A 72,089-nucleotide genomic window follows, 5' to 3' on the forward strand; every position below is an offset into this window, starting at 1 on the left:
GTTCATCTAAGTGTAGAGTATATGTGGTGGGGCCCACCTTTTGCTAGCACATGGGCTGGGAGTCTAGCCCATTGGGACGCCCAGGCCCATGTGGGACGCCCCATGTGGACTAAATGCTAGACCTTGGTCTAGCAGTGTGACCCACCTTTTTCTCCAATTAATGTGACGTAATCCTATGTGGTGGGGCCCTCTGACTTGATGGCTAGACTACTTGGACTGGTGTCCTAATCAAATGGATCGTTTTCTGGGCTCCAATAGGCCCATAAACCTGTTGGGTTAAAAATCCAGCAACGTGTTATAATTATGCTTGGCCTTTAGGATGAAATTTTAAGAAGTGGGACCCACCACATTGTGAGTACTTAGAAGGAATAAATCATGCTTTAAATCTCCTAATTCTTGGGCTTAATTAGTGCATCTTTCAAGCCCACCATAGTTGGAGCTTTTAATGGGTCCCTAAATGTAACTAGTTGTTGGACTCCTTAGGCCCATAAAGGGCTGGAACTTTCTAGATAGGCCTCTTGGACCCTTAGGCCATTTTTACCATATCATTGTGATGAGATTATGGGACGGATTACATAAGTGGTTGGGCCCTTGGTTGCCCACTAAATCAACTCTATGCATGGGCCGGGTTGTAGGGCAAACTCACTTGACTTATACATGTGAATTGCCCATGTGGTTTGAGTAATGGGCTGCCCACTAGGCTCACCACAATATATAGACTAATGATCCTTATGATTGGGCCCAAACCTTACTTATGGGCCCATGATATTACATATGGGTTGGGCTATATGTGTTGCCCACTAGGCCCATGTATTGGTGTAGGCCTTGGGCCTTAATCCATGATTGATTAGAGATGGGTTATGTCTTGAGGATCAGTTGTGGTTGGATGTCCACATTGGTAGTCCTAAGGTAGTCCCATAGGTTTCTATGGGTGGTTAAAGGCCCACCATAGACCCTTGCTAGGACTGTTCATCTATTTAGGCCCATGTTATTGTTCTCCTTAGCCTTGTAGGCTACACCAAACTATTGGCCCCCCACTAGAGGGTAACTCCTTAGAGAATTTGTCTAAGTACCTAGATTTAGTCCCTCCTTGGAGAGGAGGCATATGCTATGACATCATCGCCATATGGCGCACCTAGTTCATCCTCATGACCCATATGCATCATTGTATGGTTGGATTTACATTGTATGTAGTCATTGGGTAGATGTGGTAGAGGGATGGAGTTCCCCTCTTGTGCACGTTGAGTGCTTGGAGCTGGTGCATGATTGTGTGCGTGATTCATGCATCTGGTATCATATCTCATGGATATTATTTCTCTTGCTTCATCAGGGCTGATGCCTCCACTGGTATATCATGGATTGTCGCTTGTGGATATCGGAAATACTATTCGAGCATTTGGGGTGTATAGGATGCCCCTGAGTGAAAGCCCCTAAACCTTCGAGGTATCTAGAAGACGCCTCAATGCCATGACCAAGTGGAAATCATGAGAGCCCGAGTGCCTTACACCGTTAGGCCGCGTCTCCCACTGTCATGTAGTCGGTTGAGATGGGTGTGGCCTTACCCGCCTGAGAGAGAGGGCAATAGTTAGGCTGAGTCTGACCAGCTCGTGAATGGGTCCTCTACCATCGAGCCTCGCTAGCGATTGGTTGTCCACAGGCGAGTAATGAGGTCTCCTACGCTCATTTGACTGCGCGGATCTTGCAAAGCAGCAGTCATCCAGTAGTGTATTTGACCCTGGTAGATTCCTTATGATGAAATTGTACTTGATATGTGGATTGGATATGAGGACTAGCATTACTTCACATTACATTTGCATCGGCTATATAAGCCTTATATTGAATCGCCTTGGAATGGCGCCCAGTACTCATGTATTACATTTTAAAGCCTTGGTATGGCTTACTACATTCATAGCTTAGCCTCGGTACGACTAATTGCAATGGTATTATTCATGTTCCTTTTGCATTCTCCCCTACCTTCTTCTGAGCACCATTGTCACACACCTTACACTACCCTCTAAGCTTTTTATAAGCTTATGCACGATTGATACGTGCAGGAGATCCTATGTCAGCGCAGTAATGGAAGAGCTATGAATTTGGTTTGGCGCGAGCTGAGGACCTGTTGAAGATCATTCCTTCCCTATTTCTACATTATATATTTCCTTTTGAACCTTGTACCTGTAAAGTTTAAATTCACAGTGGATTTTGCAGTGTATTCCTTGGTTTATTTATGAGATTTACTTGCTATGATCTTATGTATACTCTATTGGATTGAAATTGTGATATGAAAATCCTCCTTATAGGATCTAGGATCGGAATCCTGCCTCAGGAGCCGAGAATGGGGTGCTACGGAGGCTGTTGCAGCAGGAACCGGCTATCGGGTTCCTTGTGAGCCTGATCACTGAGTCTGGGGCGTGACAAATTAACATTCACAATCACTTTTAGAGAAGGTCTATTCAAAGTCGATCGTTACATAGGTTCTACCTACTTGATGTTAATGTAAATGACGATGGTATACCTATACCGACTTTAGTTGAGAAAATGTCTGAGTCAGAAAAGCGTACCATGACTCACAAATTGTGTAACATGGACTCAGAATGGAGTTCGGGGAATGCGCTCCGAGCCAACCAAATGTTGCCCAAATACAGAGTTTTACATCACATTGTTATTTCCAATGTCTATCCCCGATCTGAAAACAAATCTGAATTGACATCATTTGTGGTTCATATTATTCATTCAGTCGTGTTTAGTTTTCCTGTGTGTCTTCCTTCTTTAATTTGTTACATCATTATTCAATTTCAACTTCATTCGGGCCATAGCTATATCCCATTTGCTTATTTGATGACCGCCTTAGCTTTGCACTGCAATGTGGTCATGCCACCTAGTGAAGCTCCTATTACGCTTCTTCCGTTCAATAATTCAAATATAAACAAGATGAATTTAAAGCTTGCTCTTGCTCAAAGGGATGGGGAAGTAAAGGAAGTTGGAGAAGAGGATACGTTACTAACTGACACTATGATGGATGATATCTTTGATGAATTAGATGAAGATGATATTGAGGCTGATCCTGATTTTTAGCTTTCTGAGTTTGATGAGTGCCTTCGCGCCTTAGAGGAGAAGATGGATGGATTGAAGATATCCTAGGATAGTCAAATGAAATATATGCGTAAATATTTTCGACGCATTACAAAGGGATTACATCAAATTAATCCGTTCATTCCACCTCCTTCTTCATCTGGTTCGGACTAGTTTACTTTTTCTTGATATTTGATTTTGGGCATGTATTAATGATTAACTCTATACTGTCACTCGTTAACTATTTGATATTTGGACGTGTATAACTGTTTGATGTTGACACTTTACTTCACTATGTTTTAATCTTTTAACTTTCACTCTCTTTCTACTACTCTTTACATATGTCATAATCACAATCGTGTTTGTTCTTTATTATGTATTTCTTCCTTTGTCATTTTGTGACAAAAAGGAGCAGAATTTTTGTAGAATGGTGTGGTTATGTATGTTTGATTGGTGAATGATGTAATGTAGAGAGATGCATGTATGTATATATTTTTTTGGATATGTATCTACTAATACAGGTCTCTACAAGTCACTTAGCTCAAATTGAGGGGGAGTTTTTGGAAAGAATGATTAGTTTTGAAGTAGTTGTGAACCTATGTATTATGAATAGGTTGATCTTCTAAGTTGGTTTTGTCACAAATTTAACAAAGGGGGATATTGTAAGTGCTATGTTGTAGATCTAGCACCCTGTATTGTCAAATTTTGTAATGACAAACCACTTTGAAGTGATTGACTTGTTTAATAGATGGAAAGTTCACCTTCATACGAATATGAGTTTTAAGCCATCTACATCAACATCAAGTCCTACTATATCTTCAAGTCAAAGTGCACGTTCAACTGCAAGAACAAGATCAAGTTCATGTACTAGACTGAGTGCAAGAGCGACTTCAAGTCCAAGCGCATTACATGATCAAGTATACAAGTTCAAGTTTCAAGTATACAAGATCAAGCTTCAAGTACTTCAAGTATACTATCTACCGAAGTGACCGAAGTTACAAGTTCAATGTTCACATTTAAGGTATACGTGACCCTAGAAAGACCTTAGGCTTAGGTCATTCATGTTGCATATTGAATTTGGTCATAATACTTATTTTAGGCTTTGCGTCGACTAGTCCAGGCATTGGGTCGACCAGTCCAGGGTTTTTCTCGACCAGTTCAAAAATTAACTCAAATTTTTGGATAATTTTCGTAGCTCCTCGACCAGTCAAGCACCCTGCTCGACCGGTCCTGGAGACTGGCTCGATTAGTCGAGAAGGGCTCGACTCAAACTCCAGCAAGCATTTTAAGCCCCACCGGACCACTCGACCAGTCGAGAGTCTGTTTTATCCGATCGCGCCAGAATTTTTAAAATTTGGTTGTTCTCAGGACCAGTCGAGGCAAACCTTAGACCAGTCGAGGGAACTGAATTTCAGCCTCTAAATAGAAGACTTTTCTTAGCTTTTTTCATTCATTCCAAGCCAATTCAAGCCACCACTCTAAGTGATAAGTCCCCGTTATTGTGAAGCTATTGTACAATAATTAAGATTCTTTACTATAGCTTTTTGGTTTTTAATTTCTTGATCTTTTGCTATTCAATCTTATTTGATAAAAGGGAATTCTATTTTATCCTTTTTGAGATCCAAAAAATTGAATCAAAGTAGCCCAAGGTTAGATTTAATTTAACATTCACTTAGACCTAGAACCCTTTCATTTGTGAGATTGGACATTGAACATCTACGTCTTCAAAGAAGCAGTTTTACCGGGCTACATCGAAGAAGAATCTTCAGATAAATATTGTTATTCTATTTATTGTTTTTGGTTTGTGAGAAAAGCCAAAAAAATCTCCATTGTGATTTTAATTGAGATAAGCCAGAAAATCTCAGCGTGGGGTTTTTAATTGTGGTAGCCCATTGAAAACACAATTGTAAAGGTTTTAAGGTGAACCTTGGAAAACCTTCTTCCATAGTGAAAGCCAATATCACGTGGGTTGTGGATATTGGGAGTGGAGTACGTGTGGCTGTTTGAGAACAGTTGGTGTACACACCGAATCACTATAATTCTTGGAGTTTGGATGATGATGATGATGATGATGTATGTGAACTGGTGAATGCTTGTATTTATTTTCATGTACTTATGGTGAATGTTGTAATAGCTAGATTTGTTTCATTTGCCTTTTGTATTTGATCCTTGCTAAGTTCAAGAAATCAGGTTGTCCTACCATAAACTTTGGTTTTTGGTATAAGGTTGTCCTTTGAACAAAGTTTGTATCAACCTCTCAAGATTAGTGCATTTGAGGTTGTTATTTATTTCAGCTATCTGCATTTATATTCCGCTTTTATTTTTTATTTGGCATAGTCCTAAAGGGGGTTGAGAAGGGAATGAATGTTGCACGATACTAATGCTTGGATTTAATAAAACTAATATAAGCTTGAACGACTGGATGAATGGCAGTGTCACAATGCTAGATTGAGTACCTCAGATTTGGGCTTGGGTGACTTAGGAGGCTTAGAATCTGGCTAGGCTAGGTTAGACCAAGGCTGAGCTCTCTCTCACTCTCACTCTCCTTAGTGGAAGGATGGCTTCCTGAATCTGATGGGTGTGGATGTCTTGAAATGATAAGGAATGATTGATGTGTGTCTCAAATGAGAAGGGAAAGGGTCTATTTATAGTCTCCCCACCTGGTTATCTAGTAATTCTTGGTGATCCTAAGGGTAAAAAGTGATTAAAGAGTTGGAATTGAAGATTGTCATGTGACATTATCTCATGGATTGGATAGGGTGGTAAATAGGCAATTTTGGGTAAGGAGACGGGTATAGGAGTAAATGGGCCTCAACTACACACTTAATGTTCGAAAAATGAGAACTCCACATGCTTGAGGGATGTTGTCCTAAAGAGGGGGAGTGTCATGTGGCTGACAGCAGCTGGTCCCCACTTGGACTCCCTACTCCGGTAGGCAACATTCTCCAAGAATGTGGAGGCTTTATTCTGAAGGCTGTTGCTTTGAGGTTTCGACCATTTCTCTGATTGGGCTTTCTTTTGGGCTTGGTTTTGGGCTTAACCAGGTGAGTTGAGTAGGATGTTGGATTGGGTACACTGACCGAGTGAGTTGATTCGCCGAGTTGACTTAAGACTCTAGAGTTTAGGGTTAGACAGATTGGGTTAACTGGGTTGAACGAGCTGAGATTAGGTTGTAGGACCAGGGTTCCTGGAGTTTAGGATTGAGGTTCGGTCATCCATCCATTAGTTCAAACTCAATCAGCTTATCAACCCGGGGTGTGTCTATAGTGTCATTATTCATTTTCGAATATCCCAAATGTACCACATGATAACTTGATACATGCTAGCAACTACCTAGATTTCTCTTCTCTAATTTTTATTTTTATTTTTATTATTATTATTTTTTTAGTTAGCTAAACAACAAATTTGAAAATATATCCTAAATTTCTAGAAGAATATGTTGAAAAACATGAAAGGAAGTAATATTTCTATTGCCTAAGTTTCCTAAAAATAAAGTTTTCCACAAAACACTTTCCTTTCGATGCTTTCCATAAATACAAGCTTAGAACATGAGATACCTTCCCCTCTATCCTCTCAGCAGATCAAGGAGAAAGCCTAACATAGATTCAACAGGATACCAGGCATTGACGGAGGAACCCAATACAACTCATACCTTCTTCCAACACTCACCAATTCAACAATGTGGAAGACATAGACCACCTGTTCTCCCACGGTTCAGTCACATTTAAGGTACGTATGACATCACTTCTCACGTTTATTTGATGTGTTGTTTCTTGCCAACCAAACTATTGAGAGTTGGATACCATTGCTAAAGCTCAGGCAATGCTCGATGGGTGGCGTAGGGAGGGACATGATAAGGTCTATCACTATTTTCCTCAAGGGATAACTACTTTGAATCCATAGAGCTCTTTGGAATCCACACAGAGCTTCTAGGAATCCGCAAGGGATAAAAACATGAATAATTCCTAATAAATTTGAAATAATTTGATTGATTATAAAAAAACCAAAATTATAACTCTTTAAATAAAGAGTTCAAACCTATGAAAAAGTTTTAAACTTCGATTCCAACTCAAAACACCCTAAAAACTTGACTTACTATAAATAACTTACAATTTATAGACGCTTCTATTCCTACTGGACTTTGTGGTTTCCAGCCAAAAATAGTAAGTGTCCAATTTGGCCCAACCATGTTATTCTCCTAACTTTTCTAAGTCATTTTCATGTTGGGCACAACATCTACAACTCAAAGGATCAAAAGTTATACTTGAAGTAAAACTTACTATTTATAGTATAAAAAAAAACTAAACTAGACTTTTGATCATTGATCTAATGGAATCTCGCAAATCCAGCATGATCAACTTGGCGTAGCAGGTTAGTTGGCTTAAGTAGGTCCACCTACCCCAAAATCATATATAATATGTTGAAAAACTTATCCCGATTTGTGACATACCACTAATTTAAGGTTTTAATGGTTCGGATCCTTTCCACCAATGATCAGGCCTTCTCTAGTCCATTTTTGCCATGAAAGTGTTTGCGACCCACTCTACATCAACAGGCTAGAGATTTGTGGAGAAATGGGTTTCTCTAACATTATAGTCGAGACCGACTCTTTTATTATTGTTGACGCGGTCACTAATCCCTTACCCTCAGCCCATGGAATAGCTGGTACCATGTGAGGATCATGCAAAGCAAGAAAGCTCCCTTATTACTCCTACGCTCCGAGAGAGAGTAATTTTGTTACACATGACCTTAGCCAAATTGGCAACCGTTGGTTGTCACAATAGGATTTACACAAGCGAAGCTAATCTCCCTAGGAAAAATTAGGGGATCCGTAGCCCTAGATAATGTAGGTCTCGGGATGATAAGGGAAAAAAGAACTACAAAAATGGTGAGGCTAGTTCTCAGTTAATGGGCTGCTATATTGTATATTATATTGCTTCGGTTTTAGTTTGGGTGTCACAGAAGTTTTGGATCAATATGATATATATATTTTTTTCATCTCAATCTGGGTCTTTGTGACCTTATTAACAGATTGGATGGAAAATAAATGTTATGGTAGGCCCTATTAATGTTTTAACAGTGAAATCATTATCCCAGCTTCTATATGTGGTGTGGTCCATTTAAGATTTGGATATGATTCATATTTTTTCTCATGCTCTAAAATGGTCTCACCAAATGTATTAACGTTGTGGATATAATAAATACATCATTGTGGGGCCCTCATCCCAATGTCTTTTTATCTCTTCTATCCTTCAACAACAAATTCTTTATAATTAAAAAAAAAAAAAAAAACAATGCTTATAACATAAGAAAACCTATTTCCCTTTTACATTTTTCATAATCCAAACAGGCCCATTAGAAAATTATAACCCTTGGGTATTTGGCTTAACTTAGTTAGGTAATTAGCATGACTCTATATGCTTAAACTCAAACTCGATCAGTGGGTCAAGTCAAAACTCAGCTAGGTCAACTCATTGTTGTCTGAAGCCTTAAATCTTCAAATTTTTCTGTTGCTCGACCAGTTGTGGGTCAACCACGACCGGTCGAGGGAGCTGCTCAACTTGCCGTGCACTGCACGACTCGAAGTCCAGCGAGCTCACTTTTTTTTGTGTCCGGGACTTACGACCGGTCGTGGTGATTGCTCGACCGATCATAGGGGTCCTACGACTAGTCGTAGCCTCTGCTCGACTAGTCGTAGTTACGCAGATTCGTTTCCGAATCTGATGCGGACTGCGGAAATTTGAGTCAGTCTTTCGCAAGGTGCGAAAGGAAGTTGCCTAAACTATAAATAGGGGTCCCTAGGGCCTTTTTAAATAATGGAAAAATTATTCTAAAGAATTCTAAAGGGTTTTAGGGTTATCAAAAGGGTGTAGCAAGGGTGAGATTCGAGGTTGTTCGAATCGGATAAGTCATCTCTCTTGTAATTTCTATTTCATAGTGGATTTCTGTTGCTTTGTGCCGTGGTTTTTTTTTCACAAGGGTTTTCCACGTTAAAACTTTGTGTTCTTCTGTGATTGCTTATTACTATTGAATTGCTATCCTAGATTTAGATCTGTGTGATTCCGCAGCACAAATCCCCAACAAGTGGTATCAGAGCAATCGTTGGGGCACAGATCTGAATCTACAAGATTAGTAATAATGGGAAACGACAAGTTTGATATTGAGAAGTACTCCGGAAAAAATAATTTTGAGTTATGGAAGGCTAAGATGATTAGCCTGTTAACCAAGCAAGGCGAGATTAAGGCTCTTGAGGAGCGAAAATCTACCATGAAAGATGATGAATGGAAAAACCTTAATAGCAATGCTTTAGCCTCTATCCGTTTATGTCTCACGGATGAGGTTCTCTATAATGTTTTAAGGGAGAAAACTGCGGCTGATTTGTGGGTGAAGCTAGAGATCATCTTTGTAAAGAAGTCCTCTGAAAATCGCCTATACTTGAAGCTACAGTGTTATACCTTCAAGATGGCAGAGGGTGGAGATCTAGAAACCCATATTAGCAACTTTAATAAATTGATGTGCAAATTGCTGAATATGGAGGAAGTGGTCAAAGATGAGGAACAAGCATGTATATTGTTAAATTCTCTTCCTGCATCATATGAGTCTTTCAGGGACACGATGTGCACCGCAAATAAAACCTTAAGTGTTGACACCGTTATCTCAGCCCTTCAAGGAAAGGATATGAGAAAGTTAAACGGTGACATAGGGGCATCTTCCGATGTACTGATTACGAGGGGCAGAGATTTTGAGAGAGGTACAGGATCCTCAAGACCTAGATCCAAATCCAATGGCAATGGCAAAGGAAAATTAAAGCGTTAAAATTGTGAGTTGTTTGGACACATGAAGAAGGATTGTAGAAATCCTAAAACGAAGAAAGAAAATTCAGTGGCCTCTTCCAAGGAGGCCAATATGGTCACATCTGATGAAGAATCAAGTGGTGGTGATGTTCTATCTGTTTCCATGATTGGTCACTTACACAACAATCATAAAGACGAGTGGATACTTGACACATGAGCATCTTATCACATGACTCCTCATCAGAGTTGGTTCGCCAATTACAACGAATGCGATGGTGGACAGGTTTTTATGGGCAATGACAATGCCTGTAATGTTGTGACTATTGGTACATTGAGTATTAAGATGTTTGATGGGATGGAGTGTATCATGACTGACGTAAGGCACGTTCCTGATATGAAGAAAAGTTGGATTTCTCTCGGTGCACTCGAGGCTATAGGGTGCAAGTTCACTAGCATTGATGGTGTCCATAAAGTTTCAAAAGGGGTACTCGTGGTTATGAGAGTGCAAAGGCATGAAAACCTTTACAGGTTGATTGGGAGCACTTCGGCAGGTGGAGCGGCAGCAGCTATTGCAGACTCCACGTCTCTACGTATGTGGCATGCTCGTCTGGGCCACATGAGCAAGCGGGGCATGAAGGTACTTTTTGATCGGTGTTTGATTCCAGTTTTTAAAAATTCTGATTTAGATATATGCGAGCATTGTACAGATGGTAAACAATCTAGACTGTCTTTTAAATCTGGAAAACGTGTTTGTAAGGGAGTGCTTGATTATGTGCACTCTAACGTATGGGGGCCATCGCCAGAAGTTTCCATTATGGAGTTGTCATGGTTTGTTTCATTCATTGACGACTACTCCAGGAAAGTTTGGGTTTACTTCATGAAACGTAAATCTGAAGTTTTCACCATATTCAAGCAATGGAAGGCAATGGTGGAAAAATAATTAGGGCGAAAAATAAAGGTTTTAAGGACTGACAATGGTGGAGAATTTACTTCCACTGAATTTAATGATTATTGTAAGGACGAAGGGATCATTAGTCACAGCACAGTGCGCCACACGCCCGAGAAAAACGATGTGGCTGAGCGAATGAATCGGACTCTCCTGGAGAGGGCCAGATGCATGTTAAGTAATGATACGTTGGGCAAGGACCTATGGACTGAAGCCGTTAACACGGCTTGTTATTTGGTGAACCGTTCTCCTTCAACGGCAATTGAATGTAAAATCCCAGAGGAAGTACGGAGTGGTCAGAAACTCGACTACTCAGATCTACGCATATTTAGTTGTGAGGCTTACTCTCATGTACCATCAGTTGAGAGAGATAAGTTAGACCATAGGGCTAAAAAGTATATCTTCGTTGGCTATGGCATTGGTGTGAAAGGTTTCGAGTTATTCGACAAGGTTACACGCAAGGTCATCACTAGCAGTGACGTCAGATTCGATAAAAGTTCCCTATTTCGCAAGAATGATCAAAAGGAGCAAGAGGAACTGGAAAAGGTGATCGTAGACGTCCAGATTGATACAGATGATACACAGGCAGAGACAGATGCGAAGACAGAGGTACGGGGTCAGGTGGAGCAGCCACCTGTGAGAAGGAACCCATCGCGTGATCGCAGGTTACTGGCAAGATACAGGGACGACTCTAATATTGCATATGTCCTCATTACAGATGAGAGGGACCCGTCTACTATTCAGGAGGCTCTTAATGAGCCTGATGCAGAAAAGTGGAAGGCGGCGATGGATGATGAGATGGACTCGTTGCACAAAAATCACATATGGGAGCTAGTGGAGCTTCTTGTGGGCCGAAAAGCGATCGGATGTAAGTGGTTATTTAAAAGGAAACAAGATATATACAAAGCAAGGTTGGTAGCGAAGGGTTATGCTCAGAGAGAAGGAATCGACTTCATAGAGATATTCGTGCTGGTGGTTAAGCAGGTATCTATCAGATTCGTGTTGACGCTGGTTGCCCAATACGATCTCGAGTTAGAACAGATGGATGTGAAGACTGCATTCCTGTATGGGGAATTGGAAGAGCAGATCTACATGAAGCAACCAGAGGGCTAAGTTAAAGGGGCAGAGAAAAAGGTTTGCAGGTTAATGAGATTGTTGTACGACCTGAAACAGTCGCCTAAGCAGTGGTATAAAAATTATGATTCTTTCGTAGTGAGTTAGAAATTTACTCGGAGTGAATACGACCACTGTGTCTATTACGAGACACTGAGTGATGAAAAATTCATCATCCAGTACTATATGTTGATGATATGTTGATCGCCTGTCATGATATGTCTGAAATCAACGTACTGAAGACTTAGTTATCAGGGACATTCGAGATGAAAGATCTGGGGGCTGCAAAGAGGGTTTTCGGCATAGATATTCATAGAGACAAAAAGAGGAGCAGGCTTTGGTTGTCACAGGTAGAATACCTTGAAAAGGTATTGATCAAGTATAGGATAGACTAGCCAAAGTCGATAAGCGTTCCCCACGCGGCTCACTTCAAGCTTCCCTCAGAACAATGTCCTAAATCCAATGAGGAAAAGCAGAATATGTCTCATGTGCCCTATTCGAATGCGGTTGGCAGTTTAATATATGTCATGGTCTATACGAGACTGGATATTTCACAGGTAGTTGGTGTTGTGAGCAGATACATGTCAAACCCCGACAAGCATCATTGGGAGGCGGTGAAATAGCTACTTCGATACATTCGAGGCACGAAAGACTACGTCTTAACTTTTGAAAAGACAAAAACAAAGTTGGTAGGGTATGTGGATTCTGATTATGCAGGCAGTATAGATTCCAGGAAGTCTACTTCAGGATACTCGTTTGTACTAGCGGGTGGAGCAATCAGTTGGATGTCAAAGCTTCAGTCTGTGGTGGCTCTTTCCACGACCGAAGCAGAATATATGGCAGTGACAGAAGCATTTAAAGAAGGTGTTTGGCTCAGAGGCATGATAAATCAGTTGGGACTTCAGCAGGAGGTCGTGCCGGTTAACTGTGATAGCGAGAGCGCTATCAATTTGGCTAAAAATTCTGTTTATCACTCTCGTACTAAACACATTGATGTTCGTCACCACTTTATCCGACAGGTGCTCGAGGAAGGAGGCGTCGCATTGGAAAAAATTCACACTAGCGTAAATCCAGCAGACATGCTCACCAAGGTCGTTCCAGAGAAGATCAAGTTCTGTGCAACTTCTCTGGGCTTGGCGATGGCATAAAAGAAGGACATAGTGTACACGAGAAGCGTTGATTGAAGCTATGATGAAATGAAGATATAAGAGAAGAGGTCAAGGAGCTACACGGCTGAAGATTGAAAACTTTATGGAGATTGTTGTCTGAAGCCTTAAATCTTCAGATTTTTCTGTTGCTCGACCGGTCGTGGGTCAGCCACGACCGGTCGAGGGAGCTACTCGACTTGTTGAGCACTACACGACTCGAAGTCCAACGAGCTCACTTTTTTTGGTGTCCGGGACTCATGACCGGTCGTGGTGATTGCTCGATCGGTCGTAGGGGTCCTATGACCAGTCATAGCCTCAGCTCGACTAGTCGTAGTTACGCAGATTCGTTTCCGAATCTAATGCGGACTGCGAAAATTTGAGTCATTTTTTCGTAAGGTGCGAAAGGAAGTTGCCTAAACTACACATAGGGGTCCCTAGGGCCTTTCTAAATAATGGAGAAATTATTCTAAAGCATTCTAAAGGGTTCTAGGGTTATCAAAAGGGTATAGCAAGGGTGTAGCAAGGGTGAGATTCGAGGTTGTTCGAATCGGGTAAGTCCTCTCTCTTATAATTTCTATTTCATAATAGATTTCTGTCACTTTGTACCGTGGTTTTTTTTTCCGCAAGGATTTTCCACGTTAAAACTTTGTGTTCCTTTGTGATTGCTTGTTACTATTGAATTGCTATTATAGATCTGGATCTGTGTGATTCCGCAGTACAAATCCCCAACACTCATGTGGGTGAGATTTCGAAGAGACTGAATCATTCATTCAGCTCCGCTTTTATTATATCATAAAATGATAGAATCGACATCTCGTAGGACACCCCACTTGTCTTTTTTTACAGTTCGTTTTTTTAGTAGGAAAGCTTTTAAGCAAGGCGTTATCGAGGAAAACGTGGGAAGTATAACAACTGCTCATCTGTACTTCTGGTCAATTGCATTGACATTAGTGAACTTTTCTGCCTCTCACAAGTGCTAACTTATCAAACATGTAAACGATCCATGCCGCTCATTTGGTGGGCCCAACTATGTATACACTTCTTTTTCAGATAAATTTGATAAATTTTGCGGAGAAATGCTATAGCTACTCTATCGCATGAATCAATGGATTTCCTTATAACATTAGTGCCAACATTGCATACACATGCAAGACCCGGTCCATTCAACGCCTGGGGCTATCATGTTCTTTTGCCGGTAGCTCTGTGGAATATGGACCATTATACATTTTCCATGACCATATATAGTGATTTAACTGTATTCTTTACAACCAACCTCTGAAGATCCGGTGGATTCATCCAGCAAGGCCTACTATGAGCTTTCCCCACAAGCTCTGCAAAACAGCAGACAATTGGATTTTTTTCTCTCTAGCCAACCGTTTTTCTTATGAAGACGCCCGATGACATGAGTTGTACCTGAACGGCGGTCCACCTGATGAAGGATACAGATCTGGCATCAATGTGATGCATTGGGTAGTCCGACGAGAGTACAACTCGGATGCCTACTTCCGCGTGTAGCAATAGCACAGCTCTTTCCAAAAGTTATAACCGCATAAATCATTCGGTTGCCAAGTCACTTTCAGAACAAGTTGAGGAAATGGATGGCTCGCAAACATCTCCTCTGCTAAGTGGTCTTGAGGATCAATGTGAGGAGGACCGAAAGGTGGAAAGGAAGCCTACTGGAGGATGGAGATCTGCCATTTATATAATCGGTAATGTAAACCTTCTTAATTTTCGCACCCTTCATCAGCAATGTGGAATTTGTTGCCAAAAGCATGAGCCCTGGCGGGTCAGATTGCAGATCTGCACTGTCCACCTTGTGGGTTCTATCCATGGATGGCCCTTGCATGAAGATCATGCAGAGCGGACCATACCAGACACATGAACGGTGTCCTCTCCTAAATATAGTATTTGACTGATTTCTAATTTGTAATTTTTCCTTCATATTGCAGGAGTCGAAGTTGCAGAGCGATTCGCATACTATGGCATCTCAGCAAATCTGATCATGTATCTCACCATTGTCTTGAACGAGTCGACTGTGTCTGCAGCGAAGAAAGTGAACACTTGGAGTGGTGTAGCCGCCCTACTTCCGTTGCTCGGAGCGTTCATTGCAGACTCCTATTTGGGCCGCTACCGAACCATACTCATTTCGTCGTTGATTTATCTCCTGGTCAGCTTCTCTCTGTCTACTGTATCAATTGTTTTGCTCTATTTGAAAAACTTGCAAAAGCGCCACTCCTCTCACAATATCAGATGTCTTCCAGGCTTCAAAAAAAAAAAAAAAAACTCAATTTGGTTAAGATTTGGTCATGAATAGCTGAAGACCCAGGTTAACTCAATTGATTCAACTCGGATCATCAAGCTGGAAAACTCGTCACAATTTAACTTTTTTTTTTAAAAAAAATTATTTATTTAAAGAAGACATTTTTTATAAATAGCAAGGGGACTATGCAAGATAGCGCCCACTTCGGGCAGGCCTATAGACACAAAAAAGACAACACAGGCCCATCTATACCGGGAAGAAAGAAGGAATCAAAACTAAGGGGCCGATCTCTCTCTTAAGCTCCCCTATCCACACTCGGTCTAAAAGGAGGGCTCCACGGATAGAGATAAGAGTCTCTGGACATCGATAAAGGTTTTACTGTCTTGGGTTTTGCTCCAAAAGCGGGGCGCACGGGATGATTATCAGGATTTTCCGCCTGATCACTTCTATCCTCGTCCTCCAGTACCACATACTCCACAAGAGTGGCTGTCCTTGTTGAGTAAATCAACTACTACCTTGCAGTCACTCTCCACTATAATACACTTGATGCCCATGTTAGCATAGGGGGAAAGACCCTCGGGCCTCGACTAAGGCACGAGCTAGGGATAACGCCGGGTTCCCTTAAATGAGCCGTCCACATTCAACTCGAGGGAATCTATCGGTGGGTTGGACCATTTGACTACTTCTAGAGAGCTCCTTTTCGGAGGCTCCAAGGAGATGCCCAAGGCCTGCGTAACCGGATGTCAGACAGGCCATCACAATTTAAGTTGACTCACCGATAATCTACAATTGTTATAATATTTTTAGACATTAAATGTTACTAAGTTCTGTATCCCAATTCAAGAAAACTCACGGACAATTTCTTTGGGGTGTTTTCTATATTTCTTGAATAAGTCCTTGGTTTCAGAAAAACATGTTTGGTTGGCTCAAACTGTTTTTGTTGGTTTTTTACATATTAGATTTCCATCACATCTTTTCCCGTGAATAAAAAGCGTAACTTTTATCTGGAATGGAAAACCTACAGAATTTAAACAGAAACTTTGACTTTTATCTGAATTTCCCCAAAATTCTGGTTCATCAACCAAACAAATTTAATCATACCTCATGAAATTTTATGCCAACTCAAATAATTTCCCAACAATCAAACACGCCCATAGACTTTCTATGCAGTTGAGTTTTTGAGGTTCCTGTCTCGCTCTGGGTGTGTATCTTCCTGTTGAATATCCTGGATGAAAGGGCACTCTACTGCCTATAGCGGTGCACCCTCTTGTTGCTAATCAGTTTTCAATTGAAAATGTTGTAGGAAACATTATTAAAATGGTGGGACACATTCGCCACACTGAGTCACAGTGCTCCTGTGTAGCATTTAAGTGGAGTGAAATTTTATAATATTGTATCTTTGTATTTGCATATATTTAAGTGTATTTGTATATATTATTAAAACAATCTCTCATTTTCATGACCTAGTTAATTTCCTTTTAAAATTATTTGACACCGATCGTGCCTTTAAAGCTTTTCAATGCCACAACTAATCTATGACGTACTGTTGAGTGAAATTTTGTAATGTAGCTTTCTATTGTTCATATTTAAGCATCATGAAAATTTTAAAACATCTCTCGCCTTCGTGACCAAATTTTCCTTCCAAAATAATTTAACATCGATTGCGTAGTCAAAGCTGCTCTAAGCCATAAGTAATCCATGAGGTGCCATGTCTATTCGCTATCATGCTCCCTGGCAAGGCATGAACGTGTTATCCAGGATCTCCATCATGTGAATCTCACTATGTAGAAAGCTTAGGTTACAAATCAGATTGGTCCTTTCAAGTTCAACAGGTGGGCCATGTGATGTAGAGCAGGTTGCGAACAATTTCATGGCCAAGATGGACTAGAGAAGGCCCGATCAGAGGCAGAAGTCATCCAAATCATTAGAAACTTAAAATGGGCACACCTGTAAACCAGAATGAATTATCCAACATGCCATATATGATTTTGGGGTAGGGGAAGCTACTTTAGCCACACAACCTAGCTATGCTGGGTTACCCACATGGAATTTGCGAGATTCCATCAGATCGATGGTTGAAAATCAATTTTAATTTCGTTTTTACTATTTACGGTGAGTTTTAGCTTGATTGCAACTCTTCATCTGTTGGGTTTTAGGAGTCATGTCCAACATGAAAAGTGCTTAGAAAATTTAGAAGAATAGCATGGTTGAACCAAATAGGATACTTACTATTTTTGGCCAAAAACCACGAGGTCTAGTGGAAATCATGACTGTCTATAAATAGTAAGTTTACTATTTATAGTAAGTCACGATTCCTGGGAATTTTAGGGCCTGTTTGATTTTTATCGTTTCACCTGGAATCGGTTAATACCCTGGAAATGGGTGATTATTACCGTTTCACCTGTTTGAATATTCCTGGAATTTCATTTCTTGGAAACCAGTTCAAAAGTAGTAGTGGCCATTTTAGGACCTCATCTTGATGTATATGATATATCTATTCCGTTCATTTATTTTATCACAACATTTTGCGATATGAGAAGAAAAATGAGTTAGATCCAACACTCAACTAGCCCATATCAAAAGAAACAATGGCCCCATGAAGTTTTTAACGGTAAGTATTTAATTCACATTTTTCTATGGTGTGGTCCACTTGAGCTTTGGATATGCCTCATTTTTTGGCTTATATCATAAATTCATCTGACATAATGGGTGAACGGTGTAGATATATGATATGCATCATGGTGGGACCCACAAATATTTCAAAATATTTGCCATTTTTACATCTAAAAAAGTAAGCCATCAAATCAATTATGGGGAAGAGTGTGGCAATTAAGGAGGGAAATATTTATTACCATTCACGGGGCATTTCCCCGGGAATTGGAAAATCAAACACGCCCTTAGTTGTAGTTTGATTCTGAAACTTCTCCCTAGGGTTCATAACATTATTTAAAGGGTTGTAAACTCATTTTTAGACATCAATCAATTTATTTCAAATTTTTAGAAAATTATTTCTATTTTTATTTTCTCATGGATTCGAGGTATCTTTGTGAGTAGCTCCATGGATTCGGAGTAGTTATCCCCTAAGGAAGAAGGTGCTCGACCTCAACATGTCCTTTCCCGCATCAATTCGGTATCAGAACGAGGCTTTCTCCTCGGAACTATAGCTTCTAACGATGGGTCAGGCAATAATCCCATGAACAATGCTTTATGGAATCATCTTTTAGAGGTTTTGGAAGTAGCGCAATAAGAGAATTGACAAGTCATACAAAAGCTGCAGGCTTCCATCGATCGCATGGCCAAGACCTTAGGCCAACTTCATGTTCATGGCAGTGATCCACCCCTAGCAAAGTGTTACAACTCGTAATTGCACTGATCGCATGACAATGCCGGCAGTAAACCACATAATTATTCTTGAGGATGGGGAATCCAGCGATGATGAGGTCAACGATATGATCCTACAATATCCCCAACACGTCAGCAATCGAGTAGATTGGACAGATCGAGAATTTAAGATGAGAGTCGATCTTCCTATCTTTAATGGCCAACCATCATCACCCACTTTTAGTAGTCATGTAATGATTTGATAACATGAGCGAAAGCTGTTTAGCCAAGATCAAAACCCCTATATATCCTTGCATCTAAGGATTTGATCACCTTTTATATATCATCAAGTCTATGATCACAATAATCATAATCCAAGATAATGGGTCTGTAAACTATTAACTCGAACTTGATCCCTCCAATGTAAGTGTACAAAAGTCCATAGTAGGATCCTATATCCATGGGCCACTCACACTCCTATGTAGGATAAGGATAAGGCATAATCGACACCAAGTCAGCTACCAATGGTAGAGATATTCTATCCTAAGCCAAGCATCTCAAAGATCGATGTTAATAAATGTGTCCTAAGCATTTTTGCTAAGATCCATGGAACACTACCCCTCCTCTAGTCAATTACCACTATATCCAATCTCAAATTCTTAAAGACCAAAGGATTTGATCCTCACAAAACCTATATTATAATTAGTTTTAAGGTAAGGCCGGATATTGTCAAGGCATATTACACATTTCCGAAAAAGGACACATAAACATCCAGATCCATGGTTGAAATTAATCCTAACATATCCACATGGCAAGTGGATTAGAGTGCATATTAATTTTTTTAGGAAACAACACCATCAATGTCCCACTTGCCCTTAAATTACTCTATGCTTGAATCCATCAAGCACACATGTCGAAAAAGGGACTTCTTGGCGAACAATTTTAAGTAAATATACTAGCACACCACCTCTCTGATGGAAACTCCTATTGCCTATCATGCTCAATCAAGTGCTCTAAGTTTTATAAATGTTAAATACACATCTTGCCTTTTCCATTGTGATTAATACTTAATCACCCAAACACCCAAAGTTCATTAAAGAAATCTTTCCCAATCCATCAAAGATAACATTTCTTGTGCATAAGCACACCTATATCATCTGGGAACTAACTAGGATATCACATGCTAAACTGATAGTGTAACCATTGAGTGATATAAACAACTCAGTATGCAACACATCAACACATGAAGCCCATCCATCCACACAAGTTGACGTAGGGGAGGATGTGATGAGGTCCTCCTCGATTGATAACTACCTTGAATCCACAAGGGTCTCTCTCTCTCTTTTCTTTTCTTTTTTCTTTTTTTTTTTTTTTTTAAAAAAAAGAAGTTTATATATAGATCAAGAAAGATGTACAGAGCCTTCAGGTGGGCAACACAAAAAGGCCGATGCCGCACCTATCATATATTAGATACAGGAAATCATCCCTCCCTCACGTAACCCAAGCCTACCCTATCCAAGAAAAGAAGACCCCTAGTAACGCTAAGCTGAGAGGCTTGAGAATTGAAGAAGGAGCTGGACTGGGAAGCACTACCCCGCCTGGCAAAATCATTAGCAACCGCATTTGCTTCCCAGGGAGTGTGGGCAAAGGAAATATCCAGCTCGTCCTGCAATGCCCTAACCCTCGAACACCAGTAGCACATAGGCCAAGCCGAAGAATTGATCTTTGGAAGGATCCCGACGATAGACTTGGAATTGCTAGCGACCTCAACTTTAGAGAAGCCTAGATTGGTGCACTTAGCCAGGCCCTCCCAGATTGCACGAAATTTAGCCCTGGAATTCGTGGTAGTGCCATTGCCTAAAGAGAAGGCAAAAACAAAATCCCGTTTACAGTCTCTCGCAATGGAGCAGACCCATCGACATTAATTTTGATCCAACTAGTCTTTGGCTTGAGCCATTTCACTACTCGAGGGGAAATAGGGGGCGACACCAAGCCGAAAATATGCAAGAGTGCATGGAGAGTGAGCGACCGCCTATTAGGATAATTTGGCAAGGGTGGGGCCAATCATTTCGATCCAACGGTGAACCTGAGCGATAACTCTGACGGAGCTAAATAGGATGCCATCGAAAAGGAATTTATTCCTTTTGAGCCAGATCCCCCAGAAGATGAAAGAGGGCAGGACGGCACAAAGAGTGATAAGGCAGTCAGATGTCAGGCGAGAGGCCCTGCCCATGGCAGAAGAGTGAAACGAGGGAGGGATCCTAAAGACAGGTTGGAAATGACTCCAGATATTCCTAACAGGAAAACCATCCGAGAAAAGGTGGTCGATCGATTCAACAGCGGACCAAAGAGGATGGGGGCAATAGGCTCATCTGGAGGCAAGATGGGCCCCCTTGGCTTGGGATCTCTCATCCACCGGGATCGCTCTGTGGAAGATTTTCCAAGAGAACAGGGAGATTTTCAGAGGGATGAGAGGGTGTCATACCCATCTGGCCCAGGGATACTTAAAACTGATTGGCCTAAGAATGTCCCATGCAATTCTAACCTTAAACTTGTCAGATGAAGAGAGGGAATAAATTTTGTGTCTTCAGTGGGGGAGATGTAGAAGCCTTCATCATTTATGTTGTCGACAACCTCTGACGGGAGGAGGGAGCGAACAAAAGAGGGATCAATCTAGCCTTGGGGACCAATATAATCTCGAACGTGATTAGAAAGTAGCTAGAAAGGATGATGTACCCAATTGGACAGGGGCCCAAGACCCAACCAGAAATCAGTCCAGAAGTTCAAGTCACCGATCCCAATCAGCCAGCGAGACCTGGCAGCAATCTCAAGGAACAAAGAGCAGATTCGTTTCCAGATTGGAGAAGCGTGGCTGGATCGGCTTGCACCACCATCAATGGACAAATCTGATAGGTATTTAGCTTTAATAAATCTCACTCAGTTGCTATCCTCATGCGAGCTGTAAACATTCCAAGATAGCTTCATCTTGAAAGCCGTCAAAACACAGGCCAGACTTTTGATGTCGAGGCCTCCTTCTTCCTTTGGGTGGGCAATACACTCCCATCTAAGCCAGTGGTAGTGCCTACGTGTCCCATCCCAGCCCCAAAAGAAATCAGAGGAGGCTTTATTAAGTTCCTTCAGGAGAGAAGATGGGATATCATTAGCTACCACAACATGAACTGGGATGCTGTTCAGGACGTGATTGATGAGTGTAGGGCGGCCCGCCTGGGACAGCAATTTGAACTTCTAGCCTAAGATTCTAGCCTGAAATTTTTTCCACCAACGAACGGAAGTAGGAGCTAAGTGATCTCCCTCTATAAATAGGGACACCCAGGTAGGTGAAGGGAGCAGATCCCTGCCCAAAACAAAGAATTCTCTACACTAATATGGCCACAGTTGGTGAGAGATGACTGGGCAGCTTCTGCTTGTGGAGAAGGGGAGGCAGGACCTGTAGGTAACTAGTTGCTGAAAACCATGGCCCAAGACTTCAGAAGCTAGAATAAATAGACCGAGAGAAATAGGGTCGCCCTGCCTAAGACCTCTGGACGACCGGAAGAAACCACAAGAATCCCCATTAATTATAACTGAGAACCAGGAGTTTTTCCAGCAGCATTCCAACAAGTTTATCCAAGATGGATCAAATCCAAAGCGGCCCAAGACAACTTTAAGGAACCCCCAGTCTAACCTATCTTAGGATTTTTCCATATCCAGCTTAATGAGGATGTTCCCATCTCGGATTTTTCTGTCAATATCTCAGAAGACTTCTTGAGCGAGAACACTATTTTCAGCTATGGATCTCCCTTTGAGAAAAGCCCCTTGCTTAGGCGAGATGATCTTGTTCAGAATCCTGCTCAGGCGATCTGCAATTAACTTAGAAAAGATCTTATAAATGCAGTTACATAAGCTTATAGGACAATAATCAAAGAAATTCTTCGATGCCACAGTTTTTAGGATGAGGCAAATGAGCGTCGCTGTGTTGGCCCTAGGGAGGAAACCCCTTCTGAAAAATGACAAGACCGCTTGAAAAATATTTTTCCCAACAATATCCCAGCAGCCTTAAAAGAAGGCCCCAGTAAATCCATCACGACCCGGGACCCCATCCAGGGGAAGCCCTTTCACTGTAAGGTGGACCTCCTCAATGGAGGGTTCCTGCAGCAATTCCAGATTGTCCTTCACTGAGATCACATCAGGAATGCAGTTTAGGATATTCGGATGAGGCACGGTTGGCTCAGCTGATAAAAGGGAGGCAAAGAATTCTACAGCAACTATCTTGATACTATCCTGGTTATCAGCCACCTGCCCATCCTACATCTCAATGCTATGAATGGAAGATCTTCTCGCCTACTCTGAAGCTATCTTATGGAAAAAAAAAAACACTAGTATTCCGATCTCCCTCTCTAAGCTAGTTACACCTGGATTTCTGTTTCAAGAAAATTTCTTCGCATAGTTCCAGCTTGGCTAACTTATCTTTAGCCTGATTCAGGATTCGAACGTGCTACTAGGTTGTCAAAAGTAGAGAATCCTCCTCTGCTAAAGCGAGCTCTATATCAACCTGTTTAACTTGGAGGAAAATATTCCCAAAGATGTCCCTGTTCCATGTTTTCAGGGCCACCTTAACGTTCCTCAATTTACTTTAAAGGGTAATCAACATATCACCAACCACATCTGATTTCCAAGAGTTCTTGATCAGATCCTGGAATGAAGCGTGGCCCAGCCACATTCTTTGGAACCTTCAAGGTTTCGGGAAGGATCTGGGAGTAGAAGGGAGAGAGACTAGGAGAGGATCATGGTCAGAATGTAATCTAGCCATATGTTTGACCCGCAGGGTTGGAAAAAACCCCATCTAAGAGGAATTACAGTAGACTCTATCCAGCCTAGCCCACCTTCTCGCCTAGCCATTCTGATTATTACAGCACGTGAACTTGTTCCCCACGAATCCGACGTCCGATAGGCCCACCCTATCGAGACCATCAATGAATTCAGCAACACTTCTTGAGTCAAAAGGGCCTGAACCCCTGCATTCTGCTTAGGAGTGTACCATATTGAAGTCCCCTCCAACTAGCCAGGGGAGATCAAAAGTTGCTGCCAAGGATGCCAGCTGGTTCCAAAGAAGCCTGCACTGCATTTTGGAGCATTTAGCACAGATAAACGTGACCAGGAAAGTAGATGGGTTACCTTGGATCTAAAGGGCGCAAGATAACTTTGGGAAGAGGCAACAAAGGGGGCAACAATGCAGGACAACTGACAGAAAATCCAGACTTTGCCACCCTCTGCAACATTTGACATTGAAGAGTGGAAGCCTAGTTTTAGCCCCAGGCTAACTCTTTTACTATCCTTAAGCATAGGCTGTAAGATGGCCACCAAAGATGGCCTGAACTTGGAAATCAACCGCTTCAGAGACGAAATTATAGATTTGTTTCCCACACCTCGAGCATTCCAAATAAGCATTCTATCCATGAGAGGCTTGCTTAGACGTTGGAGCATGGCATCTGATTCTGCTCATCTTAGCATTCAGCCTTGGTTCCAGGGCCGTGGAAGCTTTGTTCCGAAGGAGGCTCCTCTTAGCCGAAAGCCTAGTTGATCTGCGCTGGAGAGACAAGGGCGAGATGTTGTTGTGATGATCTAGGACCAAAAAAGCTAGATTAGCGAGACATTCTAGCCCTGGACATGGCCAGAATCAACACAGGGGACTGATTAAGGGGGAACAACCGTGATGGAAGCTTGATAGGTAGATCCAAGGGACTGCAAGGTTCTATGTGGCTGAACTAATCTGGTTGGTGGGGACTAGAAGGGAGATGAGATACAGGCTGAGGCTGCATCATGAAGGTTGGGGGATAGAGGAGGGGGAGATGGAGGTGATTTGTTGAAGAATGGTGAAAGATCAACTGAGAGGTCGATTGCTCTAGTCTCCAAAGGCTCACAGATAAGACTTTGTTGAGCCAGTACCCAGGCCAGAAATTTGCACTCTGTGTTAGGTATCTCAACAGAAGAGCGCAATCTGAGCAGGTTGTGCCCCTCCAAGAGGGCCTTATGAGGAGAGGGGGGGTTCTACCTCCCCAAAAGGGGGTAAAATGAGGCGCTGGGGGGGGAGGGGGGTTGGACAACTGAGGGACAAATGAGTGGGATGAATTTGAATATGGTTGGGTTGGGATAACAAGGCTATAGGATAGGGGATAAGGGATTGGTCTGTGTTAGGTAACACATGAAAGTTATTATGAGCAAATTGTGAGGAATGGGTGATATGATCTACCAGGGGGAGAAGAGAGGAATTTGGGAGCTAGAGGAATAGCAGTGTGAGGCAAGTCCAACTGTCAAAGAATTGGGGGGCAGGGAGGCCTCTCAAGACATGGGATATGAATCTACGAGGGAGCAGCCAGGTGATAGAAGGCGCGACCCATTCCCTGGTCAAAGCATCAACCCCCTGAGCTGGGAGTGGGTGGGCATTCCCATTACTAGGATGTAGGAAGGGCGGATGAAGCACGGCCCATATAGGGAATTCCGAGTCACCCACCATCAACTTCCAAATCACATGAGGATCCTTTCCTGGTTGCAGGAGCACCTTCACTCTAGCATCAACCAAAAAAAAGCCCAAAGAAGAGGACCTGTCTACTTCCAAAACCTGATCAAATGTGCTACCAAGCCCAATAAATACTAAATCAATCCAAGCATGGATAGGAATACCGTAGAGGGTGAGACATATACCTTCTTGATAAGGAGAATCCGACGAGCTCCAAGCCTTTACTGAAGCGATTTTCATTCTGAGGTGAAGGGAGGTATATAAGAAGTAGGAGATGAGTTCCTCCCCATATTTAAAGGTGATAAGAAATTTGTTCAGCGCAATATGAGCAATGTCCACCATCGAGGCTAAGTATCTAGAATCCGAGATGGTCCCAGTGAGGCGAATGAGTTGCACCTCGCAATCAATGGTGGCTGCAACTATGAAGAACGAAAGGGCCCTTTGTCTACTGAGGATCTCTTCTCTGTTTGCTATGAAGGAGATGTTATCCATGGCAGGGGAGAGAGGAGCAGAACATGCGTAAATGTGGTTGGGGTTTGGATGGTTATATGTGCCATATGTAGGGTTATGGGACAGATAAGAGGGGATTTGGATTAAAGCCTTGGGGGAAGAAATGGCTTGAATCGGGTTGTGGATTTGGGGGAAAATAGCTGGTAGGAGAGGTATGCAAAGGGTTGGAGAGAGGTTGTCTATGGGTATCCGGGATTATGGGGCAGTTGATCACCTTAAGTTGGGAGATAAGGTTTGTCGATTTGGGGGTTTTTTTAGGGTTATCTATTTCTACAGTAACCATCCTCCCGTCCACCTTCCTGCCATTGAGAACACCTATAGCAGCATAGGCATTAGCCACGTTCATGAATTTGATGAAGGCGAATCCCTTGTGGTAGAAGATCTTCGCATCTCTAGGCATGAAGACATCGACGATCTTCCCGTATCTCACAAATATCCTCTATAAATCCTCATTGTTGGTGTCGAAGAATATTTTATCGATGAGAACACTGAAACCAAGTCCTCCTCTAAATCTCTTTCCCATGGAAGACGAGATAGCCGTGCCTCTCTCTCTCTCTCTCTCTCTCTCCTTGTAAGGTTGGTTAAGATTAATTTCACATGCACACACAAGGAATTAAATACACAAGGGTCTCTTAAATACACGAGAGCTTTCTTGAATCCACAAGAAGAAAGAAGAAAATTTATAAGGAATTGATTTATTGAATGAATTAATGAAAAAAATAGTTTAACATCCCTTAAATAACCCTAAACAAACTTTTAAAAAAAAGTAATCAAAGAGTTCTAATCAAGCTAGGAAACAAATTTAGAAAATCGCGCAAAGTTCCAACGCCTGTTGACCTATCTTGACTGTTCGAGTCGACAGGTCAAAATAACCAAAAAGTATCTACATATTTAAACTAAAAATTCTATGATTTTTGACCCGTCGACCCAATTTGTGTACCTGTCGAACTGGATTTTGACCTGTCAACAAGATCTATCGACCAATCAAAATTGGTAGAAATCAAATAGTAAGCAATCTGGTATTTTTGGTAGAATTTTGACTTATCAAAATTGGCAGAAATCAGATAGAAAGTAATCTAGAATCAATCTAGAATTTCTGGCATAATTTTGACTTGTTGGCCGGATTTGTTGACTAGTTGAACTATGCTGAGTATGTTCAATCCTTCTTAGCTTCTTTTCTTTGGTCCATCTTAGTCATGATCCCTATTCTACATCAGTTCCTTCCGCTTCAAAAGAACTCGTCCTCAAGTTATTGGTTGGATTCAGTTCATGATACTCATATAGGTCCACGACGTTGAATGTGGATGAGATTTCCATATCTTCAGGAAGATTAGCCACATATGCATTGTCATTGATCTTACAGAGGATGGGCACTAGTCCAATCTTCTTGTTCTTCAGCTTATTGTACGTCTCGGTCAGAAATCTCTATTTGCGCAAATGAACCATTACGTTGTCGCCCACATTAAATACCTTAAAACACTGATGCGTGTAAGCCTTCACCTTGTACCTATCGTTAGATGCCTTCTACTGGTCGTGAGGATCAAAGTGCACTCTTATGATTTGGCCTACCATATGTTCTGCGAAAATGCTCATGTTCGGGAATTTGGGCAAAGGAACCAAATCAAGGGCGTGTCGAGATACTCGTCTATACATAACTTCAAATGGGGACTTGCCGGTGGAACTGTTCAGCATATTATTAAAAGTGAAATTTGCCTAAGCAAAGGCCAAATCTCACTGTTTGGGTTTATCACCTAAAATGTATCGTATAAGGTTTCCAAGTGTATGATTTACTACCTTGGTCTATCCATCAGTCTGCGATGATACGCACTGCTAAACTATAACTGTGTCAAATCGTCACCACAAAGTCCTCCAAAAAATGACTGAGGAACTTAGTATCACGATATGAGGTGATGGATTTTAGGACCCTATGTAGTTGAATAACTTCTTAGAAAAACATATTTGCAACATACATAATGTTGAGAGTTTTCTTGTATGGTATGAAATGGACGATCTTGAAAAATTCATCAACCACAACGAAGTTAGAATCCACACCATATTGGGTTCGTGGGAGTCCTAACACAAAGTCCATAAACAAATCCTCCCAAGGATCGTCAGGGACAGGTAATGGAGTGTATAGTCCCGTATTTTGTGATTGCCCCTTGGATGCGTGACACGTGTGACACAACTGCAATGCCCTTCCCACATCTCATTTGAGTTGTGGCCAATAATAACATTCTTCAAGGAAAGCTATTGTCTCGTACCGCTCATGATGATCGCTGAAGCCACTTCCATGTAGCTTTTGGATGATATGATCTCGTAATGAACTCCGTGGAATACATAATTGATTTCCTTTGAAGAGGATTACATCTTGAATGTGGAGGCCGATGGGTTGGCCTTCTTAGCATCTAATTTACGCATACTTGAAGTCATCGTCGCCAACATATAGGTTTTTAAAGCATTCAAACCAAACAACCTCATTGCTCATGGTGATTAACAAGGTTGTATGTTGGCTAAGAGTGTCAACCACTTTGTTTTGTTACCCAAACTTATGCTTTAGCACAAATGTGAATTCCTACAAGAATAAAATCCACCTAGCATGCACATCATTTATGCTAGTTTAATTATTAATGAATTTGAGAGCAAGATGGTCTGTGTAAAGAATGAATTCCCTCTTAATGAAGTAATGTTGACAATGTCGACATACAATTCGAGCTCATATGTCTACCACTTTTCGCGTGCATCATTAAGCTTTTTACTGTAGAAGGCTACTGGCCTACTTTCTTGTAATAAAACTCTCACAATTTTGACATATGAAGCATTACATTTGACCTCAAATAGTTTGTCGAAGCTAGGGAGTACAAGAACTGTGGTTGTGGATAGTCCGTGCTTGATTTTAGCAAAGTTCCTATCAGTTTCGTTAGTCCACTGAAATGGTCCCTTATTCATACAATCTATAATTTGTGACATAATGGTACTGAAATTCTCCACAAACTGGCGATAAAATTTCGTCAACCCGTGAAAACTTCGTACTTCATGAATGTTTATAGGAACTGACCATTCCTTGATGGCTCTCACCTTTTCACTATTCACCCGGATGCCTGTGTACGTCACGACAAAGCTCAAAAATAATAGGCTATCGGTCAAAAAAAAAAAAGGCACTCAACAATTATGTGGAGGTTTGCTAAGCCGATGGGCATATATATGTGTTAGTGTAGCATATGAGTCATAGATCCAAACCATTAATCAAGTTGGTCCAATGGTGTAGATTAAGTGATCTAAAAATAGGTCAGTCAACTCAATGGTGTTCCATGCTCAAAAAGACTTGGATACGTTTTCTTGGCGTTCTACTTGTTTCCCAAGTGTGACCCATCTGATGAACTAGCCAAAAGCACTTGTGGATGAGTTGAAGGATTACTTGGATCTTGTGGTATGCAGATGGTCTCCCATATCAAAAAGCCTTTGAAAATTAAAAAATTACAGGTCTTAAAAAGTGTGTGGAAGTAATAACATTGACAAAGGTAGTTCTAAACGCTCAACAGATGTGTGTATTAGTACGACAATAACGTAGAGTCCACTCCTTGTGGAGCCCATTTGTTGTGTGTATGAAACAGCTAACTCATTATTACGCTGGGACACCGTTAAAATCAGGCAAATCCAATCATGTAACGCGTGCACTACCATACAAAACAATGGACAACTGCCCAATGTCCTCAAATTACACATTAGGATGCACCAGATGGGCCAGCCTGACTTATGGGAGCATCATATCATGTGGGGCAACCTTGGTGGAAGAATTAGATGCCATAGTCCTACTACAACAGTAGGCCCTACACTAATTTTTAAGGCTCGAGGCCCAATGGGAAGCCAACTCACTAGCCTTGAAGAGTTACAACCGAGTTCCATTCACTAATGATTTTCCTAATGACCTGGCCCAAAATCCTGTTTTGAGTTACTGATTTGGCCCATTTTTGAGGAGTCCCATCCATCAGCGATGTTCTTGGTGAGTTGGCTCGAAATCCTGGTATACCGACCTATTGATTGGATTGACCTGTAGGATAGGTTAGATGACATACACACACGGCTTAGTCCCACGACAACTTGACTTTTTATTCTATGAGACCATTCATGCTAGTTTAATTATAAGTACAGATATAAGGTGGTTTATTATTAGAAACTTTCTTTTTAAAAAAAATTTATTGCATGGCATTCATAATTGATTTAGTATATGGTTGCAGGGACTTTCCTTATTAACTATGTCAGTGGCGATGGTGATTCCTCTTCAAGTTCGGGAATTGCTCTTTTTCATTTCCCTGTATATGGTGGGCATAGGACAAGGAGGACATAAACCATGCGTGCAAGCATTTGGAGCGGATCAATTCGATGAAGATAGCGCCGAAGGGAGAAAAGCCAAGAATTCTTTCTTCAATTGGTGGTATTTTGGGATTTGCAGTAGTGCGGGCGCAGGAACGCTTATTGTAACTAATATTCAAGACAATGTGGGTTGGGCTATCGGCTTCGGGATTCCCACGATTGCTATGGTGTTTGCTCTTTTCCTCTTTCTCTTTGGATCGAACACATACACCCATATAGTTCCAAGTGGGCAGAGCCCATTGACTGGAGTTCCCAAAGTCATTGTTGCTGCAGCCCGTAAGTGGCATCTTCCATCAAGAAATGATAATCCAGATGAGGGCGGATGTGTGCCTGTGGCTAAGGAAGTTATTTCTCAGACCAATCAATTCAAGTAAGTGAATCCTATCCTTTCAAGCTTGTTAAGAGATGGGACCAATCAATTCCTCTCACCTCAGAAGAATTGGGAATTTTTAGAAGCTCATTTTTTGAAATGCTTGATAAGATTCTCACCCAACAATGTTAAGGGTATGAGCTGGTCGACTCTCAGTATACACTGTGCACACAGACTTTTCGCTGACGATAATGACACATAAAATGCTGTTAGCATTCTCAAGTAGTAATTACCAATTTGAATATTGCAGATTCTTGGACAAGGCTACCATTGTAGATGACTTAGATGCATCTTGTTGTCAAAATAGCTGGAGGTTATGCACCCAAGCACAGGTCGAAGAAACAAAACAGATCATGCGCCTTGTACCCATCTGGGCTTGTTGCTTAATGTTTGCAGTTGTGTTCGCACAGCCTGGTACATTTTTCACCAAGCAATGTAGCACCATGAACAGGAAGATCTGGTCCTCCTTTGAGGTCTCTCCTGCGTCCCTCCTAGTTTCTTCAAGCCTAACAATTGTTGCATTCGTCCCCATCTATGATCGAATCCTCGTGCCAACCACAAGAAGACTTACTGGAATCCCGTCCGGCCTAATGACGCTCCGAAGGATTGGAATCGGGATTTTTCTCTCGGTGACTTCCATGGTTGTAGCAGCATTGGTAGAGATGAGAAGACTTAAAATTGCTAGAGAATATGGGCCATTCGATCACCCGAATGCAACCGTTCCTATGAGTGTATGGTGGTTGCTACCACAGTACATAATTTACGGACTCGCGGACGTGTTCACCATGGTAGGCTTGCAGGAATTTTTTTATGATCAGATGCCAGATGGGATGCGGAGCATCGGAGCTGCAGCTTATCTTAGCATCGTGGGCACCGGAAGCTTCCTGAGCAGTGTTATTATTTCATTGATCCAAGGTATAAAACCGGAGTGGTTAACCAACGATCTTAATAATTCGCATTTAGATTACTACTATTGGCTTCTTGCAGGTTTGAGTGCTTTGTGGTTATGTTTTTATATTTGTGCAGCCAAACGCTTTGTTTACAAGCAAACCTATTATGGCCTTCCATAGCATGCATTGGTTGGTTGGGTATGGTTTGCTTTTCTGTTTATGAGATGGCTCCTAAGAAAAATAAGAAATCCTTAATATCTAAATTCATCTTCCAAATGCAAATTTTTTTTGGCTATATTCGGTAGACCGAATTGATCGATGTAGCTTCACTCGAGCACACTTTTGAGTCTGCCGATTTGGACAGTTTGTTTTCTAGCGGCTCGAAATATATATGGCATATCTTATTATGTTCAAATTAAGCTCGTAAGGCTAATGGATAATCACAAAAGGTTTTCCTATTAAGACAAGAATCATCTAAAGTTTCAAGGGTTGTTTTGAGTCAAGCTTAGAGTCATCAAGGTATCTCATTTGTCTATTCCTCACTTCCTTGGTGCTCTAGTCATCATGTGCCTTCAGTCTTCAACTTCCAAAGGCTTCACCGACTCCTTACACATAAACGCACATGATTGAAAAACAAGGTGCGCAAATAAGTAGATCGAAATAGAAGGTTGATAACCCCAAGTGCAGATATGCAATGTAGTTTTAACTCAATGAGATGGAAATCGAATCCATTAGGAGATTGGTGAGAACATAGCTAGAATTAGTCTAAAGCTAACTGCTTGTTTGGATTTTTTAATCCAGCGAAGTAAAATGAGTTTTTAAACAAATAATAAAATACTAAGGATGTAGCAATCCATTTATAACAATCACAATATTTAATTCATTGATTCAATCCTTATAACTTAATTCGAATTGAAATCATATCATATCCAATTAGAAGATAATACTATTAAACCAATTATGAACACTAATAAAATAGTAATTCAATTGAACGATTCTCTCATGAGGCACTTAGATCTAAATTGTAGGGAATCAAAAGCATCTATTGTAGCCAAGCTTCATAATAGATCAATCAATTATACAGATTAATTCATTCTCTAATCGAGCAAAGTAATTACTGTTAAATCAAAGCATTCATTGTCACCGTAGTTTACAACAAATCAAGAAATAAACAACTCAAAGTTTTAAAGTAGAATCCAAACCAATTCAATCTGATATCATTATTTAAACCATTATTATTTAATCAAATAAATTAAATATTATAACTAAATACAAAATTCATCTCTAAGCCTTAGCTAAGAGATTAGCCTAACATGGCTAACATTTTAGAACAAAAGAAAATATAAAAATAAACTAGAACTAAAAATTGAAGAAGAAGAAAATTAGATCCGTAAAAGCTTCCCCACCTCTGGGACTCTCTCAAGCCCTAATTCATTCTTAGAATAGCTTAAAACACCCATTTAAATAGGAAAATTTCGTATCATCTTTGAACTGACTTTAAATTCACGTACTTTTGCTATGCTTCGGTTGCACCAACAATGACCTTCAGTTGCACGGAACATCACTTCGGTTCCATCCAAAGGGGTCTTTCGGTTGCAACCAAATTTCCTCAAAACATGTCTGAAGTCTTTGTCTCCCTTAGGTCGGACCGAATCTACCTTCGGTCACACCTAGTAGTCGAGCCGAATTAAGTATAAAAATCATTATTTCTTACTGGACTATTTTTGGCACCTTCGGTCAGACTGAACCTACCTCAAGTGGAATCGAACAGTCTATTATTTTTACTATTCGACTATGTGATTTTTCAGACTTTTTCCTATCTTTAGTTCTTAGTTTTCTTGAATATTTGGTACTTGAATTCTTCAATATTTATCTCCAAATCTCCAATTCTTCATTGCCTTCGAGCTTGATCTCTTTTTGAGTTTTAAATAATCCATTTAAGCATGTATTCATCTTTGAATCCAAAATCACCTCACCTATATATATATATATATATATATATATATATATATATATATATATATATATCTTATTAGATCAATTTAATACTTGAATGAAGCCGAAACTAGTGCAATTAAGGGGATAAATATGCAAAATTTAGGCTTTATCGCACTCTCAACCAGCATTTTGCTAGTTTCGAGCAAAACATACAAAAGAATTTTAAAACCAAATGAATAGATTTCTATAAACTTAAGCAATTCTAAATGCAATCAAGGTTATAAAAATCCAAAGTACATCAATGTAGAACACAACTTACACCTAAACTCTAGCACATGGTAAATATCAAAATCAAGTTCAAAGAGTTAATTCTATATATAATTAAAAAATTATAAACATTGAGTTCCATGTGTGCATCGTGAAATTTAGACTTAACGCAACCAAAGTTTTAGCTCAATAATTTCATGATAACATTGATAATTAATCAAGGGAACGATCAGATCAACCAAAGCTTAAACCAGAACTTTCCTTATAATTCAACGTTTTTCTCTTCTAGCATTTGATTTTTTCATCGACGGCTTTCACACTATTATCAAGCTTTTTTTTTCTTTTCTTTTTTGTCCATTCAAGCATTCTTTTTCTTATTTTTCTTTTCATGTACCCTTCAATCGGTAGTCCTTTCGACGACAACTATTTTTTTAGCTGAGTATTTCATGTAATTTACAAGCTTGGTTTCTATTATTTTTAATAATCATCAAGTTAACAATTTAGTGTCCAACTAAACTCTAATGTGCAAGTTAGATGTGACATGTGAATTACATGACTAAATAAATGTTTAAACTTTCTAATAAAAAATTAATAACTTCGAACTTAACTTTGAAATCTATCAACTAACTAGAATCCCAGCTACAAAAAAGTCCTCAACATTGGTGTTTTATCATTCTAATGTCTGGATTATTTTTAAAATTACTTAAATCCATACAAAATTTTCAAAACTTTTGAAAATTTTTTGCCCAAAATATCATAAATTCAACATGATCGAAGAATCCTTACCCCCAACCTAAATTTTACATTGTCCCCAATATATAAACATAAGCAATTAGAGCAATATGAGAACAACAAAAATAAAAAGTAGGTGAAAAGTATCTGAAAGGAGACAAATAAAAAGTGCTGGTGCGAGCTTCTTATCAGTTAGTGTTTCAGCAACTAACGAAACTATCAAAGTAAACTAATCCTAAGAAAGTAATTAAACTCCCAATTTAAGAAAGCAAAGAGAAAGACTACTCATTCAGGTAGATATTTTCATCCTCTGTCAAGTATCTCAACAAATTTCTCAATATGCTTCTCAACAAGATCATCCAAATGCTCATTTTGCAGTAGGCTTGTATATCCTAGATCATGTATGTCTACTAAAATTTATAAACCTCAGCAAAGTATCTTTGATCCAAATTTCAAGGCATCCACATTGTATAGAATTCACTTGTGGCCGTAAAATTTTTAGTGTCAGTACACCACAGTGAATCAGAGACTACAATTACATGAAATCAATAAAGAGTATCCTTTATCGATGTAATCTCAACAAATTCTGAAGTTTTAAACTTTGGTTTAAAATCCAGCTCTTCCACCTTTAATAGCAAAAATTCAAGTTCGGTGGAAGGAGGCACTTCAAAATAAAATTTTCCCTGGTCAATGTCAGGTACCAAGGTAAGGTCTGATAAAGCATTCACTATGTCTTTAATCATGTCATCATTAGAATTCTCAAAGTGTGCCAAGCAAACTTCCACAGGGCTAAAATATTTAGTTAAAAGGGACTCATTCTCTACAATAGAATCAATCATGCTATGTTGGTGGATCGTATCAATAAAATCCAATCCGTCCATCATTTTCTTCATATGACTTTATGATTTGGGCAAAAAAAGAAAAAATGATGCCTATCCGAAGCTCAATTGGATCACACGGCAGGTAACAGTGAATATTGAACCAGGGCCTTTCAGACATCATTTTCTCATTGTTGGACCCACCTTTGCATTGAATCTGCTAGAGTTTTGTCACATGCCATAAAATAAGATGGCTAAAATGATGGATGGTTTGGATTTACGACAAGCATCATAAAGGTGGCCCATCAAAATTAACCGTGGTTGCATGAAACTGTCACCTCACTACAACAATTTAGACTTTTTGCGACGACTTTTTTAGCGACAAGTCTAATTTCATCGCAAAAAGTCAAATTTTTACAATGACCTTCTAAGTCGTCACAAAAAATCAACTATTTATGTTGGCATTTTAAATCGTCACTAATAGTCAACTTTTTTGCGACGAGCTTCAGTTATGGTCACAAAACTTGTCACTAAAACTCGCCACATATATGGGAAAGACTTTTCACGCCGAGCTTAAGTAGTCCTCGCTAATAGCCACTTTTTGTGAATTTTTCGCGGAAAATCAAGTGGACCACCTAACAGATAGCATTGAATGTTGAACCTAGGCCCTTCAAGCTTTCATAGTGCCAAAGACATTTTAGATCATGGCAAAATTCGGTGGTTATGTTCAGGCCACTGGGAATGACCTTTTGAACCGTTGCTAATGCCTTTTCAATGGTTTGAATGGCCTGAAAGCATTAAAAATAGATCATTGATCGTTTTAACGGTAGTAAGTCACAAAACACTTTTTCTTGTCATAAGAACCACACGTGCATTAGATCTGCATGAATTTTTGGCCCATGCCTTGCACTAGATCTGCATTAATTTTGGGCCATTCCCTAAAATGGGTAACAAAAGGATGAGTAGCTATGATCCACAGCGAGTATGATTTCTTAAAGTACGTTAAAAGAAAATTTTCATTTTTTAAACTGAAAAGGGCAATTTCATCTATTCAATAATACTCTGGTAAAACTGCAGCAGAGACTCAGGCGAGCGATTCCAGGGCTAAGGCTAATGGTGCATATAAAAGTCTGTTTCAGATAAATAATTTAAAACCAACAAGGATGGGTGGCTTACGAGAAAATTTCATAAGTGTGTTACCCTTACCGTGGGGCCCACCTTGATAATGTGTTGTATATCCATGCGGTCCATCCATTTCTCCAGACCATTTTAGGATGGCCCCGAAAGTTAAGAAGATCCAAATCTCAATTAGTAGACATCTAGGGAAGACCGGAACCTATTCTAGCATCCTTTATATATGTCAAATGTTCCAATATCCTTGCGGATCGTTATGGGATCAACTGGATCAGCTAGCTAGGAGTTGTTCCATTACCTGGCTGATTGTTGGCGACTTCAATGCAGTTCTTAATTCATCTAAAAGGAGGGGTTCAGGCTCTTTCGACGCATAAGCTTCAGCTGAATTTGCAGACGAGCTGAACATTGCAGACTTGATTGACGATGACTTCTTAGGTAATAGTTTTACTTAGTGCAACAATCAAAGTAATTAAGCCAGAGTTTGGGCCAGACTCGACAGAATTTGCTGCAACGTTGTAACACCCCGAACTTTACAATACCCAAGTATTGAAAGTTCTCAAGTATTACCGTTAAATTTAACTTATTATGTATATGTGTACGATACCAATTTAACTATCCCAACTTTACATCCATTCTCTAATGCGAATTGAACCGTTGGGAATGATCTTGAGCCATAGATTAAACCATCCATCCGTTGGTCTGTGGTATGAACCATCGCACCACTGTGTCACCATTGCTAAAGGGCCTAAATTATAGGGAATCAGATCACATTAAGGATCACATGATGGCCTATTTGAACAAGTAAACCATGCATAACCACCTTCAGGACTTGAGCCAACAAATCCACACATTAGGAGTTGTCTTTGTTCACAAAGTAAATCAATCGAACCATCCATCCTAAGTTCTAGGCCCAGATCGACAAATCCATTGCTTCATGCGGCTCCAAAACTCCCATAGATGTACATTACTTAATCATTACGATTAGGTTACTTGATTTCTAAGCGTACCAATGATTTTCACCTAAACTAGGCTGAGAACCGTAGGGATCATCAATGATCACATTTAGCAATGATCTGACCATTAGATCTCCACAAATCATAAAATAACCCTAGTAGTTAAAAAGTATAGCCCACCTAAGCTTTGGACCTGCCTGATCTGTGGCCAGGGGTCCCACTTAGACCTATGGAAGCTGATGAGTGAATCAAATTTTGTGAGAACATCAATGTGGACCCCAACTATGATGCACGCGCACAACCTATGCATGCACTCGCGTCGCACCGCACCCAAGCCCTAGTCAAACCCGTACTCACCCGAAAAAGGAGGCTTCCTCCTGCCTTCCCACCGACGACAAAAGAAAATTTAAAACGGGCAGTGCCCGTTGGCAGCAATGTGGCCCACCTTGATCGTCCAACCGGATGATCCAAATCGACCACCATGTAAAGAAATGGAAGCCGACCAATACTTGTCCAATCTCGACCATTGGATCTCACAGCCATGCACACAACTGTTAAAAATTATACAGATTAATGTATTTCTGTATAATGTGGAAACCGAAAAGTACAAAATAATCAGAAATCAGGACAAGCTGAAGCACGTCTGAAACACTGTCCTTAAAGCGTTATTTGCCCCTACTCAAGTGAATTGAGTATGCTAGTAGGTTACAAGCAAATAGCTTCTAGGATACGACGAGCCTGGTGTGGGTCTGCGTTCAGCAAACACGAAGGCCCACCAAATGGAACTCAATTACACACTTTCTGGCAGTATTACAGTATAAAAGAAAAAATCCCAAAAGAAGAAAAAAAAAAGTGAAAAACTTCTGCACAGGTCAGTTCAAATCTTCAACTACTGGTTCAGTTGAACCATTCTAGACCACACCGCTGGTCTGTTCTTCAAGCTAAGGTTTAAGCCTTGCTATGTTGCTGGAAACACTAGAATATATGAGTGGAGAGGGGCTGGCTGTCTCAGTTCGTATGGGTTTGCTGGAGTGAGCTGAGATGGTTTGGAAACCCATCCAGGTCCTCCTTTTATAGGCTATGGTGGCTAAGGGGTTATGGTCCAGAAACTTAAATTCCATTAAGCCATTTCTTGGAAAACTAGCCGTTTTATGGCCGTTTTCTGACTGTTGTGCATGGACCATTAAGCTGCTACATGCTGACTGTTGTGAGACAACAGCTAGCCGTTTTCTAGCTATTGGGCTAGCCATGCAGCAGTTACAGCTGGACCCTGCACTAATGGCTCAGCTGTTGCAGCAGAGCCATTTTCTAGCTATTGGGCTAGCCATGCAGCAGTTACAGCTGGACCCTGCACTAATGGCTCAGCTGTTACAGTTTCTGCTGCAACAGCTCTTTTCAGTCCCTCTATTTATACTGAGAGATTTCTCTCCCAGTCCTTTAGTCTCTCTGCTAACCAGCCACCTACCATAGCCACTCAGTCGCACCGCGACTCGCACACGTCTCGCTCCGGTTCGCTCAAGGTCGCGAAGGAGCGACCCTTTGGGTCACGATGCGAACGTGCGAAGTGCAAAGTGCTCCACTAGCGCCTCTACAGCCACACTGCTTCACATACCACACCCTCGCACTGAGCCCGAGCCCATGACCGAGACCGAGACCGAGACCAAGACCAAGACCGAGACCGAGTCCGAGTTCGAGTCCAAGACCGAGACCGAGACCGAGCCCCAGCCCGTGCCCGTGCCCGAGCCCGAGCGCGAGCGCGCGCGCGGGTGTTCCAGTGCTACGCACTGGAACAGGCAAGGTCCATAGTCCACGGACTAAGTAGGTAAATATTATAATACTCCACATCCTTCATATAAACCACAGGTTTTTCTCTTCTCTTTTCCATGTGGGACTATTTCCAAAAAACCCGCAAAAAAATATTTTTTCAAAATAACTTTTTATATTATATATTATTTTATTATTAAAATATTTTTTATTAAAATTAATATTTTTGCAACAATCCCCCACTTGATTTTTATAAAAATATTTTCTCGGTTAAACAATACTGCCAGAATAATTTGCTTATATGCATAAAGAAATATATCTTTCGATTTTAATCTTTTCTTAGTGTAAGTATTTCAAAACTCTGTCGAAATGGCTGGTAGCTGCAGCTTTGAACCAGTTATTCCTAGATAACAGAATTGGAAATACCACACACATATTCGTTATGTGTTTGTTAGAGTTTTCACAATCTTGCTCAGCACATTTAATGGCCATGTGCTTATCCAAATTCATGAACGATCCCGAGAGAAAAACTCCTAACTCTCATGAGAGACGGCACCATCTCTACGTTCATATAGGTGAAATTCTTCCAGTATCTCCATTACTATAAGATATTTGTCCTTATAGACTGAATTTCATTAAGAGTTCTAAGACTCAACCCTCTATCGTAACGCTCAGCACTTATCTATTATGGATAAGGTTTTATAATTCTAGTACTGAAAAACTTTCCACATATCAGTAACTTGTTCTTACCCATTAAATCCAAAATTAGAGATTTTCTGACTTTAGGTTGGGTTACCATCACTGGTGGAACTTTGGTTGAAGAGTTTCAACCCCATCCCTCTAGATGTAGCCTTTACTACCTCTCTCGGTAGAGGTTTAGTGAAAGGATCTGCCAGGTTATTACTTGATTTTACATAAGAAATAGCAATGATTCCATCTCGAATCAATTGTCTGACATAATCATGTCGAAGACTAATATGTCTAGACTTACCATTAGAAGTCCCGCTATAGGCTCTAGCTAATGTGGTTTCACTATCACAATGTAGTGACACAGTTGATATAGTCTTTACACAAAAAGGAATTTCTAATAGAAGATCTCTTAGCCTCTTTGCCTGTTGCAGCCAGGGCTATAAACTCAGACTCCATAGTCGAATGCGTTATGTAAGTCTGTTTCTTGGATCTCCAAGATACAGCTGCACCTCCTAGGGTGAATACCCACCCTGTAGTAGACTTGTTGTCCCCTGCACTCGATATCCAGCTCGCATCGGTATATCCTTCCAATACGGCAGGAAACTCTGAATAGAATAGTCCTAAGTCTTTGGTTGCTTTTAAGTAACCAAGGACTCTACTTATTGCATTCCAGTGTTCAGTACTAGGGTTACTAGTAAACCTACTAAGTTTACTCACAGCATATGTGATATCAGGTGTAGTGCATTGCATAGCATACATAAGACTCCCTATAGCACTCGCATATTCTAATTGTGCAACTATTCTTTCAGTATTTTCTTTTAGCTTGATACTTGGATCACATGGGGTCTTTGCTTCTTTTATATTTAGATGATTAAACTTGTTTAGTATCTTCTCAATATAATGAGATTGACACAAAACATAACCTCCACAATGTTTTTTAACTTTGATACCAAGAATGGTATCAACTTGTCCAAGATCCTTCATTTTAAATATGGAAGATAGAAATCTTTTTGTTTCAGTTACACCTTCCATTTTATTACTTATTATTAACATGTCATCAACATACAGACAAATAATAACGATGTAACTACCATCTACTTTAGAATATATGCATTTGTCAGCTACATTATGCATGAAACCATGAGAAAGTATTTTGGAATTAAACTTCTCATGCCACTGTTTTGGTGCTTGTTTTAATCCATACAATGATTTGACTAATCTACATACTTTGTTTTTATTTCCTGGTAGAACGAATCCTTCAGGTTATTCCATGTATACCTCCTCGTTGAGGTCACCATTCAGGAATGCAGTCTTTACATCCATTTGGTGGATGTGAAGATGATCTATGGAAGCTAGCGCAAACAATATCCTAATGGATGTTATCCTAGCTACAGGAGAGTGTGTGTCAAAGTAATCTATCCCTTCTTTTTGTCTAAAATCCTTAGCTACTAGTCGAGTTTTAAAGGTTTGGATAGTCTCATCAGTGTGATATTTCTTCCTAAATACCTACTTACAACCTATGGGTCTAGAACCTGGAGGTAAGTTAACTAGTTCCCATGTTTGATTTGATAGTATAGATTCCATTTCATCGTTTATAGATTCTTTCCAGAAAGCTGAGTCTCTAGAGGATATGGCCTCTTTATATGTTTTAGGATCATCTTCTATAGTCATTACTATAGGTATTTTTCTTATAATATTTTCTTTATCTCCTTCTACAAGATGAAAAATGACACGTTGTGAGTCTATATAGTCATCTCCTAGACTATCATCTATTCTTGTCCTTTGACTTCTACGAGGCTCAATAGGAGCTTCCACCATCTGTGGAGCTGTGCTATCTAGTTCTCTATTAGGAGTTTGGATTTCATTATCCTTTGACTCCAAGGATAGTGAGTTCTCAAAGAACTCAACATCTCTTGATTCTATTATTGTATTAGACTCTATGTCTAGAAGTCTATAAGCTTTACTATTTTGTGCATACCCTACGAAGGCGCACTTAATAGCTCTTGGTCCTAACTTAGTTCTTTTTGGATCAGGAGTTCTGCAATATATAAGACACCCCCACACTTTTAGATATCCTAGGTTAGGTTTTCTACCTCTCCATGTTTCATATAGAGATATTTTATATTTTTTAGACGGAATTCTGTTTATTATATGGCATGCTACAAGTAGTGCCTCTCCCCATAGACTTAGTGGCAACTTTGCTCTTATCAGCATTGAGTTGACCATTTCTACTAATGTTCTATTCTTCCTTTCAGCTATACCATTTTGTTGAGGTGTGTATGGCGTTGTACATTGATGTATCAGTCCATATTCTTCACAGAAGTTATCGAATTCATTGGAGAAGTATTCTCCTCCTCTATCGCTACGGATAATTTTTATTTTCTTATTCAGTTGATTCTCTACTTCTGCTTTATATATTTTAAACATGTTAATGCTTCATCTTTGCTCTTTAATAAGTACACATACACATACCTAAAGCAATCATCTATAAAGGTTACGAAGTACCTTTTACCTCCACGAGTAAGAATTCCGTTTAACTCATAGATATCACTGTGCACAAGATCTAATACTTGAGATGATCTTTCAACACTTGGAAAAGGTTTCTTTGTCATTTTGGATCTTATGCACACTTCACATTCTTCGGTTTCATTATCTGTGTATGAGATTAAACCATTCTTAGCCATGAACTTCAAGGTACTATACCCTATATGGGCTAGTCTATCATGCCACAGTTCAGCAGATTCAACCATATACGCAGAAGTGCTACTTTCACTCGGAGAAAACTTAACCATTCCGTTACAAGCATATCCCTTTCCAACAAAATTTTTATTTTTGGACAAAATCAGTTTACCTGACTCATACACCACCCGTATGCCTGGTTTTCCCAGAAGATCCCCAGAAACTAAGTTTCGCCTTATGTCTGGGACATGCAGTACATTAGTTAAAATCACCTTCTTTCTAGAGGTGAATATCAATTCGACAGTCCCTTTGCCGACGACCTTCGATCAGACTTCATTACCCATTTGGACTTCTTGGCCATCGGTCAATTCCTCATAGGTTTTGAAGGCTGATTTGTGGTAGCACACATGTATAGTAGCGGTAGTATCATACCACCAACCTGGAACTTTGCCTTGGATGGTATTTACCCCAGTGATCATAGCCACGATATCGCCTTCTTCTACTGCACTTGCCTCTTTTTTAGATTTGCGATAGCGGCATACTCGAGCATAGTGCCCAGTTTTTCCACAGACATGGCATGAGCCCTTGAACTTTCCGTTCTTCTTTTGGGTGTTCTTCTTAAATTTTTCTTTATTAGGTTTCAGGGAATCGTCCTTCTCGGGATGTTTGTTATTAATGTTTTCTACAGCATGTACCTTAGACGAGGTATTCCCGTTATCATTTTTTCTATCGCGGTTACGGGATTCTTCCTCAATCCTGAGGTGTTTCTGGATTTGTTCCAGTGTGTAGTCCTCGGTTTTATGCAGCAACTTCTTTCTATAGTCTTTCCACATCGGTGGCAATTTGACGATTATAGCCTCGACTTGGAATAATTCAAGAAGATCGATTTTTATCGCTTTGATTTTGTTTACTATTAGCTGTAGTTCTTGGATTTGGGGCAGCAGCAGTTTATTATCTACCATGCTAAAGTTAAAATACCGGGCGATGAGAAACTTGTTGGTACCTTCTTCTTCGGCCTTGTATTTAAATTTCAGAGCGGCTCAGATCTCCTTTGCTGATGACGTCTGTTGGTACAGATCGTACAGGCGGTCGGAGAGAGCGTTCAGAATGTGTCCTCGACACAAGAGTTCGTCTTCGGCTCTTTTGGTGCGGGCAGCTACTTGTTCAGGTGTGTCGTTGTCAGATGCTTCAGGTAGTGCTTGCAAATTTGGATCTAATATGTAATAGATCTTCAGCGCCGTCAGGAGAAATTTCAGCTTGTCTTGCCATCTTGTAAAATTGGTTCCATCAAACCGATCAAGACGTATCAAGTCTTGATTCATCAACTTGATGGATGAAACACTATCGGCTTCCATCAGTCAAATAATGCTTTAAGATTGTTAGAAATTATACAGATTAATGTATTTCTGTATAATGTGGAAACCGAAAAGTGCAAAATAATCAGAAATCAGGACAGGCTGAAGCACGTCTGAAACGTTGTCCTTAAAGCGTTATTTGCCCCTACTCAAGTGAATTGAGTATGCTGGTAGGTTACAGGCAAATAGCTTCTAGGATACGACGAGCCTGGTGTGGGTCTGCGTTCAGCAAACACGAAGGCCCACCAAATGGAACTCAATTACACACTTTCTGGCAGTATTACAGTATAAAGGAAAAAATCCCAAAAGAAGAAGAAAAAAAGAGAAAAACTTCTGCACAGGTCAGTTCAAATCTTCAACTACTGGTTCAGTTGAACCATTCTAGACCACACCGCTGGTCTGTTCTTCAAGCTAAGGTTTAAGCCTTGCTATGTTGCTGGAAACACTAGAATATATGAGTGGAGAGGGACTGGCTGTCTCAGTTCGTATGGGTTTGCTGGAGTGAGCTGAGATGGTTTGGAAACCCATCCAGGTCCTCCTTTTATAGGCTATGGTGGCTAGGGGGTTATGGTCCAGAAACTTAAATTCCATTAAGCCATTTCTGGCTGTTGGAAAACTAGCCGTTTTATGGCCGTTTTCTGACTGTTGTGCATGGACCATTAAGCTGCTACATGCTGACTGTTGTGAGACAACAGCTAGCCGTTTTCTAGCTATTGGGCTAGCCATGCAGCAGTTACAGCTGGACCCTGCACTAATGGCTCAACTGTTACAGTTTCTGATGCAACAGCTCTTTTCAGTCCCTCTATTTATACTGAGAGATTTCTCTCCCAGTCCTTTAGTCTCTCTGCTAACCAGCCACCGCCATAGCCACTTAGTCGCACCGCGACTCACATACGTCTCGCTCTGGTTCGCGAAGGAGCGACCCGCTGCGACACGATGCGGACGTGCAAAGTGCGCCACTAGTGCCTCTACAGCCACACTGCCTCACATGCCCACGCCCTCGCACCGAGCCTGAGCCCAAGCCCGTGACCGAGACCGAGCCCGTGCCCGTGCCCGAGCCCAAGCGTGAGCGCGCGCGCGGGTGTTCCAGTGCGTAGCAAGGTTCATAGTCCGCGGACTAGGTAGGTAAATATTATAATACTCCACATCTTTCATATAAACCACAGGTTTTTCTCTTCTCTTTTTCATGTGGGACTATTCCCAAAAAACCCGTAAAAAAGTGTTTTTTCAAAACAACTTTTTATATTATATATTATTTTATTATTAAAATATTTTTTATTAAAATCAATATTTTTGCAACAACAACCTCAGCCACAAGCTAGGCTACGTGCGACTGATCTTCCGAGAAAGGAAAGATTCTGTGTCCTACTCCCTTCCACGCTAGAAATCCACGTTCCTTCGTCCCTTTTCATCCTAACCCTACATTCCAAGACATCCTAGCCCTTCGTACTAGGATTTTCTCAATGGCCAAACGGATTTCCACCATTGCCACATGTGGATCTCGAACCCCCCCAGGTAGAAACTTGTCGTCGTTCGTTTGGTGGGTCCCATGATGATCATAGGGCCTATCCACAACTGTTTATATGATACGGATCCTAGGATAGACCAGTTACTGATGATCCGCCATTATTGGTTGGATCATCTTCACCATTCGACCGAGAACCCATCTTCTAAGGATGGGCCTCACTTTCCAAATCAGGGTTGTTCAGCATATGGCCCATTGTATCAGGAACCGATCTGAAATAATCAATGACAACCATGCAGGGTTTTTCGGTCCAAGATCGCGTGGTTAATCTTGCGAAAAACAGGGAGTTTTCATGAGTGTTGGGATGCCGAGCTTCAACGAATAAGATTCTGGATCTTCCCAACCCAGAAAGAAATAAAGAAACTGAAGGAGAGGTTTCGACGCAACCCACGCCGTCTGAAAAGGATGCAAGGAACAAGAGGTTTCACTATTCCACCGTTCTCCCACACGTAAACCGCACAACGTGGAAACGTCTTCATAAAACCGGCGATTAGACCGCTGATCTGGTGGACAGGGAATCCGATGGATAGATCCAAGTCGCCCAGAAGAAGAAACCGAAAAGGAAGTTGCGGACATTGAACGTGAATACACCATCCCATTCTTCTCGTTGCGTAAACAGAAGTTGCGTAAAGAACTTCCCAGGTTTCATGGCTACACAACAGGGACGGCGCAAGAAAGTTCTAGGTTCTCTTAAGAGGATATATATTGAACTCTCGCTGGAGACAGCATGCCACAGAGAAGGAGAGAGAAAGAGAGGAAGAAACGAGAGAAAGAAGGGAGAAATGGAAGGAAAGAAGAAAGAAATAGGGAAAAAGAAAGAAACGAGAGAAAGAGAGAGAGAGAGAGAGAAGAAAAGAAAGGAAAGAAAGAGATAGGAAGAAACAGAGGAAGCAGCGCCTGTTTCTGCCTGATTTCTGGTACTACGACCGCGACCCACAGAGTCGTCGATACGGGTTCGAGACCGGACTAAGTCTAACAGTTCGAAGGGTAAGTATGTGACCAAAACTTCCTTGCAATTAGGCTCATATATTCAAAACGGTAATATAACGATAAAAACCGGGCTAAGCTAAGCTGGATCCACGCTCGTATTCGCTAAATTACAGGATAGCTAATTGAGAATAAAATGTTGAATCCAAGATTCTCCAACTACCAACTAATTAAATCCTAAACCCATATTATAAATACAACCCTAAATCAGATTTTTTTTACCTTACAAATTACGTGGTCTAGGACAAAGGTGGGATCGACGGAGTAAATGGCTAACCTCAGTCGGGAAACAATTTAAAGGTGAGGGTTTTTTCTTTAAGCTTACATTAATTTAAGTTGATGTGAATTATCTTGCCTTTTACATGCTTTCATGATATTATGATTCTCACCCTGCAATTGTAAATTTACTACTAACAATTATTTATCCTTGAAAATTATGGTATGATGTTAATTATGAGTGATCTTCATTATTTTTGTAGGACAATGGATACAAGCCTTGCCCTTGCCTTTACCAATTTTGTTGAGTTAGCCCTTGCTGCTCTTCTCTTTGATGAGTTGGCCATTGTTACTCTCCTCTTTGTTGAGTTGGCCCTTACCACTCTCCTCTTTATTGAGTTAGCCATTGCTAACTCTCCTCTTTGTTAAGTTGGGCATTGTCACTCTCCTCTTTGTTGAGTTGGCCACTGCTACTCTCCTCCTTATTTTATTAGTCGTGTACTATTTAACTTTATAGCTTGGGCTTGTGCTTTGGAATTCCAAAAATCTCATAATTTGAATTATCTCTCTATCTATGTACGTAATGTGTTAGAGGTATCACAACTAGTGATTCAAATATCTATCGTGGAGGTAATGCGTTACAAGTAGCGACTTTCTTGGTGGGTACGTAATCTCATGGGTTGGTTGACGTAGTGCACAATCAATGTAAGTAAATCACCATACGTGTTACATCACTTTTTCAGAATTGGATGTCGCAAATAATCACTCCATAAACACATCATGTTACGTAAATCCCCCAACCACGTTGTTGTGTCGCGTTGAGATGTTCGCATAAATCCACGTTAACGTCGGACATGCCAGCGAATCTCCGTAGTTATGGGATGCGGGGCGAGTCAGGTTTTCTATAAATTATATTCCACATTGTGATGATCACCACGTATGAAGAGCCACACATACTTTGCTAGGCATGTATTCATGTAGATTAGTTGCGCATACTAGTACCTCTCATAGTGGTGGAATACGTGACATATTAGAGCCCTTACATTACTTTTATGAATATCTTGAATTATTGTTAATCTTAAAGGATAACCATCACTATGAGTAGGGCGTTGACCTTCTCCAACCATACAGATGATGCAGGCGATATACAGATTGAAGACTTAAAGGACCATCTCCCATGAAAGATCATAATGAATGAATAAGAAGATAGTTTCATGATTTAGTTTTATATTTTCGCTGCAAACTCAATAATGTAATAAGCTCCCATTGAGAGGACATTGATAATTTGTTGAACTCTTTTACTCTAATGAAATAATAAATACAGTTGATTTTATTCTTGTGAATGGTTACCTTCATGAATGTAACTGGATGTGATCTAAATAAAATAAAAAAAATAAGGAGCGATTTTTAAAGCTTCCAATTTATTTAATTATTAACATCCGATTTTCTCGGACACGAGTATAAACTCTGGCCATGAAAATTTGGGATGTTACAAATGTCACCTAGACGAATTGCTTCCCCTTATTCCAGGTTAAGCACTTACCCAGACTGCACTCAAATCATGCCCCTCTTCTCCTCTCTTTCCCAAACCAAGCGAGGACTTCCTTAAAACAATTTAGGTTTCAACGCATGTGGTGCCTTCATGAAGATTTCCAGGACTTGGTCCGTAGGACTTGGAATTTCGATATCGAGGGGGATCCGATGCTTGTTCTCCAAAGAAAATTTAAAAATGTTAAGACTGCACTGAAGAGCTGGAACAAAGATACATTTGGGAATATTTTTCAAAATTTGAAAAAGGCGGAAGAAGATCTCAATAGCTTGGAATCTGCAGCCCAAGACTCTAATGATCTTAAAATCCATTAGTGTTTTAATACAACCAAAGATAAACTGGCCCACTTTTAGCTTTGCGAAGAGGTTTTCTGGAAACAAAAATTCAAAAATAATTGGCTCATGGAAGGCGACCGCAACACGAAGTTCTTCCACAGCGTGGCTTCGGAGCGAGCTAGGAGATCAACCATTTCCAACATCAGATTGGAGGATGGGACAGTTGTGTTCGACCAACCTTCAATCAAACAAGCAGCAATTGACTACTACTCAGCCCCCATGCAAGCCAAAGCTACTTCAAGCCTTGTTCAACTCCTGGACGTCATCCCTTCCTTGGTCATGGATGAAGACAACAAATTTCTCCTATAAGAACTATCCCTCGACGAGCCGTTAGTGACGGTCAAACGTATCTCTATGGATGGTGCTCTTGGCCCTGATGGCCTCTCAGGTGCCTTCTTCCACGCTTGTTGGGAAACTGTGGGCCAGGACCTTCTCGCAGCAACACTCTCTCTTTTCAGAGGTGCAGCCTTCCCTTGGGCTTTCACATCAACCCTCATCTGCCTTATTCCTAAAACCCCATCTCCAGATAAATTCTCTGACCTCCGCCCTAACAGTCTTTGTAATTATGTATAAAAAAAATTTGCTAAATTATTTATTGATAGACTTGGAAAGATTCTTCCCAAAATTAATTGTGCAGAACAGGGAGCTTTTGTCTAAGGGAGATCACTATCGGATAACTGCACTATAGCTCAAGAAGTCTTCCGGGATATTGATCAGAAAGTCAAAGGCGGTAATATCCTCATTCAAGCTAGATATGGAAAAAGCTTATGATAGGCTTGATTGGGGATTTCTCAAGGCCGTTCTACGGAGATTTGGATTTATCGCGACTTGAGTTTCGTTTGTCAAGAGATGCTAGTCAAACTCATTATACTCAATTCTCATTAACGGCGAACCCGGTGGTTTCTTCAAATCCTCTAGAGTCCTCCGCCAAGGCGACCCCATCTCCCTGGCTCTCTTCATCATAGTGGCTGAGGTACTTAGCAGAGGTTTTAGGCAGCTGATTGATAGGGGTTTCTACCGCCCTTTCCATACTCATAGGAACTGCCGCCCCATCTCCCACCTCTTGTTTGCAAATGACACGGTCCTTCTGGCCAATGGTAGTTGCGACTCTCTTCGAAAAATCAAGACGTTCCTCACCCTGTACCAATCTTCCTCCGGTATGAACATCAACGTCTAGAAGAGCTTCTTCATCCTCTCAGCCAACCAATCGGAATCGAGAGCTAGAGCTATCGAGCATATCTTGGGTTTTAACAAAGGGGTTGCCCCTTTCACCTATCTTGGCATTCCAATCTTCCAAGGGAGGCCACGCAAGGCCTACTTCCAGTCCGTCCTAGAAAAAATAACCCACCGCATATCTGGATGGAAAAGCAAAATTTTATCTCAAGCGGGCCGCCTCACTCTGATTAACCACGTACTATCCAGTATCCTTGTCCACACCATGGCGGCAGCGAAGATCCTAGCGGGCCTGTTGGATGTACTGGAAAAATCTTTTTTCTGACTTCTTTTGGAGCTGGGATGGCAACCGCAAATGCTGCCCTTGCGTCAAATGGAAGGTGATTTGCATGCCAAAATCTGAAGGTGGTTTAGGGGTGAAGAGCTTGAGTAGCATCATGAAAGCACTCAAACTGAAAAATGGCTTGAACTGTCAGGTGCAGGGGATATGGCAGTTGCCGAGCGTCCTTCATAAAAGACAAGTACTCTTTAGACATGGACGCATCTGGCAGAGTCAGCATTTTAGCCCACACCCGCTAGCTTATTGGGCAAGGCGACTGCAACTTTTGGGAGGACAATTGGTTTTGGGCTGGGCCCCCTATAGAACTGGATGCTTCAGCCTTCATCCTAACAGCCCCAAAGAGTTCAAGATTGGCTTGGGCCTGTCGAATGGCGTCATCTCCCTAGCGTGCAACCTTTTCTACCCCAAGCGATGATCAACTATATCTCAAACGAGGGGTTTTGCACCTCTTCCACTGACAACATTCGAGTTTGGATCCACTCCTCGTTAAGAGAATTCAGCATCGCTTCAGCTTAGTGGTGCTCTAGATTTGCAGGTTCAAAACAGGATTGGTCCAAATGGGTTTGGCACTCAAATCTTCCGCCAAAAATCTTTCTCCTAACCTAGAAGATATTCCTTCATCCTCTCCTGGTGGATGCTAGAACGCATGCAAAGGCATTACCATGGCGTCCAAATGCGACAGCCCCCCCCCCCCCCGGGCTACAACCTGCAATCAAGTCGATCGATCACATTTTCTCTTTGGAAGACTTGGCTACAAAGGTATGGGCAAAATTTGGCTCGATATTTCATATACCCCTATTCACTTCCAATCAATTAGCGATTGGTAGGGCATCTATTTGGTGGTCGTCAGCATCTATGGTTGATCGTTTCTGCTCCCTAAGGGGACTCACGCCGTCGCTGATCTCTGAGAAATCTGGGCTGCCAGAAATGCAGCTCGTATGGAAGGCTCCTCGATTCATGCTGACTGAGTTATCTCCAAGGTTTTTCGCTGAATCAGATTTCTTGCCACGTTCGTTCCCCTCCCCAAAACTGTCAATCGCTCCACTGCTACTGCCCTCAACAATCTAGGGTTGGATGGAACAAATAAACTTACATCGAAGACCCAGACGGTCTATTAGGTTCGCCCCCTCCCAGGCTGGATTAAAATGAATGTTGATGGATCTTCTTTGGGTAATCTAGGCCCGTCTGGGGGTGGCAAAGTCGCTAGGGACAGCTCGGTGGTACTCATCTTCACCTTCTATACCAACTACGGGATTGGTTCTAACGGCCAGGCCAAAACTAAGGTGATATGGGAGGCCCTATCCCATTGCATGGCAATGGGCATCAACTAGGTGGAATTGGTTAGCGACTGTAAATCAGTGGTGGACTCCCTCACCAAGAAATCCATCCAGTCGTGGGCCATGTGGTATTGGTGGGTCAGGATTAAATCCCTCATGGTTAATATGGAAGTTTCCATCTCCTACTCCCCAAGGGAAGCCAATGCTATGGCGGATGGGCTTGCTCGTATGGGCAGTGGTGGTCAACTCCATTCGTTTTTCCGTTCGATGCCCAAGCTTCCCCCTCTCATTAGAGGCCTCCTTTTTCTAAACAGAGCAGGCTTCGGATACTTGAGAGAATCTTAGTGCTTGTATATTCCCCTTCTTGGTGGGTGGACCTGCTTATTCCTTTTTGTTATCAGGCTCATCCTTGCAAAATGTAAAGCTTCTATTCTTCCTATATATGAAAATACCTTTTTTTGGGGAAAAAAAAAAGCTCCTCAACATTGAAAATTCCAAAGACCCATTGTAAAGTTTTTGTAATGTTTATATTCCATCGAACCTGTTGATAATGTCAAGAATCACTGGATGAAGGGAAAATACAAAAGATAAGCTTGACGCAAAACTTTCGTGGCCCACAAGAATCTTTTCATGATCATTATCATTATTTCTAAAGGCACGATCCGCTTAAGATTTAGATATTCTTAAGGTTTGAGATTTTGTTGTAGAATGAGATGGAAAAACAAATGGACAGCGTGGATATATAACAAATACATCAAGGTAGCCCTGTCAGGGACTTTGATGGCTCTTTTAGAGAACTAACACCTGTGGCGGCCATGGATGGTAGCGGATTAGGTGAGGCCATTATCGTCAGGCCCACATGGACTTATGTATTCTATATCTTGACCGCTCATATGTTTTTCCCGATTATTTTAAGGCAAGACTCCAAAAACTAGGTAGATCTAAATCTCAAGTGGACTATAATATAGGATTCAGTGGGTCCATTGATAGGCCAAAAGTTTTGGATCAAGCCGATATAATTCTTTTTCTTCATCCACGTTTACCTGACGTCACTAATAGGTTGAATGGTAAGTAAACATTACCGGAACATTACATGGGCCTTAGGAAGTTTTTATTAGTAAGGTGTTCAATCACCATTGTTTCCCATGGTATGGTCCACTTAAGTTTCACATCTGACTGAATTTATACATTTAGCGAGTTGCTAAATAAGTGACTAATCTCATCAAATCTCAGTCATACACTATGTGTCTAACTATCTTGACACCAGGGGTTATAACAGTTCAGATTGAATTGAGATGCAATTTTAATTATGGCATGCCGGCACACGCATACTGCCGAAATCCCAAAGCAATGCGTGAACAATATCGGTTTTAATTTTTTGGCTCATGTTCCGAAATAATTTTCCAAAAGGCATGGAGAGCATGGATGTATAATACATACACCAACGTACGCTCCACGGAAAGGGCCGTACCTAATCCGCTGTCCCATGGACTTGGATTGCGATAGTGGATGACACAGCACGCCCGGTCATGTGTTGAGGTAGCAAAGTTCTATGCCCCATCAAGACATATGTGTTATATCCACTCTGTTCAATCATTTTTCTGGATCATTTTAGGACATAAGTTAAAAATGAGACATGTACAAACATCAAATGGACCACACCAAAGGAAAGAACAAGGATTGGACTCCTACCGTTGAAAACTTCTTGAGGGCCACAGAAGTTCTGGATCCATCTGATATATGTGGTTTCGCTTTTTGTAGGTCTTTGTCACCTTACGAACAAGTTGGATGGTAAATAAACATCATGGTGGGTTCTTGGACCACTGGGCGTCATTATTTCCAATGCTTTCAGTGCGGTTCACTTGAGCTTCTCATCTGCCTCATTTTGGACTCATGCTATCAATTGATTTGCCAAAATGGATGGACGGTGTGAATATAACCATGGTGGACCCACAGAACTCTGCCAATTCCCGCTGCGGTATACTAATTTGTGAGGCGGCTGCCTTTCCAGCCAACACTGCCCCGTGCCTAGGACGTCATTACCGTTCAAAATAATAAATAAAGATCACCCGTCTCATGACCCAGACATCCTCAGATTAAAAGATCCTAACCATCGGCTTTTGTTTTTTTCTTATTTTGTTTTTTTTCCTTCTGTCTATACTCTACTGTACATGCCTCAGCGGTAGACTCACAAGAGTTTGTACACAAGGTTCTGACTTATGAGTTAAGAGTACCTGCAGTGGTAAAATCCGACTGTGGTGTGAGTGTGTGAGTGTCTCCATGGCTGTGCATGCGTGTTAAAAAATGAAAAGAAAAAAAAAAAAAAAAATCGGTGAAAGTTCCTGCGCATCACACGTCACCTTTATCCATGTAAACATGTCTGTGCATCGATGCATTCTGAGATCCAGACGGTTAATTAGGTGGTTCCCACCATGCATTATAATCAGAAATTAGATGGCCATCAAGTGATATATTTGTAAGCCGTCAAGTTTTTTAAAATCCACGCCGTCCTTTTGATGAACCGACCAGCTTGACGTTTCTGTCACTGGTGCGTAACGGGTGAGGCCAACCTGAATTACCACGTGCGGAAGGCTCTAATCAGGGGTTAGTTATTCACCTTTTAAGTTGTGGTGTAGACGTGGCATATATATTGCCATCCACTGTCCATTTTGACCGCTGTGGATGGAGCATAGATCTTAACTATATGATTTAATTCTTTGGAATTGACCACTGATCAATTTATGCTAAACCATCCAATTGATAGCCAGCATTTGGATGGTTCTGATTGTTGGTCAGCGTGCCTTTCAAGCTATGCTCCATTTACAATGGCCACTTCGATTTGAACGACCTCCATCGAACTGTATTCATGCCGAGAACATGGGGGATGAGACATCACAGCTTGAAAAGCGGTGGTAAACTACCACGGCAATTATCGGAAAATGCCAAAAAAGAAAGAAAAACAAAAAATGAGATTACATGGATCTTCCGATCTGGACGCTTCCTGAGGTAAACGATCTGAAGTCCTGACGTGTAATATATTTTTGACTGGAGCGGATTTGGTTTTACCCGGGTAACACGCCACCTTGATGTACGTGTCATACATCCATACTGACCACCAGTTTTTTCAGCTCATTTTGAAGCACAAAAACATTGCAGATTCAAACCTCAAGTGAGTCATACCGCATGAAGCAGTCGTCATTGAATGCCTACCATTAAAATTTCTTGAGAGCTGCAAAAGTTCCGGATCAAGCTCATACATGTGGTTTCTCTTCACCAAGGTCTGTGTGGACTTATACACATTGGCTGGCAAATAAACACTACGGTGGGCCTAGGAAGTTTGATGGCAAATAAACATTATGATAGGAGGTTCAAATAAATAGTCCACTACGGGTGAGCTCAATTCAATCAATCGAACCATTGAATCCAAGCAATGATTAGGTAGGACCACTTTATAGACCCGCTTTATAAAAGTCTTACAAAAGTTGTCCCTTTCGATTGATAAAGTGAAGGGGAACGTTTAGTTAAAAAATGAGAATCGTCTTTTTCGCCCACATCAACATGGTTTTAGACTCAAACGAGTCCCATGCAACTTTTCCAAGTTGACTCGACCCATCCTGCTCAATACCACGAGTAACCCAGCAGCACCAATATTTCACCCTCAATGGCCTAGTTGACCCATCCTGTCCAATACCATGAGTAACCCAGCTGCACCAATTCACCCTCAACTTGAGCTAGTTGTTTTGACTGGAGACTAGGAATCCGTCAAGTGTCCGGTTTCTCTAACAATGCTCACTAGGAGCTATTTGGATTATGGGATCGCGGGTCTGGATTAGCTTTTGGTCCAAGGTAAAATCTGTTGGTTTTTTTCACGGAAAGGATTTAATTAATCTGAATATCAAATACAACAGGAATTATGATGGGACTTGTTATGAGAAAATGCAGTCCGACCACCTTTAAGGTCAGCTCGGCTCGAACACCCGACCTGTTCCTGCGACACTTCACGAGAGGAAGTTGGCATCCGCTCCCACAGGTACAATCTTCGGCCGGACATGATCCCAAGTTTTTGCCCGCTTGCACCTAGCAATGACGGGATGAATTAGTAAAACTAAGGGCCTGTTTGGCCGGGTAGATCACATGGTATTAGGAGGGATGAAATCAATTTTAAGGTAATGATGGTGGTGTCAGTGGATTGTCTTAAGATCCATGGGATTGCTTATATCCCAGGACGAATTCACTAGGTCTGTTTGGCATGCCGTGCATATCCCGGGATTTTACCTTCTAATCCATCTAACCAAGGGATAGGATCAATTTTAAGGTAATGATGTTGATGTCAGTGGATTGTCTTAAGATCCATGGGATTGCTCATATCCCGAGACAAGTTCACCAGATCTGTTTGGCTCATCATGCCTATCCCAGAATATTGTCGATCCCATCCCTCCTAATACCGTGTGATCTGCTTGGCCAAACAGGCCCTAAGGGATCATCGAGAACAGATAGATTCAACGAGGGATCAACCCCAAGCCATAACTTGGATTGACTTAGCCTTGATTAGCTTGGTTGATTGATGGAGCTCAACTCAGATTAGCTTAGCTCAGATTGTCTCCGGTCAATCAGTAAAGCTTGGCTCGGATTAGCTCGGTTCAGGATACCCCTTAGTAATGCACGATTTAAAAGTAACCGCCAACTCTCATCACTTGTGCATAACCGTCCACCACATAATTCTAGGGTAACTGTCGACGTTCTCCATTCACGCACATCTCGTCTAACAGCTGAGATAGTGCCTAAGATTGCGGGCCACCCTGCCCTACGAATACTATAAATAAAGGACTCACTTACAAGAATAGGTATATAGAATATCTTGTCCAAAACCCTTCAACACAACTAGACTCTGATTCCTATCCGAATTTTGGCATTGGAGGGTTTCCTACTCTAGCCAGGGTATCTTTTGTTCTTCTCTTGTATAAGTGCTTGGAGTTCGGAAAAGGACGGTCGAAATTCCTGCAGCAACGGATTTCAAAATCCAACATATCTTCGGGCAACATGCATTTTTTTTATCCATGCCATCCATCTATATTTGCCTTTACACGTGGCAAATGACCTCTTCAGTTGTGAAATTTTGTCTATTGATTACAATTTCACAGTCAACCAAACTCAAGTTTAGCTTAATATAGTGTTTTTCTCTAAGCAAGAATTTAATGCCAAACGTGAAATTTACCGCGGTGTTTCCAAACATGTAATCAGTGTATCGTACAATAATGATATTAATTCCACTTGATGTAACTCCTTACCATTTAATCCTTAATTTTGCTTTCCAAAGAGGCTGTAAATTGCTAATTTGTTGGCAGGACCAACGGTTCCCCATTAATTACAGCTGGTTGGCCGAATTTTCTAGCAATTGAATTATGATATATAGGAAATAATATTGAAAAATTTACCACTGCACGACCCATTCATGGCCCATTTACCTTCTCACTACTTTTTACCTCACCAGGATAAGCCCCCAACTGTACGGACAGCTTTTCTAGGTCGAAGATGCCCTTGCTTTTTCCTTTAAGCGGATCGGCTGGTTCTCGAAGACCACGGGTAACGCTCCTCGAACTCCGAGTTACAGAAACAGCTAAAAAGAGATCAAAGTTACAAGGCCCCACAGTTATATACTTATTATATCCACAACGATCATTCATATTTTGAGATCATTTACGAGCATTACCAAAAAAAAGAAAAAAAAAAATTGCATCCAAAGATCAACTGGACCACACCACAAAGAGCAGCGGAAAATTGATTTTCACTGTTGAAACTTTTGTAGGGCCCAGCATAACATTTATTTTCCATCCAATCTATTCATAAGGTCACAAAGACCCCAATGGAGAGGAAAAACAAATTTCATAATGATCCAAATCTTCTATAACCCCTAAAAGGGTTTCAATGGTAGATGTTTGATCCTCCACTACCTTTTACAGTGTGGTCCACCGGATAGCTAGATCTGTCTTATTTTTCATCTCAAGCCTTACTACAAGTTCGTCAAATAGATGGACGGTTTGGATATAACATATACCTCATAATGGGACCCATAAAAATCGGTTGAGATTATGACAGGGAAAAAAAAAAAGGCCAATGTGTTCTGGTCAGAGCTGGGCTTATTGCTACGGATTATAACCGTAGCCAAAACTGCAGTGCTATGCACCTTTCTTTTTTTTTTTTTACATGGAGAACTTTATCCTACATACATTTTTATTTAATACATATTTATATAAATATATAAAAAAAAAATTTCTCTCTCTTTTTTTTTTTTTTTTTTTCATTTCTTTCTTTATTCATTCAACAAGAATATCTTCTAAACTAAAATTAGTTACTTGGCGTACCACATATGATTTTGAGGTAGGAGAAGATACTTTAGCCAACCAACCTGGTTATTTTCCAATATTCCATCAGGTCGACGGTCAAAAATCCATTTCATTCACTTCGCGGTCAATTTCATTCACTTCGCGGCCAATTTCATTCACTTTACGGTCAACTCAATTCATTTCACTATCAATTCCCTTCACTTCACAGTGAATTTCATGCATTTCGCGATTAATTCCCTTCACTTCACAGTCAATTCCATGCATTTCATGGTCAATTCCCTTCACTTCACGGTCAATTCCATGCATTTTACGGTCAATTCCCTTCACTTCACGGTCAATTTAATGCATTTCATGGTCAGTTTACTTCACTTGACGATCAATTCCATGCATTTCACGGTCAATTCCGGCAATTCCCCTTCACTTCATGATCAATTTCATGCATTTCACGGTCAATTCCCTTCAATTTACGGTCATTTCCATGCATTTCACGGTCAATTCCCTTCACTTCACGGTCATTTTCATGCATTTCATGGTCAATTTCGGTGATTCTGCTTCACTTCACGGTCATTTCCATGCATTTCATGATCAATTCCCTTCACTTCACGGTCAATTCCATGCATTTCATGGTCAATTCCCTTCACTTCACGGTCAATTCCATGCATTTCACGGTCAATTCCCTTCACTTCACGGTCGATTCCATGCATTTCACGGTCAATTATGGCGATTCCCCTTCACTTCACGGTCATTTCCATGCATTTCATGGTCAATTCCCTTCACTTCACGGTCGATTCCATGCATTTCACAGTTAATTATGGTGATTCCCCTTTACTTCACGGTGAAGTGAAGCAAAATTGCTGGAATTGACCGTGAAACACATGGAAATGACTATGAAGGGAATTGACCGTGAAATGCATAAAAATGACCGTGAAGTAAAGGGAATTGACTGTGAAATGCATGGAAATGCCCGTGAAGTGAAGGGAATTGACCATGAAATTCATGGAAATGACCGTGAAGTGAAGTAGAATCGCCGGAATTGACCGTGAAATGCATGGAAATGACCGTGAAGTGAAGGGAATTGATCGCGAAATTCATAGAAATGACCGTGAAGTGAAGTGGAATCGCCGGAATTGACCATGAAATGCATGGAAATGACCGTGAAGTGAAGGGAATTGACCGTGAAATGCATGGAAATGACCGTGAAGTGAAGGGAATTGACCGTGAAATGCACGGATTTGACTGTGAAGTAAAGGGGAATTGCCGGAATTGACCGTCAAGTGAAGTGAATTAACCGTGAAATGCACGGAATTGACCGTGAAGTGAAGAGAATTAAAAGTGAAATGCATGGAATTAACCATAAAGTCAAGGGAATTGATCGCAAAATGTATGGAAATCACCGTGAAGTGAAGGGAATTCACCGTGGAGTAAATGAAATGGATTTTCGACCATCGACCTGATGAAATCTTGGAAAATAACTAGGTTGGTTGGCTAAAGTAGCTTCTCCTACCTCAAAATCATATGTGGTACGTTAAGTAACTAATTTCGGTTTATGTTCAACGCCTAAAATGATACGTCAAATGGATGAACGAATTAGATAAAACATATACATCAAGGTGGGCCCCATACAAGACTACAAAAGAAGCGGCGCTTTCTCTTGACCTGTTTTCTAGACGTACTTATGTTTACGTGAAATGCACGAAAGTGTAGCGACTTTTTTGAAAAAAAAAGTATGTGACTTGTTGTATTGAGTTCAGCAAGTTCTGTGGGTCTAATGGTGAGTCATGTGTTATATCCAAACCGTCCATTCATTAGGCGAGCTCGTCTTAAGGCTTTAGTCTAAAAATAAGATAGATCTAACTATCATGTGGACCACACAAATTGTTTAATGGTGAAAATCATTCTCTGCTATTATTTGTGGTGTAATCCATATGATCTTTGGATATTATTCATTTTTTAGATAATGCTCTATAATGGTCTCTAAAAATATATGAACGGTGTAAATATAATAAATATATCACTGTGGGGCCCATGTAACTTTGATATCCTTTGAACCGTTCGTACAACTTGGAGCTCGAGGAGCGTCAATGCTCATCTTGGCATGACACATACCTATATAGCTAGCACATAGAGCCAGCTAGCTGTGTACGGTACACCAGCAAATCCATTTATTATGTACACAATAAACTCTGTTGGGGCCCACCTTGAATGCATGTGATTTATCCACGCTGTCCATTCATTTTTGCAGATCATTTTAGTGGTTGAATCCAAAATTGACGCATATCCAAAGCTCAAGCGGACCATACCACAGGAAAAAGTAGAAGGATCAATAACAACTACTCCGGATCGGGTAGGATCGGATTGGTCCGGATCCATTTGAATCGAGTTTTCGGGTCGAGTCGGATCAGATCAGGGCCAATCCGAACTCAACCTGAAAAGATTTCGGATTTGGATGGGGGCTACCCGATCCGCACAGTTCTAGACCGTCGGTTCGATTTTGATTGGGTCGGATCAAGTTTGATCGGGTTGGATCTACCGAATCGGGTCTATTTTTCCCAGTTCTAACCCCGACTCGCTATCTCCCCTCTTGCAATCAGTAACTTATTGATGTGGTTATAGCTACGGTTATAATCCGTAGTTATAGGAGCCCAGCTTTATCAAAAAACTGAAAAAGTAAGAAAAAATTGAAAAAGTAGGGGCATTTTTGGCCTTTGGCAAGTCATCAGTACATCTAGGGTTTATTCTGGTGACGTAAGAAGAAGTGGTTTTCAAAAGGTAAATGGGCCATAAATGGGTCGTACAGTGGTAAATTTCTCAATAATATTTGCTAGGGAAGGTTTGGAAGGTTTGGTTTGCACCAAAAATAATGAAACTCGTGATATTCGGTGAAACCAAACAGACCCCAAAAAAAAAAAAAAAAATAAAGAAATGGTACGGCTTATGGATAATTGCTAACTCAAATATTTGGGGCCTTAGGTGATCCAAACCAATGATCAAATGGTCTCATTCCGGATGATGATGACCCCAACCGAGAGTGGGAGATCTTAACTGGTGGCATTTGGGCTTGTATTGGTTTTCTCTTAGCCAGTGATCTGTCGCCTCCTACTGCCGATTGTTCTGTAAACTTTTGAAGGCATCACCATCCATGGTGAAGGCCAGTAGATCAACGGTTTGGATCAGTGAACCATGAATCTTAGATGTAGGGACTCGAATGCATCCGAAACTATGTTGGTGGACGAGGACCTATTATACAATTAACGGCTGGGCAACAGTGATTTGTCATTAAAAAAAATAAAAGAAGAAATATCGCTATTTTATTGGGACGCGTACTCTGTCTTACCACTGCCAAGACGACTCGTCGTTTCAGAGGCTCGAAATGTCGCTCTTTTATTGGGACGCGTACTCTGTCCTACCACTGCCAAGACGACTCGTCGTGTCACAGGCGCCGTGGGGCATCATGATGTGTCTGTTTCATCCATCACCATCATTTTTATTTTTTCCAAATCAGTTTAAAATATGAGCAAAAGAATTGGAATATATCCAAGCCTTAGGTGGGCCCAGACAGTCAGGATCGACCCCGCTATTAAAAACTAATTGGGATTCGCAGAAGTCTTGAAGTTATGATCAAGCTGATATTTGTAATTTCCTTTCATGTCTGGCAAATAAATACCACGGTGGGCCCTACGAAGGTTTCAATGGTGGCATCATTATCACCACTACTTTCGCTGGCCTGGCGATCTTGACCATGGGATCTGCTCATTTTTCAGCTTGTGCCCTAAATTGATCTTTCGAAATTGGACCTCATGGGGTCTACTCATGGCGCAGTGGTAGATACCGTGTGTTTTAATTTTAAGGTCATGAGTTTGAGAACTCATGTGATGTGTGTGGGTGTGAGAGTATAATTGTATTTGACCATTCAAAATATTGAGCCGCATGGATAAACACACATACATCGTCGTGCGCTCTACAGAGCCCGCACTAGCACTGAGTCTTTGCTAGCGCGGGCAGGTCTCAGCGATTGAATTGAGTTTGAGAGGCAGTATATATGAGAAATGATCCCACACAACTTCCTGTACATCCAACTAATTCCCATCTAGGCCTACTATGTTATGTTTGTATGACATCTTGCCCGTCCAAAAAAGTTAACCCACCATCAAATTGGTGGCCTAAAAAATCAGGTCAATCCAATTATCAGACAACACCACATAAAACCTTAAATAACCATCCAAAAAATACAATAGAAAGGCACGGATAAGAATTAAAAAACTCCATATTCATGAGGAATAATCCGTTTTATCCATTTTTCTTGGTGGTACAACTTTTGTGGATGCACCAGATGACATACAAACACAGCGGTGGGTCCACATGCAAACTAGTTGGATTTGTACATGCCAATACAGTACATTTGCACTGGATCCAAACCATCCATTAGATTGGCTGTGTGGATCTAAACCATCCATTAGATACCGTTTTATCCAAACCATCCATATACAACTCACATCAATTCAATTGCATGTACTAACAGATATCATGCAAATTAACCAAACAACATACAACATACCAATCAACAACCAATCATATAGCATGCAAATCAACAACCAGCAAGTGACATACAAATCAGCAAATAACATGTAACGATACAAATCAATCACATTTGGGGAATTGTATTTGTAATTCCCCAAACTGATTGACAAAGCAACCATCTACACATCAAGGGATCCTCGGGACCCAATTCCCTTTTCCAAATTTAGGGAAATTCTATGCAATATTCTAAGTCAAGTAATACCTAAAATTCAGCAACGTGCATACACACACATCACCCAAAATCACCATGATTTATGCTAGGCATGAAAGTAACGGTCCGTACCTATTGTCGACCAGAAGCTCTTGCGGTCGCTCTAGCGTCGTCGGGTCCGCAAACTTGACGTGTCGGGGCCCTGTGTCACATGAACTTCATGTCAAGACGCATGTACGCTATCTTAGCTAGGGAGAGATGGATGAGAGTTCCAGTTCTCACCTTGGATTGGACGTAGCTCGTCCCTACGATGATAGAGTCGAGATTCCCGGCAATGTGGAGGCGAGTGTGCAAGAAATTCCGGTCCTCAAGCACAACATGCACCCACACACACACACACTCTCTCTCTCTCTCTCTCTCTCTCTCTCTCTCAGCTGCTAGAGTTTCTGTGGAAGTGAGTGAGGGAGACGGATTTAAGGGTTTTATACCCTGAATTTAGGCCAATTGACCCTGTGTTCCGTTAATTGCTTCAAATGGCCTTGTGGGACCCATTTCTGGTTGTTTGGGCTGTCCTAATAGCCCCCTGGCCCATCAACTTCAAGGGATAGGTGCCCCATGGCCCGATGAAAGGTTGTGTAAAGTTTGATGGCAAATAGACATGGGGTTTTATCGCAAATGTCCGATTTGTGATTAACGGTCACCGATTCTCGATCAAGGGTCAGATTTTATGGATGAGAGCAGGGAAATATCTTCAGCCTTCGATGCAAGTTTGGAAGAAATCTAACAGCTGAAATGCCCTAATTCACCGTCCCAAATAGCGGGGCCATTTGTTTTAAAATTCAAATTTTATTTTCAAAGCTAGGGCGACTTGCACTTTACAAGTGCTGACTGGAAAGTGCGATTCGTTCATTTTCAGGCGTCATCCAAGTCTGTCGTCCGCGATGGACCACAAGCCCAGTGAGGCCCATAGCTTCCCAAAGTTTCAGAATTTTCTGTCCTACCTTGGGCGATGCACGACCTGTACAGACAGTTGCCAAGTACAATTGGGCTGACCAGCTCTACGGCCTGTGTTCAACCCAAACATAATTGGTTTCAATCTCATTAGTGGCTTAATCCGGATTAATTTATCGGTAATAAATCCACACATGCGATCAAATCGTATAGTCCTGCGTCAATTCACATGTGGACGCCTCAGGACACTGTTCCAATTGGGCTAGGTGTTACATCTGCACTTTCAGATGCGATAAAATTCAGATATGCCGAACCAACTTCAGTGCCACTGAATCAACTTCGGTGTCATCAAAATCGCGCAGAGTTGTAACATCAGGCCAATGTGGATTGCAAAATTTGAGGTGGTTTGTAGAAATTCCTAGTCAGTGCGAAAGGTGGAACTTCACAACTATAAATAAGAGTCCTTAGGAGGTTCCTAAGCATCTTCTAAGGTTCAAGGAGTGAAGCAAAATGGTGAAGCTGTCATCCAAGAGCTCTTTTTTTTTTTTTTATTTCCTTATTTGGTTTTTATGCTTTGTTTGAGAGACTTTAGTTCAATCATGTCTATGGTTGGCTAAACAAGCTTGTAGCGTGATTAGGATGTTTTCTTTGCGTTGATTCATGTTTTCATTGAACCTTATGAATTCTAGTTCTTTATTAAGGAATATTTTTAGTTTTTAATGGTTTGTTGTGACAAATTACAATAGATCTGCAATTACTTTGAACATCTTCTTTTCCTAATTTGAGATTGTGAAATTAGTAAGTCCCGTTGTTCACCATCGTCCCTTGGGCATGGTAAGATGATGGAATCCTTCCTAATCTTCGCAATTCTCCTATGATGAGTTGTAGGATTGGTATATCCTGTTGTTTGCCACTATCTCCTCGGCATAACTGGGTGATGGAATCACTTCCTATCCTCACAACTCTCATCTGTTAAGACTAGATTCATGAGAACTTCAGGAATTTGACCATCTCTTCTTCCAACTGGATAAGATAGGACTTTGATTCTAGTTGTGTCCTTGAATCAAGCATAGTAGCATCCTAAGAAGCTACAAGTGGATCCTTGGCACCCTAATTCCCACTTTCAATTGATTGTTTAAACCTTATCCACAATTACTCCTTTAAATTCAGATTTCTACTTTAGTTCTTCATCTAGTTCTAGTTCTAGTTAAATTCAGAAGACACACAAGTTCAGTCCTTGTGGATTAGACCTCGTTCTTGACGAGATTATTACTATATCACGACCCTACACTTGGGGATGTGAACAAGTTTTTGGCACCATTGTCGGGGACTAATAGTTGCATTTTTATGAAATTAATTAGTTTTAAAATTATGTGAAGATTAGTGTTAGTTTAGGTTAGGATTTTTCTTATATTATGAATTTTTCTAATTTAGGGTTTTTTTTAATAGGATTTTTCAGTTTTCGGATTTAATTTTTTAGGATTCATCTTTTATTTTCTTTCCTTCTTCTTTCTTCTCTAACATTATTAACATAGTTTGATTATTGTGATTTTGTAGGGTTTTCAATTCTAGTCCTTCTCTTTTGGTAAATTCTTTCCTCTACCTGCTCTTCATATTTCTATAGAATTTTTTTAAGGAACTAATTTTAGAATTGGAATCAGAATTAAGGTTTCACCATGAACGAACCAAAGTGGCTAGAGTAGGCACGTAGATATGCTAATGAGAGGGTCCGTGAAGAAGTGTTAAATAATTATGTTAGGAAACAACCTATGTCCCAAATTTTTTCTGAAAATATTATCGAGAATCGACTGGAACATAATGCTCCGCTAGTTACAAATTCCCCATGTGATCATATGTGGGAGGATAATCACACTCCATCAATTAAAAAAACAGTAATTATTGGGGCCATCGTGATTATTGGGGTGAGAACTATTACCATCCATCAGATAAGAAGAAAACAATGAGTGATTATATTATGGGTGATAATGTATACCAACAACCATCAAACTCTTCCACCTATGACCCGTATGACTATGATCAATGGAAACATCAAGATTGGAAAGATGAACCAGCAATAGAGCATAGTGACAATTCTCTTAGATCCCCTACCTTTGCAATCCAAATCAAAACAATCTAAGAGAATTCACTTCGGAATTCCACACAAATTTTAGAGCTCATCCTGCAAAATACACTCTAAAGATTACCAGAACTTATAAAAGATGTACAACAGATTGGTTCACGTGTGGCGATCATGGAGAATACTGAAATTGAGAATGAGGAGTTGGATTCTGTTAATGAGCATACAGTTTAATTCCCTGAAGAATAATCTCGATGACTGTCCAAAGGAATGATCAAGAGACACAGTTAGTTTTCAAATATAATGATGCTGACACACTCCGTTCATATGACACATTTGATCTCAATGAGGAGGAAGAGGCTAGTGTATTCGAACCTCAACCCAACATAGAAACACAGTGTGACGAAAGTGATCCCAACTCACTTGTGAACTGTACTAAATTAGACAATGATGAGGAGTGGGATGATAACTAGGAGTTTATAGCCCAAAATTCCCTAGAATCGATCTCAAGTTTAGTCTTGGTCAATGATCAAAAGGTACAGGAAATTGTCGACCATAATGATCTACTCCACCCATCTGACATGTCTGATTTAAATGTGGAGGATGAGCCCCTTTCAACCGACCATTCCAATTCTTTTGAGGTATGTTTAGACCACTCCCATAATTTAAATTATAATATGGTTAGGGAGATGGACGAGTTGCTCCATAGGACTTTGGAATTTGAAACCACCCGGTGGAGGCCACCATCTGAGCAGTCAACCCCTTGATCATACAATGCCTTTACTGAGTAGTACCAATGAATAGAGTCTTCACATTAATTCTTTGCCTACTGATCCTTAATCTACCTATGCAAGGCAATGCGAGATACATCCAGTGATGATTTATTCTCACCAAGATAAAGAGTAAGAGAACATGCTTCCATCTACTTTCAAAGACGATGGAATCCTTGGGTAAATCATCACAGATTTCAATGTGGAGAATGAGTCCCTCTCAATTGAATCTCTCAACTCTCTAGAAGATTGCTTGGCACACTTTGCGGATTCAAACGATCTCATGATAAAAGAAATAGTGGATGCCATGCAAGACAATACCTCAGTAGTTGTCATTGACCGAGAGAACCCTTTTTCTGAAGCCCCTCCTTCCCCAGATCCTGAATGTTTACCATTAAAGGAGGAGAAGCTGAAAATTGAACTGGAGTCTGAAACTTTGGAATGTGTTGAGGCTACATCACTTTCTGAGAATTTTTCTAAACTTTAACTACTTGTAGTCCATGATTCACTATGGTATACTAACATTGAAATTTTTTCTATCACGGGTGAATCGTATATACTTTGGACACCTCAGGAGATTAAAAGGAAACTTTATGCTGAGGTCCATAAATTTCTCTAGACATTCATGCTCCAGGATATCCAATCCTTTTGCAAAAAGGGCTTTTGGATGATCTTGTTGAGAAACCTAATGAGAAATTTATCAAGATACTGGCCAGAGGAATAACTTAGTACATGACTGAGTAAATTTTCCCTGCTTTCATAGTTTAAGATTATAATTTATTGCTTTCATCGGACTACGATAGTTTTCTTTCCGTGTTTGTTTAGTCTTTGTGATAGCCCGTCTTATGCTGAGATTCGTGGAAAAGCCTTAAATCTCCTTCTTCAGGTGGTACCTTTAGTCAAGCCCCAAACTCAAAAATCGGGCTCACAAAATTCCTGATCACCGAATCCGGCGCTGACAGCCTCCGTAGTATCCCATCATCGGCTCCCGACACCCATATGCTAGATTTTGATCCTGGGATCCTACAAAGAAGACTTTCAATATGATTTTTTTTTTAATTTTTTAAAGGGAGCATAACCACAAGCATAACCAAGTCACAGAAACATCATCACCACATATCCACTAATAAAATCATTCAAGTACAATGCTAAAAGGGAAATACACATATGAAACAAAAACTCCAAAGCTCTAGGACACGCTCCTGTCTCAATGCTTTTACGACTTAACGTCACCTGCACGCAACGGTTGTATATAAGCTTAAAAGAAGCTTAGATGGTGGTGTATGTGTATGCAATGCATTGCCAAGCATATGAATATCAGAATAAGCAGAAATACTGGCAGGTCCATAAATACCATCAGCCTTATCCAAGCTATGCGATGCAAAGACATAATAAGCCAATGTCATATACTGAGGAAGCAATGTAGATCGACTATGCAATGCGGAGACATTATAAGTCAAATGTCATATATTGAGGATGCAATACAATATGCAAATAAAAAAATGACAAAGCTGGAGTGTGTAGTCGGGATGATAATATGTGGTATCGCAAGTTGTGGAGTCATCACAAGGGACTTCTATTCAAACCAGTCCCATACCTAAATTTGGATAGGTAGACTCAATGTGGTAAACTCCTAATCACAGGTTGGTCGCGCACCTGAAATCCTAGTTATTGCGAAGGTACACATAATGATTTGATTGCACACCACCAGCCCAAGTGGATAGTAAATGAATGAATGAATGAGTCAAATGCTAAGTATAAACTTTTTACGCCCCAAACCTGAAAATCGGAGTCATAGGAACCCTGATCGCCGAATCCGGTACCGACAGCCTCTGTAGTACCCCATTCTCGGCTCCCAGCGCTCATATGCCAGGTTCCTATTCTAAGATCCTATAAGGAGGATTTTCCAACGTACATTTATTTCATAAGAAGCATAATCACAAGTTTACCCAAATCACAAAAGCAACATCATCATCACATATCCACTAATATAAACTTTGAATACAATGCAAAAAGGAAAATACATATGTTAAAAAAATCAAGGCTCTAAAAGACCACTGCATGCTCCAAGCTCAATACTGCTGCAACCTAACATCACCTACACGCATCTACCGTGCATAAGCATATAGATAGCTTAGAGGGTGGTGTAAGTGTGTGTATAAGGTAAGTGCCAAGTATTCAAAATAATGCCGTAATTATACAATATCAGAAATACTGGCATGAATCATATGATATCAGAGTAAGCAGAAATACTGTAAGTCCATAAAAATATCATCAACCTCATCTAGGATATGCGATAAAAAGATATAGCAAGCCAATGTCATATATGGAGGAAATAATGTAAATTGGCTATATAATGCGGAAACATAATGAATTAGATATCAGATATCGAGGATGCAATACAATATGCAATTCAGAAGAGTTACTAAACCCATCAGCCTTATCTAGGTCATATAAATACAGAAATATAGCAACTCGAAATGCCATATGCCATGGATGTAATGCGATAAGCAGTGCGAATGGAATGACCATGCTGGAGTGTGAAGTCGGGATGATAGTACGTAGTATCGCAAGCTATGAGGTCCATCACAAGGGACTTCTATCCAAACTAGTCCTATACCTAATTTGGATAGTCAGACTCAATGTCGTAAACTCCTGATCTCAAGTTAGTCGCGCACCCCAACTAAAATTCTGGTCATTGCGAAGGTACACGTAACAAATAGTTACGCACCACCAACCTGAGTGGATAGTGAATGAATGAATGAATGAGTATGTAACTCTTGCTCAATAAGTCCACATATCAGTATAGTTCCTCTCGAGGATCATCACTGGGGTTTAGTACACTCCAAATGGCACTGCCCCTCTCCCAATAGCACAGTCCAAGTGAGTGTAAGAAGCCTCACTATTCGCCTGACCAATAGTCTGCCAATACTTATCCAGTACATCGATAACGGACCGATTTACGAGCTGGTCAAACTCATCCTAGCTATGCCCACTACCCTCGGTCGAGAAAGGCCACACCCCCTCCCAACTGACCACGACACAGTGGGAGACGCGACCTCCTGGTATTCGGCACTCGGGCGCTCATATATCCACTCGGTCTTGACATTGGGGCGTCATCTGGTACCAAGAGGGTTTAGAAATTTTCACCTAGGGCCATTTATGGCAGTCCGATGCTAGAATAATTTTTTGGTGTCCTATCTGGCCATTCACGATATGCCTGTGGAGGCTACGGCCCTGATGTCGCTAGGGCGTACAGTAATTACAATACAATGTAAGATGCATGAGTCATACAATCCAGATATAAATCAATCCTACGCATACCGGGCGCTCATGTGAGACAGTATCCGCCTATCAGGGAGTCTTATAACAACCTGCCCAATGACATATGCAATGGTTAACCACATCTCATAACAAATATGCAGATGATGCGTATGGGCATGTATCATGATGCTATGCTGTCATGTACTCATAATCGGTATCAATAACCGGCATTAACAATTGACCTCGATAATGTAGACATTTAACCAACATTGCCCCCAAGGAATAACCCACATAGAGCCTAACATATAGTGAATCCATAGCCTCACACAAGGGCCAAATATACAATACCATGGGCCTCACTCAAGAGCTTAATAAACATCACGATGGGCCTCTCACATGGGCCTCATACAAGGGTTACATATACATTATGATAGGCCTCGCCATATGGGCTACAAATACATCACAATGGGCCTTATCAACTGGGCCACAAATACATCACTATGGGCCCTATCAACTAGGCCACAAATACATCACTATGGGCCTTATCAATTGGGCCACAAATACATCACTATTGGCCATTCACATGGGCCTAATATACATTTCACAGGTGGGCCCTGCACATAGGCCTCATTCACATCAAGTGGGCTGCATCAATGGGCCGCACTAATATATCAAAGTGGGCCATAAAAACATCATATTAGGCCTTGACAAAGGCCACAAATACATAATAGGTGGGCCCTGCTCATGGGTCCTCGAATACACCATATGGGCCATATACGCATCAAGTGGGCCGCATTACATGGGCCTCATATACAACACGTCGGGCCTCATGGACGGGCTACAAATTTATCGAGGTGGACCTCATGGATGGGTCATAAATACATCAAGGTGGGCCTCATCGCATAGTCTTCATATTCATCACATTAGGCCTTAAACACGGGCTGAATACACATCAGAATAGGCATCAAATACGGATCGCATATATATCACATTAGGCCTCAAACACAGGCCGCTGATACATCACATATGTCGAATACATATCACAATGTGCCTCAACTATGGGCCGCATATACATCATATGGGTCTTGACAATCGGCCTCGGTAATCGAAATCGACCTCGACAATCAGAATCGGCCTATACAATCGGCCTCGACAAATCGGAATCGGCCTCGATACTCGGCCTCGACAATCGAAATCGGCCTATACAATCGACCTCGACAAATCGGAATCGGCCTCAATACTTGGCCTCGACAATCGGAATCGATCGATAATCGGAATCGGCAATCAGCCACAACAATCGGAATCGATCAATACTCGGTCTCAATGATCGAAATCGAGAATCGAAATTGATGAGAATGGCCAAATAAGGCCTAAGGGGAGGTCACAATGTGGATATTTACCCATCATTACCGATCAATATGGCCATTTAACCAACATCGCTCCCAAGCAGTGGCCCACATAGAGTTAAACCTAAATTGGGCCAACGGCCTCATACAAAGGCCTAATATACAACACAATGGGCCTCACTCAAGGGCCACATATATACAAAGGTGGGCCCTACACCTGGGCCTCAGATACATCATACGGGCCAAAACCCATGGGCCTTAAATACGACAAGTGGGCCACATCAACGGGTCACACCAATGGGCCTCATATACACAACAGGTGGGCCCCGCGCCATCAAAATGGGTAGACAACGCGGATATGAAATACATACATTGGGGTGAGCCCGACCATCCAGTGTGGATATACAATACATTCATCATGGTGGGGCCACGTCAATCATGTGATGGACGATGTGAATATACAACATGTCTTCAAAGTGGGCCCCACCCAACGAATGGACAGTGGGCATGGATAAAATGCACACATCATGGAGTGGCTCATGCAACACATATATCAAGGAGGACCCCACCTAGCAAAACGTCCAAATGGACGGCTGGGTGGAATACATACATCAGATGGCCCACGGAACTTGCGGACATCACTACAGGTGGGACCCACGCGTCAGGATGGCATGGATGAAATACATATATTAAAGGTGGGTCCACACGTGGCCACCCCAATCGGCATGGGTAAAACACATGAATCATGGTGGGATCCGCGTCCCCTTACTGGATGGACGGAGTGGATAAAACATCATAGTGGGCTCACACCACAAATGGACAGATGGTGTGAATATAGTACATACATCATGGTGGAATCCATAATCTGGACTGCCCATCAAGGCAGGCCCCACACGACACATACAACATGGGGGTTCCACACGTGTGTGGGGCCACGCTGTAGGGCAACACGAATGAAACACAAATATCATGGTGGCATCCCGCACCACCTGTCTAGATGGACGGTGTGAATACAACACATTATCAAGGTAGGGCCCACCATAACATTCTTTTCCACCCAATCTGATCATAAGGTTACAAATACCTGAATTAAGTGAAAGCAAATATCACATTGACCCGAAGCTTCTGTGCGCCCAAGAGAGTTTCAAGGGTATCCTTTCAACCCCCACTATTTACTGGAGTGTGGTCCACCTGATACCAGGATCTGCCTCATTTTTAGTCTTAAGCCTCAAGACGGGCTTTCGAAATGGTTGGACGGTTCGGATGCAAGACATGCATCATGGTGGGCCCCACCATCCAAATAGTGGACGGTGGTGCGGATAGAGCACATTCATCATTGGTGGTTCCCACCAAATGGATGACGGCATGGGTATACATCCATACATCAGTGGGTCTTATGTGGGGCCCATTATAACATTTATCTGCCATCCTTACCATTGATAAGGTCACACAGACCTAGATTAAGAGGGAAAACAAATTTCATAAATATCTAAAACTCTTGTGACACCCAAAAGGGGTTTCAGTGGCAGACATTCGATCAAACTGTTTCCTGCCATGTGGGCCA

General features: G+C 41.0%; 1 protein-coding gene across 1 annotated transcript; it reads left to right on the forward strand.

The window, feature by feature from the left end:
- The first annotated feature begins 14,553 nt into the window (after positions 1–14,553).
- Positions 14,554–31,566, forward strand: LOC131237480 (protein NRT1/ PTR FAMILY 5.10-like). The gene is made up of 4 exons (XM_058235272.1): positions 14,554–14,782; positions 15,023–15,240; positions 29,917–30,422; positions 30,673–31,566. Exons 1-4 carry the CDS (start codon positions 14,569–14,571, stop codon positions 31,490–31,492), a joined length of 1,758 nt encoding a protein of 585 aa, XP_058091255.1. The 5' UTR covers positions 14,554–14,568; the 3' UTR covers positions 31,493–31,566.
- The last annotated feature ends 40,523 nt before the right edge of the window (positions 31,567–72,089 follow it).

The sequence above is a fragment of the Magnolia sinica genome, chromosome 2 (genome assembly GCF_029962835.1).
Source record: "Magnolia sinica isolate HGM2019 chromosome 2, MsV1, whole genome shotgun sequence".
In the NCBI taxonomy this organism is placed as follows: domain Eukaryota; kingdom Viridiplantae; phylum Streptophyta; class Magnoliopsida; order Magnoliales; family Magnoliaceae; genus Magnolia; species Magnolia sinica.

Bases quoted from the DNA above. Each gene is read 5' to 3' on its own strand.
- LOC131237480 (XM_058235272.1), top strand. From the start codon at position 14,569: ATGCCTACTTCCGCGTGTAGCAATAGCACAGCTCTTTCCAAAAGTTAT. The intron at 14,783-15,022 runs GTAATGTAAACC...TTCATATTGCAG, and splicing joins ATCTGCCATTTATATAATCG to GAGTCGAAGTTGCAGAGCGA. The intron at 15,241-29,916 runs GTCAGCTTCTCT...ATATGGTTGCAG, and splicing joins CGTCGTTGATTTATCTCCTG to GGACTTTCCTTATTAACTAT.